General features: G+C 44.9%; 1 protein-coding gene and 1 long non-coding RNA gene across 2 annotated transcripts; both read right to left on the bottom strand.

Moving 5' to 3' along the window:
* Positions 1-3289: 3289 nt before the first annotated feature.
* On the bottom strand, positions 3290-5992 carry LOC139593046 (uncharacterized). The gene is made up of 2 exons (XR_011680186.1): positions 5861-5992; positions 3290-4709 (listed from the first exon to the last, which is right to left on the bottom strand). It is a non-coding gene; the product is annotated as an uncharacterized lncRNA (long non-coding RNA).
* Positions 5993-13414: 7422 nt separating this feature from the next.
* MAP6 (microtubule associated protein 6) lies at positions 13415-59012 on the bottom strand. The gene is made up of 3 exons (XM_071433648.1): positions 58156-59012; positions 19293-19506; positions 13415-17500 (listed from the first exon to the last, which is right to left on the bottom strand). Exons 1-3 carry the CDS (start codon positions 58872-58874, stop codon positions 17300-17302), a joined length of 1134 nt encoding a protein of 377 aa, XP_071289749.1. The 5' UTR covers positions 58875-59012; the 3' UTR covers positions 13415-17299.
* Between the last annotated feature and the right edge of the window lie 13077 nt (positions 59013-72089).

The raw sequence follows: 72089 nt of genomic DNA, 5'->3' as shown, positions 1-72089 counted from the left end.
GGAGTGACAGGACAAAGGGGAGTGGCTTCCCACTGCTGGAGGGCAGGGTTCCAAGGGACATTGGGAAGAAATTCTTGGCTGTGAGGGTGGTGAAGCCCTGAGACAGATTGCCCAGAGAAGCTGTGGATACCCCATGCCTGGAAGCATTCAAGGCCAGGTTGGACAGGGCTTAGAGCAACCTGGTCTAGTGGAATATGTCCCTGTTCATGGCAGGGGGGTGGAATGAGGTGGTCTGTAAGATCCCTTCCAACCCAAACCATTCTATGATCCTATGGTAAGTCAGAACACTGCAGTACTATATGAAATTAAATTAGAATTTTAATTTTGTTTTGTTTGTCTGAAATATTGTACCCAGTCTGGTGGAAAAAATATGTCACTATTTACACAAATGTTACACAAATGTTTTCTTCTGCCTTGATTTAGGTCAGCATTTAAATCAACTCTACTGCTTCAAAACCTACCTCTTGGAAATTTTACATTCTTACTTCAAACACATTTCCCTACATTTCCCACTGGTGCAATGAAAGCTGGTGGCCACTTGTTCCTGCTCTCATCTTCAGGGAACTGAAGAGGCAGACAAAATGTCAGTCTTCTGGTGCGTGTTTGGGTTGGATTTTCTGCCTCTCCAAGCCACTCCCAAAAATCAGACAGTGATGGAAGAACAAGCCTCTTTTTCTCAGGTTTTCCTCAGTGGATATCTGGGTCACTACCCTTGTGTATAGATAAGATCTTTTGCTAACTGGACACCAATAGCTCCAGGGAACTAGAGCAAAACCTCCTGCAGGCAACCACCATCTGGCACTCGACCTTTGGACTGGTCTCCTCTCTAATAATTGTGGAATCATGGTAATTTTCTACAAGAACATTTAATTACTTAATCATATGTAACAAGCATCCTTGAGCTGCTGAGTGAAGCACACACTCAGTGCAATTATTCATAGGCATGTAATCTCCATCCCTTTGTAGTGAATATTTAATTAGTTACTATTAGTTACTCTTGTCAGAGTAACTCCTCACAGGATGGCTTATCTCTTCTGCCTATCAGCTGGTGGGGTATCTCAGGGCATCTTCCCCCTCCCATGAATTTGCTATTTGGTGAGATAACTCAAGCTGGACATCTGTCTGGTAGTGAGTTATTTCTTGTGCCATTGAGGTGGCATTCCCAGCTGACAATAAACATCTTGCCCTGAGAGTGAGATTGAAGGAAGAGAAACTTGAATTTCTGACTGACTGACACTTCATTTTACAAGCTGTAAAAGTTACACAAAACTTTCAAAAAGCAGAAGTCTTCTGCACATTCTCTGGAAATGTGTAGGGCTTTTCCCTGAAGTCAGGACCACACTTTGTGGTGGTTACTCTTACATGGGTTGAGTGAAAGGATTCTATGTGGGATTGACTCATCATCAATTGGTGTAAATTACATTGACTCCTAATCTGTAATATTTCTTTGCTAGCTATAATACAGGCACATTTATGTTGTGCACTGTTTTATGGAAATCTATTAGTAGTTCTTTGTTTTAACCCGTGTAGTAAGTAACTCTGTTTAAGGCCTTTTGTCTGTTAATCTTCTGTCTGTTCATTCAGTAACTCATTTTATAGTAGACCTGATTGGCCATTCCTGAGAGATTGCAAGCCAGAGCTTTTTAGGTGTAGGCTGTCTAAGTAAAGCTTCTGCCAAAAATCTGAACCTAAGGCAGAGCTGGTCTAAAGGCTCTCACTTGATCTACAACAGGTTGTAGAAAACACAGTCGTGACAAATATTCCTCTGTATTTTATCCCTTTGACAAGGAGGTTCTTTCCAACCTTCCGGCTACCAAAGAGAACTCCCCTCAATGTGTACATTAGGAGGAGAAGGAGGAGAAGGACGAGGAGGAGGAGAACAAGGATGAGGACAAGGAGGATGAGAAGGAGGAGGAGGTATATAATGGACTTGCATTTTTCACTTTGAAATATGTGAATGACTTCTCCAACCCCAATGCAATTTTTGTATGAACTAGACCCAGCAAGCCAAACCTTCTGGATTTGGAGGGCTATGGAGCTGCCATGCTCCATGGAGTTCTCCCCACCTCCAGTGAAGTACCTGCTTTGCATAACTAATTTGTGAAGGAAGAGCAGCCTTTTGCCCAAAGTTAGCTCTAAGTGTTAGAACCCTTCAGCCTAAACCTAGAAATATTTATTGCAGTGTGCTGAGCCACTGCCTTGCTGGAATTGCAGTCTGGGGACTCCATGCCATCTGTACAGGACAGGCTGTAGAACTGGATTGCACCTCCCATTGTGGTGTTACATGCATCCTATAGGGATCATAAAGGTTGGAAAAGATGTCCAAGATCACCCAAGTCCAATCTTATGAACATATGGAACCTCACCCAGAAAATATGAACATACAGAACAACCATGAGTTGACCAAATTTTTCCTACATTTCCAATTGTGAACAACCTCACAATTTTTCAGTAAAACATTTTTTAGAAAATAAGCTGGGAAGAAACACTAATTTGCCAGCTTGATGTCTTGTCCAGCATTTGATAAGGACTCTAGAATACCTCCCTGAAGAAGACAGGCTGAGAAAGTCGGTGCTGTTCAGCCTGGAAAGCAGAAGGTTGCCTTTATACCTTGAGAAGGCTGACCTAGAGCAGAGGCTAGACAGAATTAAAGAATAAAGTAGGTATTTATTAAAAGGCCTTAATGGATACACCTTGGGCAGTGCAAGAGCCCAGCCGGGGCTACAACCAAGATGAACCCAAAATGGTCACAGAAATGGATGACCAGTCATGAGGTCTCTCACTTTTATAAGTTCTGGTCCATTTGCATATTGGGGTTAATTGTCCAATTACAGCTTCAGATTATGATGTCCCATCCTTCTTGTTTTCTCTCTTCAGACTACCATTGTTTATGCTCTTTGGCATGAAACTTGTAATGGTTGTCCTTGGTCCCAAGTAGAAAAGGAATTATTTTGTCTCCCTACTCTGTGAAGAGACCTTACCAACACTTAATATGATGCACACCTTGGCAGCACAGAATCTGAAAAATATAAAAGCTAAAACTTAAGGCATCACCTGGACACCTCAGAACATCTTCCAGTATCTGAAGGAGCCTATAAGGAAGACAGAGAGGAACTCTGCATCAGGAAATTTAGTGACAGGACAAGGGTTCAGACTGAAAGAAGGGAAATTTAGGTTAGATATCAGGAAGAAGTTCCCCCCGTGAGACTGGCAAGACCCTGGCACAGGTTGCCCAGAGAAGCTGTGGCTGCCTCTGTAAGAGTTGTAATGAGGGATGCAGGACTCCAAGTGGCTCTCCAAAATGCAGTTTATTGTATCCAAGATGTTACAGCAGTCCAGGGTCGTGGGTGACAGAGCCTGTGCCTACAGCTGTCAGCTCCAGCTGCAGGCAGGCCTGGACACCCTTTGGTTTTGGTTACAATGCATTAGATACTTTTCTTTGCTGAGCATCTTAATACAGAAGAACCAATCTATACCTTAACTTTTATCTATAGCCTATCATAACTACTATAATTACCATATTCATGTTACTATTCTCCCATCACTAAAAGTTAGTACATTACAGTTTAAGCTAGAAGTTGTTCTTCAGTTTTCTTGCAGTGGAGAATTCTGAGACCTTTTTTCTACTTGCAACATCGGCAGGCTTGTTTGCCTGTGGAATCTTTCTGCTTGGGAAAAACATCTTTTTGTTTGAGGTGGTTTTATCCTTTGCTTTAAGCCATAAAAACCCCTTCTAATGAATATACCCTTTGCCTCCTTGGTTATCCAGCAAAACTGGCTCAGCAATTCTTTTCTTCTATATCAAAACTTGCTTCCATCTCTATTTCATTCTCAGGTTCTACATTCAAAAGTCTTTTTTGCTGAGCATACACATCTGTGAGACTTTCTTGACTTTCTTTTCAAACTTTCATTCTTCCCAACATGCTTCATTCCTGGAAGTCTTAAAGGGCAAGTTGGATGGGGCTTGGAGCAACCTGGTCTAGTGAAATATGTCCTTCCCCATGGCAGGGCAGTGGAATTGAAAGATCTATTAAGGTCCCTTCCAACCCAAATAATTCTATTATTTGCTTTAAGTGATACCCAAATTGGCAATCAGTTGAATATTAACAGCCTCAGAAGAAGGTCTGAAATATTCGTGACTACAGCACAGTGACAAGGGGATCTGCCAGATGTTGCACAAGGTGTGTCTCACCTGGCACTATCCAAACACAAGTTCCTGACAGTGGTTAGGAATTTATAATATATTAAATCTTCCAAGGATTTTTGAAGAGAGTTGTCGTTTCTATCAACTAGGATTCTGGCATAATCTCTGAAATCCAGTATGATCCTTCCACAAGCTATGGATATCAATCTTTCTCTCTATTGCCCACATAAAATAGAGAGACCTTTAAAACCAGTGTTGCTTCCCATCTGTGAATAAAGGGAGAACTGGACCCATTTTTTTCTCTAACTTTACTATACATAAATCAAGGCACAGACATGCTAACTGCATCACACAATAACTTCAAAGTGCTTGAGAGACAACAGAAGTTGTCATTCAGCTCTCATAATCAGCTTTATTTTATGCCAGCCAGACAACACACATTTCATGCGAACTATACATTTGCTCCAGCTGATGTTTAGTCGAAGGTTCCTGACTTCATGTCAATTCTTCCTTCACTAAGGTACTTGGTTCTTGCTCTGTAGCACCAGTGTTTTTTTCAGGGCTCCTGGAAGCAGAAGAAAGAGCATCATTGCAAAGCTATCAGAGCAATCAGCTGACCCATGGAAACAAAATGCCACCCCTGAGGTGGGATTTGCCCTGTGACCGATGGCTCTGCAGTGTTCCCCAAGCAACCACACATTTGGTATGTCCTCAGGCTGGCTGGTAAGGGGTCCTGCTCCCTGCAAGGAACTGGTCCAAAACTCATGGATGTCCACAAAACATGTGAGGCCTTGGGCTGGACTTTTTGACCAGCTCTTGGTTTAACTGTGACCAGGATCATGTCCACCATCACTACAAAAAATACTTGCCAATTGATCATAACATGCATTGAACAAACACCTTGCTGTAAAATTGTCTCTCAAAGAAGCAGTTTGTTTCCCTCTAGATGGGTGGTAAAAGCCCTCACAGTGGAGCCGAGCTCTTGTGCCACTCAGGAAGGACCTGGAACCTGTTAAAAACAACCAAAGGAAAGTAAGCCCAGCTAACATATACTAGCCCCAATCTGAGAGCACCCCTTTTCTCTACGATACCCCCAGGAGACACCAGTAGGTGCTGGTGGCACCAAGGTACTGGATGACTGGTAGGGTCAGCTTTGTACCTGGATAGTCTTGGGTGGCAGCACAAAAGAACAAAGGTACTCTGGAGTTAGGGTAGATGCTGCCAGTAGAAGCTCTGGACACGTGTTGGAAGGAAGGCTGGGTCTTGAGAAAGCACAGAGGGAGGGATGGGGAAGGAAAGACCTGTAGGGAACAAGGGAATCAGTCTCCACTAGGAAAGAGGAGGGAGGATCTCTGGGGATGAGGAGAGACATGGATGGATGGGAACAGCTCTGGGAGGATGCAGAAAGGCAGAAGGCAGTTGATGAGGCATGAGAAACCAGCTAAGATTTAAAATGGGCATTTTTACATGGTGGTTGCATCAAGGGACTGTGGAGATCCCCATTTGTTCCCCAGTTCTGAATAATTTTTGTGCAGGGAGTGGTTCCAGGTTAGAGGAGGGAAGGAGGGGCTGACACCATGAGTGGCTGGTTACCATTTTCTTGGTCTATGAAATCAACCCAACCCAGACATGAGAAAACCCATTTCTGTGTGAGAGGCTCATGCAGCAGAACCATGTGAGGAGCCCTGGCAGGACACCTCTCTCTCAAATACTCACCCTCACCTTGCCCTTTTTGCTTACTATGAAGACACATTTGCTGCCAGAAGCTGTTGGCAGAGGCTGGTAGGAAATCTGCTGAGTTCTTTCAGCGCAGTAGGTCCTATGGGAATGAGGGGAGCCCAGCACCATAAATCAAAGGAAAATGCAGAGCAGCTTCTCTTTGGAAAGATGCCCCACTGTCAGGGTAGGCCAGGTCCATACTGCTGGTGCACAGGCATCTGCTAGGACAGGAGCCATTGCCTGGTCTCTGGAGAAGGCTGGAGAAGCCTGCACATCCTTGCCAGGGGAAATGGTGCCCAACAGCACCTGCACTTGTAGTTTGAAGGCCATCAGTAACTACTGCAGGTACCAAGCACATCTTCACACCTCATTTAGTGAGGGAGGATGCAGGAACGATGGGGCATGATCTCAGGTTGTCCTGTCCCAGTGTGTACATGATGATCCAGGTTCAACCCAGTCCAGGTAGATCAACACCAGAGCCATCTCACCTCTTCCTTGGTATCCAACCCTACTCTCACTGCTACCCTGCATTTCAGAGGAGATCTTTGAAAGTAAAAAAATCATCTCTCCCTGAAGCAACATGAACTGTTTTCAATCCACCGACATTTTCCTGAGCCCTTGCTCAGGGCCACCAGGGAAATTCTTCCATCTCAGCATCACTAGGGCAGTCCCTTCCTGTTGAGACAGTCAGAAAGCTGCTGCCTGCAGTGTGTGTTCTTCCTTTTAATCTACTGGCTCTTTTTCCATGACTGTGTGCATCCTTCAGCCATGGATTTCAGGCCTGAGGAGGAAAAAGAGACTGTGTCCCATCTGGCTTCCCCTTTGTTTGCATGAATATAGACAATTGTGTGATTGCCCATCCAAGCCTGTTTTAAACTGGAGGGAGTGTGAGTGGTAGGTAATTATGTTATTTTCCCCCAGAGCTGGTATTCAGAGACAACAGAGCAGGCACAGCAGAGACCAACCATGGCTGTTCCCTGCAGGGCTGCACAGCAAGGTCTAGCTCTAGGTACCAGCCTTGGGAACAATGAGCTGGCAGTGTGCAAATAGGAGGGTTGAAAGGAAAGCCTCATCCTGAAACGTAACAATCCCCAACACTCATGCAATAACATTTATACATGATCTTTGTTTAAGCCAAGCAAGGAAAGAGTTTGAAGATCTTTGCTGTCATGAGGGCTGCTGATGGCAAATTGTTGTGTGAGAAGGTGAGAAATGTAGAAGAGATGAATTGGAGATGACAGATTTCTCCTCTTGTTATGTCTGAGAGAGGTGCAGAAAGAGTATGAAATTCAGCAGGGGTTTGTTTCCCAGAGTCAGCACAAGGTGTCTGGAAATAACTAGGGGTGTTCATGGGCCACCATGAGCATGCATAGCACCATCTCCTCTTTATTGCTCCTGGTACAGCCACATGGAGCTGGGATTTTGTGACTTGGGCTCTAAACTTGCCTCTGACAGCTCCAGCAATATTATCCTGTTCCTCAGAGATGTGAAGGACCTGCTCACATCTCATCCCTCTTCCTCTATGAATTCACATCTTGATGTTTTGGTGGCCTCATATCAAAATGAGCTGATAACTTGTACTGTCTTCTGCAAAATTACTTTAATTTAAAGCAGTTTAGCTACTTGGGAGCTGTTATGAGTCAGTATAAGCACACAGAAAATTAAGAGTTGCCTTTAAGAGACCTAGAAGCAGCAGGAATCCTCTACCTGAATCAGTGGCTCAGGAACAGCAAACAGCCTCAGGCACAGAACTTGGGTGCTGAAGGAATGTTTTAAAGAAAAGAACCATGAGAAGTCTGTCCTTTCTTTCCCAGTGAATTCAGGTGAGGAGACAGCTCTTGTCTGTGGAGGAACCACCTTTTGGTTGGTGCCCTTATCCATCAGGGCATTGGCAGGTTCATGCTCCTCAAAAGATAGAAACTCATTGATTTCTGGGAAAATGCAATTCCCAGTTAGATTATGATCAGGTTATGACAAGTCACTTCTGTCTTCTGAATGCTGTGTTGCCCTTTGTGCACTGAAGCTTGTTGTCTTCACAAAACAGCAACAAAAATGCAAACTTTTTTGTACTGAGAAATGGCCTTAACATGGTACTTTATAATTGGTCTCAGTTGCATTCTTTGGAAAAGGCACATCAAGCAATAGATATAACACTGTGAATTGTATCAGGGAAGTGCAGAATTTTAGCCTTGTTCTATACCTCAGCAGGCAGAGGGGTTGCTGTCCTTGCAAAGGTGTGAGACCTGTAAACGTGCACCTGTTTGAGGCCAGCAAGGTCTGAAGAAGTGCCTGGCCTTGTGAAATCTGGCCTGATGTAGGTGTGGGATGAGCAACAAGGAACTCAGCCCTTCAGGGTTCAAACCACAGCAGCAGAGAGGCAAGCTCTCACAGAGCTCTGCTAGCAGAAATGTAGATGTTAGGAGACTTCTGCATACCTTCAAGTGAGATGAGCACCTGAGCAGCATGGATGAATCATGTCCTAAATACTAGTCAGACCCTAAAACTGCAGCTGAGATTTTTTTCAGTGCTTTTTTACTGGTGGAATCTACAGCTTGGAGGAGGAGGCAGCAGCACTGTGGAAGCAAGGAAAGTAGAAGTAAGTCATGCTGGCACATAGGAAAGGACACAGGATATCACCTACATCAAGGGATTGATCCTTTTTCCCAATGCTTCTTTCCAGCACCTACATCAAAATTCCTTCAGGCTGGAGATGTCAGGCATAACCCAGCTGCAAGTCTTGCTTGTCCTAGATGGCATTTCCAGGCTTCTCACTGAGGATTTGAGGTCCCCACACATTTCATCTCTTCTGTCTGTTCTTGCAGGCAGGACAGGACAGGAACAGGCACTGAAAGAAGCCCAGGGGACTGAGCACTGCTTGATCCCTCTCCCGTCCATGTCCACCAAACTGCTTCAGTTTTGCCTCTCTTTAGGTCCTCAGACCTAACTCCTGCAGAAGGCCCATGAAACCAGACTGGTGACCATGCTCTGAGCTCACTCAGCATGACCAGGAGGCTCCTTTGCTTTCTGGCAGGCTGCTGTCACACCACAGACAGTGAGGGTCACTGTAAGGGTGGAGGAACCAGGCTGCTCCTGCAACTTTCCATGTTTATAAGGAGCACCTGGGAAGAATCACCATCTCCATGTACACTAACAGCTCCAGCCAGCACCAACCAAACTAGCACTTTGAGGCAATAAATTAGGACAAGGAGGCAGCAAGGAGCCATCTGAGACTGAGTGACAACTGGGTCCTTGATGTACTCAGAGGTAGAAGGACAGGTTGAGTCCTCGCTTGGGATGAAGGAAGCTGATGTCCAGGGCACCTTCTCAGCCACAAGAAGCCTCCTGGGCATCCATCTCTGAAACATGCTAAGCCAGCTTTTGCTGATTCCCCTGAGAGATATATCTGCTTGGATTTCCACTGACACATCTCTGGCCACTGCTTCCTGTCACAGGGCAATGTTGTTCCTTTACCATCAGCTGCTTCTGCTCGGGGCTACAAGATTTCTCCTTCATTCTCCTTGGCTGCTGCCTTTGTTGAGCCACCTGGCAGCACAGGACGTCTCTGCAGGAAGCTGGAGAAAGGCCAACCTCTTTATCAGATGCACCAGAATGGCAAGGGCCAGAAGACCCTGCAGCTCTGAACGTGCCAGGCTCCTACACTGACAACAAAGCTTGTCCCTGTGGCTGTAAAAGAAAAGAAACAAAAGTACCAGAGGACAAAAGCATGAGCAGGGTCATCCTAAAAGCAGACAGATCTGCAGAAGCAAGACTGACTGCTTGACTGGCCACCAGGACAGACACACAAGGCACTTGCAGACACATCTAGTGAAGTCACACCAAGAAAGGAGAGAGAGAGAAGGGGCCATTGGTAGGTGAGTTATCATTTATTCAAGCAGTGAGTGATATCACACAGTACAGACAAAGAAAAAGGCTTACAGTCCAAGAGAGACAGGACATGAGACAGTATCTGAGGGAGGATGGGAAGGAGAAGGTCCTTGGTGGAGCTGGGGTGATGTGGAGAGGAAAGCTGTTGGAGGGGGAGAGGTGGGAGAAAGCAAAGGATTGGAGAAGCAGCTGTGGGACAGACACAGAAAAGCTGACAGAGAGATGGAGGGAAAATTCTTCTGAAGGCAAGAAGGAATGGTGGTGTGGTGGGCAAATGGGGTCAGGATGGGGAGGTGAGGGCATTGCAGACTGCAAGGGAAGGAGCCAACAGGGAGAGATCTCTGATCAGCAATGAACCTTGGGGAGAGGCAGGAGAGCAGGGGCAAGGGGGGCAAAGACATTCACTGTCCTGCAGCTCCAAAGCACTATCTGTTTCATTAAATTCAGGGTACACTGAGGACTTGTGCTGATAAATCACAGGATCACAGAATTATTTGGGTGGGAAAGATCTTGAAGATCCTCCTTGTTGTTCCAACCCCCCTGCCATGGACAGGGACACCTTCCACTAGACCAGGTTTCTCCAGCTCCAGTACAACACTTGCCTTGAACACTCCAGGGATGGGGCAGCCACAGCTTCTCTGGGCAAATCTCTTGGGTCCAAACAAGGTGGCCACAGCTGAACTTGTCCTCAGTTGGGTACTAAATCCTGAGCCAGGCCAAGGAGCAGGTCAGCCCAATGGCCAGGGACTGGATTTCCCTGCCTTGACCATCTGGTACTGGAACCATCAAGTGCTTATACGTGTTGTTAACTGATGAGAACAGGCCCATCTGCCACCCATCATGTGGTGAGATTCCCCCCACCATGTGCCATGCAGGGTGCTCCTCACTCTTTGCTGTGACCCAGTTCTCCAGACCTCTTTCAGAGCTAGAGAGGACACACCGGTTTCTCCAGCCCTGTTTGGGGACTTGGGGTTGTTGCATGCCACAGGCTAGGCTGGGGCAGGCAGAGGACAACAAGGAAGGTTCAGAAATGCTTTCCCCTTCCCATCTCTCACATTGAAACACATTGAAAGCAGTCAGGGCTCTCACAAATCACTAAGATCTGCCACTACCATCCATCATTTTTCTGGTGGCTGGTCCTTGTCTTTGGCTTCCATGGAGCAGACTTCCTTCCCCTGAATGGCAAGCTGGCATTTTAGAAAGCATAAAGATGCCTTCGATCCACTAGTAGGATTTTGTTTTATTCTTGCCTCACATGTCCTCCACCATGACAGTCAGGATTAGGGAGTTGTTCCCAAGGCACCCTGCAACAGAAATTAAGAGTCTTTACAAGCAATTCAGAGTTCATGACAGACCACCAGTCCTGAAGTACTCAGAGCTGTATTACCCCTTATCACCCACCCCTGAGCTTAGAAGTAGACCCAGTGGCATTAGTGGAATTGCTCCCGACCCAGAAAGCTCAGGTGAATAAGGGAAAATGGAAGTGAGGTGCCAATTCCCCAACTGAATCAAACTTACCATGACACTGTTGGAACAAGGCAGAGCAGAAGCCCATGTCTGAACACCACAATATTTTCCAAATGTGGAAAAGGTACTGTTCTTGGAGCTGAGCACATCCATATCATCATGTTTATACTAGGGAATTTCTCCTTCCTCTGTGGCTCCTCTTCTTGATCCGATGTCACTGTTGGTTGTTATTCCTTGGATGTTGGGAGGTACAAGCTATGTCAGAAGCATCTTCTTCAAAAGTCTCTTTCTCTCCTGCACTGGCACATCTCTAAATAAACCCTAAATCAAAAGAATATGATGACACACGAGGCTGCATTTGTATAACAGCTGATATGTCAGCTGGTGAAACATCCTTTTACCAGTCAGGGATGTAAAAATGATTATGGAGCTTTTCAAAGGGAGCTCAGTTCTGTGCCCAAGTTGGAGTGGAAGGATGGAGAGTGTCAAGGAAAAACTTCTTTATCCACCCATGCACAAGGATCCTAGATGAGTGGACACCATGTAGTTAAAAGCAGCTCAGTAAAATTGGAAGGGAGGCAACTCCTCATGAGACTGCTCATGGCAGTCAAAGCAACACCTCTGCAAAGCTTCTGATCACTCTCAGATCACAGAATTATTTAGGTGGGAAAAGACCTCTAAAACACTCTGTTATTAAGTATTTGAGAGGGAGACTCGACTTTCAAAATTCAGTTTATTTTTCACTTCACCCAGGCACTAACAGTGACAAATAAATGTCCAGCCAGTGCCTCAACATCTCCACACTGAATGCTCTTGTAAGGCAAAGCACTTCATTTTCAGTGAAGCCCTCCAGTACAGCCCTTTGAAGGAGGAGGGCAGTGCCAGTCACTAGTGACTTGGTGAAGATTAAGGAGTCAGTCAGTACCAGTGGGTTCAGACAGTGATGGTTAAAGACCAGGGATGGCTCCTACTGTTCCCCTGAAATGCATCCTGCACCCCTTTCTGCATTTGGGCTTTGCAAGGCTGAGCTCAGAGATCAACAGGGCAGTGAAGGTGTTTTCCAGCATTCACTTTGGGCAGCTGCAGGGAGGAGATGGATTACCTATGAAGACTGCAGCATGGAAAAGACCCTGTGCCTTTGTGTCATGGGAGAAGCACTTTGTTGCCCATTGTGGATTGTCACAGATAAGCCCCAGTAATAACCAATCCTTTAGAAATGAGCATTTTCTCCACTACCAGCTGTACAGAGTGAAATGGTAAATCCTGCAACCTACATTCCAGCTGAAACACTCCAAAAATCCTATAGATAGGTGTGATTCATGAATGGATGGAACTGGTGGGGAAGGGAGAAGGGAAGGCAGGGTGATACAGAGGATGTCAGAAAGCAGCACTGTTACTAGCATGTGGTCACAAATGGAATAAATTCAGAAAGTGATTTGTAAACAAGGCAGGGAAGCAAAATAGCATCCTTAGCAACAGGAAGGTAGAAAAGGTTTGGTGGCCCATGGATGTCAACAGAGAGGAGGAGGTGGAGGAGAGGTTTCAAAATCGTAGAATCATGGAATAGTTTGGATTGGAAGGGACCTTAAAGACCACCTTAAAGACCTTAAAGGCCCATGGATGTCAACAGAGAGGAGGAGGTGGAGGAGAGGTTTCAAAATCGTAGAATCATGGAATAGTTTGGATTGGAAGGGACCTTAAAGACCATCTAGTTCCAAACCCCCATGCATGGGAAGAGACACCTTCCAGTAGACCAAGTTTTCCAGGTTTGGTTTAGGGAGAAAATAAAAGCTGTAGGCAGTTGAAAAAAGTGTGATTAACATTGGTAAATACACATCATCCACCCTCCCTCCAGCTCTCAATGGGATTTGGTCTCTGCTCCCTGAGCCAGGACAAGGTGGACATGAGCAAGGCACTGGACGGACTCTCCACTGAAGATATTTTTTATAGAAAATAAAAGAAAACTTGGCCATCCACATGACTTCACTGTCCATCTTTGCATTTGCAAACACTTCCAGCTCATGCCAGACTGGTCTGAGATTAGCAGGCACCTAAAGGGAGTCAGATTGTGCCAGCCCAGCTGTCCCCACAGCAGGCATGGAAGTGGCAACTCTAAGCAACACAACCTCATTTTGGTTGGACAGACATTTCTTTCACTTAACTGTGCTTCTGATTGAGAAAACAAGATCAAGGAGGAGGTATTTGTCTTCAGCATTTATTTATCATTGGAAAAAGAACCCTTTGAGCAAGCAAAGATCACAAGCACATCACAATCAATTGGCGGTACATTAATGTGTGTGTGTGTGTGTGTGTGTGTGTGTGTGTGTGTGAGACTCTCATCAGAATATCAACAAGGAAAAAGCACCACAAGGAGGTGTGCTTAACATGTTTACAAGAGACAATTTGTGATACGCAACCAAACCCAGGCCACAAAATATTAATTAGACACTTCCTATCTGCCCCCCAAGAGGCAAGAGTTTGTGGAATGCATGGGCACCAGGTTTTGGCACCGGCTGTGCTGCAAATGAAGAAGCAAGTGATCAGTGTGCAAAGCAGTCAGAAAACAGGAGCTCAGTCAGCAATTAGCACCATTTTGCAGAAAGGAGTAACAATACAATACAGTGAAAATGTGAAAGCAAGCAATAGCACAGGAACTCTCACAGGGTAAAAAGCAAAACATTTCTTTTTTTCCTTTTTACAAGAAAAGTAAAACATATTACAAATCAGCAGTGGAACAGAATCAGCATTGTGGTAGCTGGAAACACAGAAGAGCAGAGCACTGTTTCCCGGTGGGATTGACAAGTTCAGAGCCCAAAGTGAATTTGAAATGGCAGAGATTTGGTCTCCTTTCTGATAAACCTGAGTGGGTTGGATGGGCATAGAGTCTGTGGAAGGTACAGCAATGCAGGATTTCACCCTGAGGCTTGCCTCTGCTGTAGTTTCTGGTATGGTATTCAGTGCAGTGCCAGCCCATGTGCTTGGATGTGTGTGTGCTTGGATGCGTGCTGCAGATGTGGTGCATATGGAACAAAAGCCAGGATTTCTATTCCTGTTTTGTTAATGTGAGAGGAAGGTATCCAGGCCTTACCAGTCTCCCAGGCTCTTTCTGCAAAGAAAACCTTTCAAGGACCATTCATCCCACCCAAAGAGAGGTGTCAAAAGCAGGCAGCTCAATGGTCCTTGGAAAGTTCCTTCACTATAGAGGGAATTAAAACCACTGGCTAGCACTTCATATCTAGCTTTGTAGTGAGCTCATGGAATAGCTTGGGTTGGAAGGGACCTTCTAGTTCCAAGCCCTCTGCCACCAAAAGACCTCATGTGTTATGGAAACAGAAAGCTACATTTTGACCACTCACTGTGTATGTTTCAAACACTGTGATAGATGCTCTTCATTAAGAAGAAACCATCCCGAGTTGGATAATCAGCAGTTCATCCAGAGCCATGGAGATGCTTGGATTAGGTAGTCTGAGCATCTTAGTGATGTTCCTTGGTAAAGTTTAGTTCACCTTGAAGTCAAGGACTAAATTCTCATTGAATTCCAGGTGAAAACGGTGGCAAGTGTGGTGGATCTTTAAATGTGAAACTCAGGGCTGAAAAATAATAGGAAGAACTGTTTTTCATGGTCTGTCCTTGTGTAAGATTGGTGTGTTGAGCCATTTGAACTGTCTAGTGCCTTCCTGATGTGTTCTGCCTGCTGTGACATATCATCTTCACAGCTTATGCTACATCCTGTAGGAAAGGACAGTGTGAAGATACATGAAGCATCTTAAAAGCCAAGGAATCACACCAAGTCTTGGGAGCTGCTCTTCTCTGGCCAGTTGTCCCTTATGTGACAGGTTGGAAGAGCTGTGAGCAGCATGGCAGCATGCCTCCCTGTGAGCTCAACACAAGCCTTGTGCCAAGCTGCTCTGGACACGGAGCTGAGCAGTGCTGCAGGGGCTTCTGAGCACTCAGAAAAGCAATGATCAATATGGACAGGTCAGCATCTCTATGAGGCATGCACATAAAAAAACAAAACAAAACAAACAAAAAAAAAAGGCAAAAAAAAAAAGCACTACATTCACAAAGATTTCCACAGTTTTACTTCCTGGAGGATTTTCCCTGGTTTCCTCCTAAACAGCAGAGGTTTTAAATATATATATATATTTCTATATATGAATATATATTTTCCACATACACAACCTGACTAGCTCATAGCACACAGTTCTAACACAGCTAAGCTGGGGATTACACCACTGAATTCAGAACACTACATTTACTGATACTCAAAGGTTTAGGCTGTTAGCGCAAGGCAAACAGGACACATCACATGATACACTGAACTTGGCATTTATTCATTACTAAGGCCAGCAAATGTCACTATCTGTATATCACAGAGCTTTCCTCCTCATTGGAAAATTTCACTCAACCTTGTAGTCCACCACTCATTTATGTTTCCAAAAGACTAATTCTAATGGGATGAAATCCCAAAAAAGGGACTCCTCACCCTCCCAACCCATCCATTTTTTCTGCTAGATAGCTTCACATCTCTAAAATACCCCTAGCAATAAGACTTTCCTTATTCCACCACCTCTACAGCAACACACCACCTCCCCACTCTACCTCCCATCTCTGTCTTCATGCTTCCCAATTGTCCACTGGAAATTTCAAGCTGGACTTCACATTAGGAGAGAAAATTTGGAGCTGCAAAAATAAGGAACAAGAACCCTGCATCTTAACTTGCAGCCACTCTGCTCTGGGAGAGTCCAACAGCTCAGTTTGGTGGGACAAAAATTAATCCCTATGCATTTACGACCCAATCCAGAAGTTAGGCACATAAATTTGGATTGGGACCACAACTCTCCCACTGATCCAGTGACCCAGATTCTCTGGCATGCAATGCCATCTGTTGGGCCAATTCATACTTGCTGACAAATGGTCCTGCTGTGTTTAGGGCTTCCAAACTGGTCCTGGGGATTTCTTAGTGTAAGAGCATGGTAAATATGACTGAAACCCTGAGATCTTGTCTGGAGGGAGTCTAGGGATCCCAGAAACTTTTTTATGGCCCTCTTGAGTTGCCCATTAGCCAACATGAACATAAACAGCTGGAAGAATAGACACAATGGGGGCTGACAGCTCTAGCCAATCTTGGTGACACATTTCTTTCTACTCCTTGGAAGGTCATGCCTGCAAACTAAACCACTTTTTGAAACCTAGCTCTGCCTATTGGCATCCCAGAAGTGAAGAAAGCAGATCAAGATTCAAAGCAAAACAGGAATAATTAATAAGATCCATAACTTAGGGGAAACAATAGGGAAGAACAACCTGCTGATAACCTAGTCTAACCTGCCATGTCACTGGAAAGTCTTCACTGCTCACTGCACCTTCCCTCACCAATTTTTATTTTTTTTAATCAAGGACTTCAAGTGGTATTGATGAGTGAAGTTGCCTTGATGCAGCTAGATGTACTCCCAACTACCCTTAGGGAGGATTTGGCCCTTTACTTCCATGGGATCTCCTTTGCTGTTGCTTCTTGGAGCAGAATTCCCATGAGTGTCAAAAGGGGAAATCATTCTTGGCCACATCATTGATTTTGGTGTATTTACAGCATGTCCATGGCACCATGAATTAATCTGATCCTCTCTGCCTCCAAACCCCTTTACCTGTTGACACCAGTGGGAGATGACACAATGGCCAACCCAAAAGGGCCTCATGGGATGAGAGCACAGCCCCTCCTTGGCTCAATGGGCACTTCCATGCTGTCAAAGCACTGAAGAACCAAGCCCAAGGAAAGGGGAAAGCTGTTGGATGTAATCACTGTTGATCCATCACCTTCATCTCTTAGGACCCTGCTTATACATTCTCACATCCCTCACTCTGTGCAGAGCCGTGCAGGCAAAGCAGAACAACCTGACCTCAGAAACAAGGATTTCCTAATCCTCCTTGGAAATAAAACAGAAAAGCTTCTAATACAATCAGAACAAAAAGCAGATTAGAAGCCTCTAATTAATTTTGTGGCCTTTATTTAATCAAAGGGAAAAAAATAAAAAAGGAAGGAAGAAAGAAAGAAAAGGAAAAAAATTGAGAAAGAAAGTGCAGTGACATTTACTCTTTTGCCTCAGCCAGTTTATTGTTCATCTCTTTACTTTTCTCCTTGTCTTCTGGCTTTGCAGTGTTGGAGGTCTCGGCGCTCTTTTTCTTGGCAGCCCGGCCAGATGCAATCTGCTTGTCTTTGGCCTTTTTCAAGGGTTTATGGCTTGTTGTGGTCTTTTTTGGTTTGGAAGGCTTTGTGCTAGGCTTTTCCACCTGCATGGAGAGCGACAGGCAAAACAACGACATAGAGATGGAGAAAGAGAGAGAGAGAGAGAAAGAGAGAAGGAGAGACACAAGGACAAGTGGAAAATAGGATTCAGATCTGAAACAGCACAAATGTTACTTATCTGCTCATCTCTGCCCTGCCACAAAGGCAGGGGACCAGCTGAGCTTATGCTGAGTGGCAAATGGCCAGCTCCTTTCAGGATGCCCTGAAGTCAGTGCCCCTGGAGCCAGCAGAGCCCATTGTATCCAGATCAGGATAGAGCAGGGTGAATAGGAGAGGGAATATTATCAGTAATTTTTTATCAATTTCTGCATCTTTCTCTGACTTCAGGAGGGGTTTTGCAAACCCACAGAGGATTGTCTCTCTGGAAGCAGAGAAATGATGCTCAGGGCAAAGAGGCTGCTATAAGTCTCCATCTTTCTTGCAGGAGAGGACTCCTCTGTTTGTTCCTCCCAAAACAGAGGAAAATTACCTTGGGATACCTGAGGTGCAGAACGCTAATTGGCACATGAGAAAATTCCACAACATCTTGTTTCTACACCCCCAAAATAGGAAGGACAATTACAAAAATTAAGGGAGAACAGAAGCCTTCATCTCCTACATGCTCACCCTACAATCCCTCTCAGTCCTCACAGATCTAAGCACTCATCAACTTAGGGAACAACTTATGGTCCTCTGTTTAAAACTTCACAGACTGACTCCTTTAATATGCAGATCCTCAGCTGGTTCTAGAAAACAAGGTTGGAAAACATTCCAGCTCAGGCCCTTCTTAACACATGTTCTCAATCTGATCCAAGCCAGAAGTGCATACTGTCAAAATCTGTGTAATGCTCCGAATTAACGACAGATGTCTGGCTCCCAGCATAAAATGCAATGTGGGGCTCCTAAAGTTTTGGAGGGAGGAAGAAAAAGCTGCCTGGATAATCACATAGGAAATGACAACAGAAAAACCCTTTTCATCTCAGCCCTACCCTCACTCGATGTAGGGCACTGTTGTCTCCAAAGTGCCTCAAGCTGTCCCAGGGCCCATAGAAGTGTAGAACATTTTCGGTTGGAAGAGTCCTTAAAGAGCATCTCATTCCCTACCCCCTGCATAGGCTGGGACATCTTCTACTACACTTGGTTGCTCCAAGCCCCTTCAAACCTGGCACTGGACACTTCCAGGCATGGGGCAGCCACGGGGCCTTACCACCCTCACAGCCAAGAATTTCTTTCTGATATCCCTTCTAGCCCTGCCCTCTGGCAGTGTGAAGCCACTCTCCATTGCTCTGTCCCTCCAGGCCCTCATCCAAAGTCCCTCTCCAGCTCTCCTGGAGTCCTGTTAAGCACTGACAGGGGCTCTGAAGTCCCACCAGAGCCTTCTCTTCTGCAGGCTAAACATCCTCAGCTCTCCCAGCCTGTCTCCGTAACAGAGGTGCTCCATTCTTGGAGCATCTCCATGGCCTCTTCTGGACTCAGTCCAACAGATCCATGTCCTTCCCATGCTGAGGACCCCAGAGTTGGAGGCAGCAGTGCAGGTGGGGGTCTCACAGAGCAGAGGGGCAGAATGGAACAGTGGGGCAGAATCCTCTCCCTGACCTCCCTGTCCATGCTGTGGGATCAGCCCAGGACCCTGTTGGCTTTCTGGGCTGGCAGCACACATGGCTGGGACGTGTTCAGCTTTTTATTCACCACCATCTCCAAGGTGGATCCCAAGGTGGACCTGCTGGCTGGAATGAGGATACCACATAAGGGGAGTGACAGCAAGCAGTGTCCAGCCCAGCCTGGGCTGTTTCTCACCTTTGGAGGTTCTTTGTAGGGTTCACAGTAGAGAGTGCGTATCCTTCTGCGTTCCAGGTATTTGTTATCAGCTGGAGAAGGCTTACTGGTTTCCCCCTTGAACTGAGCACTGTAACTGGTTTCATGGGTCATTTTCTCCTCTGGTGGCTTGTACTGGGGCTTTGCTTTTATCGCTTTCACGGGCTTGACATCTATCCAGGGTCTGAACTCATTTCTACAGATCAAAAAGGAAAAGGGTTCAGGAATTAAAACAACAGGAGAGCAATGATAACACGGGAATGGAGTCCTGCATTGATCAACCAAGTCTATTAAAATCAGTTAGTCCTGGACACCCCTTAGCCATGCCTGTAAGTAGAGATTGGTATGATTCCACATACATTGAACCTATTAGACAGAAAAGTTTTGTTAATTCCATACTAACAGATAAATAATTGGGACTAACAGATAATTAATTAACACAATACCAAGTAAGATGTAAACTCAAGCAGAGCAGGGAATGCAATTTATCAGCTATATGTTGAGCTGTGGCTTTCCTTTATTAACTGATAGTGAATTCCTGAATTGCAGGGAAAAAATAACACTGTCTTTCGTTTCTTTTGGACAGAGATGAAACTTCTGGTAGAAAAAAGCCCCAAACACAATTAAAAGTGTGGATCAGTGTGTTCTGGACACATTCTGCTTCCCATCCACAGCCTCCTTCTCTTCCATCTTGTAGTTCTTCCCAATACAACACCAACAGCCTTCCAGGCTTGAAGTGAAACATTTCAATTTCTCTCTAAAACTCAGCATTCACCTGAGAATGGGGAAAGAGAAACCCTAAAGCGATTGCTAACTTGGGGGATTGTGCTCAGACATAGACCAAGACAGTGTTTAGATCCTTAAAACTCCAGTGCAAGCCAGGATCTATCCCACCAGTGCTGATCCAAGCCCTCTGCAAAGGGGTAAACTTTCCTTGAAAATCACAGAGCTGCAGAATGGTTTGAATTGGCCAGGACCTTAAAGTTCATCTCATTCCAACCCCTTTCCATGGGCAGAGACACGTTCCACTAGACCAGGCTGCTCCAAGCTCTTGTCTTAATTTCAGGACTTCCAAGGAATTAACCCTCTAAGTTACAGATCCTGCCCCTCCTGCCTGTTTCACTTAACCACTTCTGGGTTGTACTACTCATTTTCAGCCTGTACTACTAGGTATGCTGGTTTAAAAGACAGGTGTGAAAAATGCGTATTATATGATTGGCTTTTCACGAATATTAAAATGAATATTATATGTGTTATCTTAGAAAGTTATGCTGTATTCATTTTTTAAAGTAGTGTGTTAAATACAGTTTTAGGTTATAACATAATGTTAAAAGAGAAACTATATATATGTGAGATATTTTTTTAAGAAAGGAATGAGGTACTCACACCAGATAGCAGCCACAGGACACCTAAATCTTTCAGAGAAAAAGAATTTATTGCTCCATTATCAGAAGAAACGAACTTCTTCCCACCTCCCACTCAGCCCTGGACACCATCAGGATTAAGAGGAAGAAGCTGACACTGACCAGACAGAATCCTGTGTTTGAATGGAATTTATGCATCATGTATGAGGTGTATGAATATGAGACAGACTATTGTTTTTAAGGGTTAATCCTCTGTTAATGTGTGTCCTTTTTCGGGCTTATTTTGCCAAGAAAAAGGTACTCGGACTGTTCATAACTCTTTGTTCCTATTGTCTCATATTGTCCTAATCTCAGTTGTCCAAATTATTATTACTCTAATTATATTGCCATTTTAATAACGATTTTATTACTATTAAACTTTTAAAATTTTAAAAAACAAGTGATTGGCATTTTTCACACAGGTGTCTACCAAGGAAGGCAGGAACCTTCCTGGAATGGAAAATATGATCCCCTCCTTACTATTGTAACTCCAAAATTATAGGGCTCTCAGGCAAAAACAAGGGAAAAGGAATAACAGTTCTTTACTAAAATAGATATATGTAAATATAAATATAAATATAAATATAAATACAAATATAAATATAAATACAAATATAAATATAAATATAAATATATAAATATATAAATATATATAAATATAAATATAAATATAAATATAAATATAAATATAAATATAAATACAAATATAAATATAAATATAAATATAAATATAAATATAAATATAAATATAACACGAGGCAGACGAACATCAGTGACAACATAGTTGTCAACAACAGCAAAAACAACAAAACAGAAAAAATTTCCCAAAATCAGCCTTTTCCAGCCCATCAAAATCAGCTTTTTCCATCATGCACCTTTGATGCAGTTATGATCCCAGCCGCCAGGGGTGCTGCTGGCTCCTGCTGGGGCAGAGAGGCTGCAGTGAGTCCCCCACGGCTGCGGGGGGCGCTGTTGGCTCAGGGTGAGGCAAGGGGAGGCCCAAGCCAGCGCTGAGCCGCCCCAGGGAGGAGAGAGAAGGTGGAGCACGAGGGGTGGTTCTGTGTTCCCCTGGCTCTCACATGTCCCAGAGGATCCAGTAAACAGCCATGAGGTGCTCTCTCCTGAGAGAGAGGAGATGGGAGCCCAGTTTTCCCCTGAGACACCCAGGTAGATGGTGTTATGAGTAGAAAAGTTGTCCATTTTTTTTAAAGGTTGCAGAGTTAACACGTTAAACCAATTGCTGCTAAGTTGGATTTTTAACTACTTGTTGTTAATAATTTCATGTTGTAGTCACCTGTTGTTAATACTTTTTCTTTAATTACCTGTTGTTGATGGTTAGAAATCCCTCTTTGTCGAGTATCACCTTGCTGCTTCCTGGAAAATGGCACCCGGGACTGTGAGGAGGAGGTGACACTGGGGCTGGTATGCAAATGAGGAAACACCTCACCAAATCCATCAGGAAAAACCCCTAAAACAACGAGCCACCATGGAATTAAGAGATCTAAGTGATGTCTAGAGGTGAGGAATGGAATTCAGTGTCTGCTAAGAGCCTGGATTCTGAGGACCTTGAATGTCAAACTGAAGAACCAGGAATCTCCTGGTGCTCTCATGAGGATGGAAGCCCCCACTCCGCCTGCAGACCAGCAGACACAGCTGCCCTCTTCCTTCTCCTCCAAGTTACTCCTGGGAGAAGTGGCGGCGTGGGCGCAACCCATCGGTTCTCCCCACCCGAGCTCATTTTTAATAAAGGCATTAAAAAAGAGAAAGATCTCCTGCCCCATTTATTTCAGATGGCGAGGAGCTTTCTCCCAGCAATGGCGGGTACTGAAAAGTCCCAGTCCAATATTCGCTCCTGAGGGCAGTGGCCCACCAAAGGCAAGGAGAAACAGGAAGGAAGGCTCATCGGTAGCAGGGAGTCCCCCTGGGCAGGATGAGAGGAATAGCGGATTTGTCTTTACAAACAAGCTGTGGGTCTGCTGGTGGATAAACCTAGCACTGGGAGATAAAAGAAACCATGGGAAGGATTCCACTGATTGATGAATGGGGAAAAAAAGAGTAAAATTTGCTTTTACAAATAATCTTTAGGTTTGCTGATAAATGAAATTAGACATTGTGAGATGAAAGAAACAATGGGGAAGAAAAACCTAAATTCCGTAAGAATTAAAAATTTAAAGGGAGGGTTATACATTAGAAGGAAATCTTCGAGATCAGGCGTTCCGGGAAGTCTGTACCTCTCAAGTACCTCAGCCAATGGGGAAAGAGAGAAGGGAAATTAGGATAAAAAGGGAGGCTGCAGTCCTCCAAAAATTCGAGAGATCCCAGGGCAATGCCCATGGCCTCTCCCTTTATTCGAATAAAGCCAGAAAGAACTCCTCTGTCTCCTTTTTGGACATAAACCTCTGTTGTTTTGTGTATTGATTTTCTTAACGAGGAGAAGTCCAGCACCAAACCCACAACCGGCAAACACGCACCACCTCCAGCTAAAGAAATTCCCAACCACCACACTGCTTCTCCTCCTCCCCCAGAGCCATTCCAGTGATATGCCAAGGCCCTGGCTGCATCTTTTGTCTTTTAAATCAAGGACCATTCACCATCTCTATGACAACAAATGGAGGAAAATTCCCTGAAGAAAAAAAAAAAACCTAACCCCCAACGCTCTGGAAATTAACTCTCTATAAGGGGGCTGCCAGTCAATCCCTTCCCGTAATACTTTTTGAACACCTTAATCAGCTTCAACCAAACTTGTCGAACGGGAATGAAGATAATTGCGTTTACTTCTATGAAAATAAGCGGCTGTATTGAGTTCAGAGGATCAGGAAAGCTTAAGAATGGACATGAGCATGTCATCAGAGGATGCTCAGGCCGGGATGCTAGGGCTGCGAAAGGTCATCTGAGGAAAGGTCCTGGCTGAGGACAGAAAACCCAGCCCGACCACCTTGCCTTGCGTGCCCTGTCTTCTCTTGCTGCAAGGAAGGCAAAGTCCTTCCAGAGTCCCAGTGCCTTGACCCAGAGAATACCAGTCGGAGCTCTCCTTGTCAGAGAGCAGAGCAGGGGGGTGGGGGGAAGACTGACACCACCTTTCCCTTTGTCCTTCGAATCACACGCTTGACTGCAGAGCACCATCTTTGTGGATGTGTGTGTGTGTGTGTGTGTGTGTGTGTATGTTTGTGTCTGTCTGTCTGTCTGTCTGAGTGTGCCTGTGTGTGTGTGTCGCCGGCACTTTCGGGTATCTTTTCGTTCTGGGGTCAGTCCATGAGATTTAGAAATTTTTAATTTGTGAAAAAGGCATATTTTATGATTGGCTTTTTGCAATATATATTTTTAATATTTGCAAATATTAAAATGAATATTATATGTGTTATGTTAGAAAGTTATGCTGTATGAACTTTTTAAAGTAGTGTGTTAAATATAGTTTTAGGTTATAACATAATGTTAAAAGAGAAACTATATATGTGAGATTTTTTTTAAAGAAAGGAATGAGGGACTCACACCAGACAGCAGCCACGGGACATCTAAATCTTTCAGAGAAAAAGAATTTATTGTTCCATTATCAGAAGAAGCTGACTTCTTCCTGCCTTGCTCAGCATCCAAGACGCTGTCAGGATTCAGAGGAAGAAGTTGACCCTGACCAGACAGAATCCTTTGTTTGAACGGAATTTATGCATCATGTATGAGGTGTATGAATATGCAACAGGCTGTTGCTTTTAAGGGTTAATCCTCTGTCCTTTTTCGGGCTTATTTTGCTCAGAAAGAGGTACTCGGACTGTCCATAACTCTTTGTCTCTATTGTCTCGTATTGTCCTAAATCTTACTTGTCCAAATGTTTATTACTCTAATTATATTACTATTTTTATAACCATTTTATTATTATTAAACTTTGAAAATTTTAAAAACAAGTGATTGGCGTTTTTCACAAATCTATTTGTTATTTTTGCCTGTTGCTGCTTGTTAGTAAACTGTTATTTTTTCAGTTATATACTCATCTTTGTTTCTTACTGGATTGTTAGAACCTATAAAGGGAGACAACTCATTCCAGAGCATTCTCCTTTAAATTGTCTCAAATCGAGCCAGAATGACAAAGTTCATCCTAAATTTCTCAGAAGAGGTTTCTTCACAGGATCCACTTTTGTTCCAAAGTAGACTATATATTTTCAATATGTGGAAATAAATAAAATGGTGGACTAATTCTCTCTGCCCATATCTAGCTGTCTCTCAGATTTCTTTCCTAGTGTTATAGATGAGTAATGCAATGGCTGGCACTCACAATTAAGAGATTAATATTATGTGTATGCTAAGAGAAGTTTTATTGATGTATAGTTATGTTATTGTGATGTGTTCTCCCCATACTCCTCTTTCCCCTCCCATTTTATTGTTCTCACAGGATGGCCTTGGTAGTCAGGGCATTTGGGGGGAGGGCAGGCTTGTTGCTGGGGGGCACAGCATGGCAACACCTGACCTTCAATCAAATTGCAAGAAAGGAGTCTCCACCAATGGACAGAGAAGGAGAGTGACTGACGGACTTTGGGAGGGGCTGGGGTTACCTGATGCAACACCGGGAGTATAAAAGGTGGAGCAGCCATTTTGTGGATGAGCACATGGCAGTTTAGTTCCATGCTCCTAGCACTGTAATTTTCTCTTATTCAGTGTTTTGCTGTATTTTTGTTAAGGTTTAATATAAACCTTTGAAATTTTAAAAGTGAGTGTCATTTCTCACACTAGCGACTTCAAAACCCATTAGCTATTTTCTGTTGTATTTGTGGCAGAAGTAGAAATCTCAAAGGTCAAAATCACAATAGCTTTCCTCAAGATCAGTGAATGGGCACATGGGGAGTATCCAAATGGTGTTCTGCAGCTGAGGGAAAGAGGTAGGGGTAAAGTTCATGTTTCTCACTCATTCTCAGGACAGCTGAACAACCAGTCCCCATGGATCACCAGGTCAACCAGCAAGACCAAGCACAGGTTGCGTCTACAGAACCAGAGACAAAGGACAAAGGCTGTTGTACTGTGGTTGTAGGGAGATGATTTTAAAGGTGAAACACAAACCAGGATTTATTCATTCTTCTGTTCATAGAATGCTGGTTTGGTTTATATAGAAGTGAGCTCTGAAACAGCATGACTGTATTTGTTACCACATTGCCTAGCAACTTCATTAACAGATATATTATGCAAACATAAACATGCAGGAAGTGACAGGCTTTTCCCCCAAACCCCTGTGATCTCTGCAGAAAAGGCACATAAAAGCCTTTTATTCCCTGTGGGCTGTCAGGGAATGTATTTCTGCAACAGAGCTGGGCTCTTAATGCAACAATCAGTTTCATTGGACTGTGAAAAATGAGACTGCTTGTCTCCATCCTTGCTTTGCTGGTCTGAAAGCAGATGTAACAATTCTGTGAGTACTCAGGTCCACTGTTCTTGGTGATTGGACTTCACCCTTCACTACTTTATGTCTTCCAAGATGAGCCTTTGCAGGCAGATTGTGACCATGTTCACAGGGGTCTGAGGATGAGCGAAGAGACGAGGATCTGACTCCATGTTTCAGAAGGCTTGATTTATTATTTTATGATTATATATTACATTAAAACTATACTAAAAGAATAGAAGAAAGGATTTCATCAGAAGGCTAGCTAAGAATAGAAAAAGAAGGAATGATAACAAAAGCTTGTGGCTTGGACTCTCTGTCCGAGCCAGCTCACTGTGATTGGCCATTAATTAGAAACAACCAACATGGGCCAATCAAAGATGCACCCGTTCCATTCCACAGCAGCAGATAATCAGCATTTTGCTCCTGAGGCCTCTCAGCTTCTCAGGAGGAAAAATCCTAAGGAAAGGATTTTTCATAAAAGATGTCTGTGACAGGCAGATAATAAAACAGCCATTCTTGGGTGTGTGCACATTGATGCACTGTGTCTACCAGCTCTGGAATAGCTCAGCCACAACCTCTGGAAATCAAGGATAGAAGGCTACTATCTAGAAATACCACACTTTGTTGACAAAGGAATTCTAAATACCAGTGTGTCCCATGTATTCAGTGCACATCTAGAAATAACAGGTTGCTCACAGAAGCTGTGACTGCCCCATCCCTGGAAGAATTTGAGACCAGGTTAGATGGGGCTTGGAGCAACCTGGCCTAGTGGAAGTTGTCCCTGCCCATGGCAGAGGGCTTGGAATAAGATGACCTTTAAAGGTCCTTTACAACCCTAACAATGCTGTCATTCTGTGTTCATATTCTAAATCTAAATCCACATCTAAATCCTTTTGAGGCAAATTTTTTAACATCACCAGCTATTACACTACAACTGGTCCCTTCAAGTATGTGAGAGAGCAGGGGCCACATTCATATGGAGCTCTACCACATCTGGGATGGACCAGCCATTGTACCACATCCACAGAATCAGACTGGTTTGATTTGAAAGGCACTTTTAAGTTCATGTCATTCCAACTGCCCTGCCATGGGTAGGGACAGTTCTGACTAGACCAGACTGCTACCAACACCCTGACCAACAGTGTCAGGCTGTATTCTGTCAGTAGGTTTTTTTTTGTTTGTATTATTACATTTGTATTTTTAGCTTTCCTAGTAAAGAACTGTTATTCCTATTCCACTATCTTTGCCTGAGAGCCTTTTAATTTCAAAATTATAATAATTCAGAGGGAGGAGGTTTCCATTTCATTTTCCATTTCAGGGGAGGCTCCTACCTTCCTTAAGCAGACACCTGTCTTTTCAAACCAAGACACTAGAATAGGCACACTCTGCTGGTTGCATCAGTGCCCAGAAACTCAGCATAGTTAATGAGAACTAATTCCTAAGTCTCTCCATCTCTACCACAGATGATTGAGGGAAAACAATCTGCTGGGAAGTGCCCTTGGAATATGCCAGTTCCTGAATCTAACCAGACAATTGCTTGGAAAAACATTAGTTACAACAGGCCAGAATTGCAGCCAAGAGTGTGCTAGCAACTTTGCAAACTGGATCACCATGTTTGAGTGTCAGGCACAGGGAATTTCCTAATGCAAAGTACGAAAGAGGAGGCAGGTGCCCTGCTTGGGGTCTGCATCTCTATTGCTTGTAGGGGTGAAGGGGATGTCTCTGGAAGGTAACCTAAATTCCCCTTCCAAGTCTGATGACTCTCAGAACTCTGTCTGATACTGTTCAATGTCACCATGACCTCACGTTGTCCAAACAGTGCATGGCACAGCTACACTCTCTTAAGGCAGTTGTACTGTACTTCCTGTGCAATGCCCTAGTGCTGGAAGTCTTCAAGGTCAGGTTGGACAGGACTTGGAGCAACCTGGTCTAATGGAAGGTGTCCCTGCCCATGGCAGGGGGTTGGAACTGGATGGTCTTTAAGGTCCTTTCAAACCCAAACCATTCTGTGATTCTGTCATCTGGAACTGGCCTGATTCTCCAGGATCTTTATGTCACTCAGAGATGTTGTGTTATACATTTAAATACTTCTTATATTCAGTGAAGAAATTGGAGGAAAATTAGTAGCTTTAAGAGTTAATTAAAAAAAAATATTCTGGGTATAGTAAAAAATATCTGTATTCTAAGGTACCATTGTTTGCTCCTGTAGCACTAAAACTTACGCTGGTTTGGAGAATGATCCTGTCATTCTGAGACTTCCCTCATTATTATTCAACATTACAAGGCAAATTTGTGGGGAAGGTACCCAAAAAGTTACAAATTCCTTCTGCAATCTGAAATGAGCCCTGAAAATGTTACTTTCCCCTTATTTTCAGAACAGCAGCTCATAGTGGTGTCTGGACCATTGAAGAATTTTGCACACCAAATTAGCTCTCAAAGTATTCAAGGGACATGCTAGAACCCATCCTGACAGAGGTCAGTCTCACAGCTCACCTGAACCTTTGCTCAAGTAGCAAGTATGAACCATGGACCAGCTCCAGTCTGGATGTAACCAACAGGCACAGCTTAGTCCAGCTCTCAAATTCTTTATCAAAGGGATTTTCAATGCTCTTAATTTTGCTGAGGAAGATTTTAAGAACTGCTCTTTTTGCGTGAAATGGGAGGTTGAACTGAAATAGCGGCCAATTAATTTTCCTAATTTTCTGCCTTGCTCTGGTCTCACCCTTACAAAGAATAATTAGAATTGACAGGGAACCCAGTGCTGACCTGAAATAAAATTCAGTGAAAAAGAGTATATCAGGTGTCAGGTGACCTTTTGCAAGCCACGTTCAACAGAAGAATTTCCCAGTGAGGTTAAAGAGAGTTTATGTATCTACAGAGCTGATGAGAACATAAGGCTGTACAGGACAGGGCAGATGCCTCACCAATGCATAGGCAGTAGATCTTATCAGATGACAGTAGCCTGGGGAGGTGGTGGCCTGATCCATATCCATTAAAGCCTAGCCTGCTCTCCACATGTACCAGTGAACACCACACTGCTCTTGCATGAGGCTTTGTCCACTCTGGTTATTTTAATTGCATTTTCCCTTTGACTGAGGATTGCTGAAGTTGGTGGCAAGATGAAGGTGACCTGAACACCCTTCTTCAGCCAAGCCAGGGCACACTGGGGTTAAAATGAGCTCCCAGTTGTCTCTGGAGATGCTTGTCAAGTCCTGCATAGGCACAGATTGCCTTTATCTACTGAGGTCAAAGGAAAGACAGAAGGGGGAAGGAAGGACAGAACAGGGCAAGGTTTAACCACTTCAAGCTTCCACCTTCTTTGAAGGACTTTCTAAAGAGAGGCTACATTTGCTCAGCAACAGCACAGGGTGTTCAATGTATTCTGCTGACAGCAGCTCTGCTGGCACTGAGCCAGGCCAATTCCCTCTTCTTGATGTACACGTACAAAATAATGAATAATGCAGAAAAAGGAGATGGGGGACTTCATGCTGGAGTCCTGCACAAGAGGGACATTTCTAGCTTCATCTGGAGAAGTACATCTTGGTGAAAAAAGAAAAATATTCAGATTTTTCACTGAAAAAAAAAGAAAACTTTATAAAATGTTAGGCCTGAAACATTTAATTAATTCTAAAATTAAACTTTAATTTTCTTTTTCAGTTTCTTTAATTCTTTCCCATCCTATTTTTTCCCCTTATTCTACTCAGGACAACGTCAAAAACTATGAATCCTCTTACGAAGCAAAGTGCTTCACAAGGAACATCAGATCTTCATTTCAGAACATCAGATTTCTCTTTAATGTTTCTCTAAACAAAACAGCAACAACAACAACAAAAAAGACACATTTGAGCCAAACTAAGCAGAAAATATGTCCAGGATTTTCAAATTATTTTTCCTTTCTGGAATGCAGTGTCACTTACTCTTAAGTATTCTCCTGCTCTTAAAACTGGAAAAGAGGAATTTGGTGAAATGAAGTAGTGGGAAACCCAAAATCCATAATAATGGCTGGTTGAACTCAATGCCAAAGGAGGACATTGAACTTCAGTATATAATGAGATTTATTTAAGTCACGGCTGTTTAGATGGATATCAAGGGTATTCAGAGTTGTCTTCAGCATTTAACTGCTCCTGAAAAACCATGAGCCAAAGCAGGAGTTATTCCATGATACAGGAATCTCCTCCAACCCCCCTCTGGATGTCTGGTTCTGGCTGTGATTGGCCAAAGATACTGGCCTAAATGGGTTCCAGGCAAATTCTGCTCAGAAAGGATTGCTCAGATGAGGAGCAGGCTTGTGTTTTGATCCTAAAGCTGTTCTCTTTTCTAAAGTGAACAAAAAGAAATACATTTGCACTCAGCATAAACAAGTGCATTCTCCTTCAAACACAACTGATTTTAAAGACAAGCCTGATCAATGGTTACTGCTCTGCAAGAGCCAAAACCTGCCTCCTAACCCATTTCCAGCCCCAGAGGAATTCTGCCCCATGCTGAGGTCCCTCATGCAATAGTAAACAGTGCAATGTGCTCTTGCCTTGTGGACAAATAAGCCTAAAATTCTGTGCCAGAATGATTTCTTGCTTCCTCTGACATTTTACTGCAACACAACATGTCCCCTGCACCCCAAAATACTGGAGCTATTAGAATGAGTTTGGAGGAGGCAACAGAGATGCTGCAAGGGCTAGAATCCCTCTGCTCTGGAGACAGGCTGGAGAGCTGGGGGTTTTCACCTGGAGAAGGCTCCAAGAGACCTTAGACACCCTGCCAGTTCCTAAAGAGGCTCCAAGTGAGCTGGAGAGGGACTTCAGACAAGGGACTGAAGTGACAGGACAAGGGGAATGGCTTCTCATGGACAGAGGGCACGGTTAGGTGGGACATTGGGCAGAAATTCTTCCCTGTGAGGGTGGTGAGGCTCTGGCACAGGTTGCCCAGGGAAGCTGTGACTGCCCATTCCCTGGAAGCGTTCAAGGTCAGGTTGGATGGGGCTCAGAGCAACCTGGTCTAGTGGAGGTGTCCCTGCCAATAGCAGGGGGCTGTAACAAGATGATCCTTAGTATCACTTCCAGCCCAAACCAGTCTGTGATTCTGTGATTCAGCCATTTAATTCCATTTTCCATCCCAGTCTTCTTTAGTTAAAAGGTCAATTTCAACCAATTTCTGTTTTCATTGGTCTTGTCAACATACAAATTTGCCATTGCAAGTGCAAGAACACATTTGTCACTGCCTGCTGCATCCAGTGGCCCATCTCCAGCTCCTACATGGAGGCTTAATGACAGATTTATCCTCTAATCCCTGTGCTATTCTCTTGAACACAGTAATTTACTGTAAAGCTTCTGTGAGATTGTAAAGGGTACAAAGAGGCTCCTGGTGGCCAAGAGTATTTTTTCCCAAACATTAATAATCAGCTTCTAAGACATGCACATACACACACACACAAACACATGTACAGAGAGCTAGTCTGTTTGGATAAGCCAATTGTGTACAAAGACTAAAACAATGTGAAATATAATAATGAATTAATTTGAAAGTTGGGCAATGGACAATGGGGAGTGAATGTGAGCAGGATGGGGAGGGATCAGTATCTCTAAACATCCCTGGTTAGGGCCCATCAAGCACAGCACTGGTACAAAAGAGGAGAAAAGTACTGAGCCTCCAAGGAGGTGACTTCAGCACTGGTTGAAGGAGATTATGATCAAGAATATGTACTGTAAAGGATGAAACCAAGTCATTTGGCACAGCAGAACCATGTTGCCATCCATTTATAAAAGCTGTTTGAGTCAGCAGCTCCCAAATCATGGATATTGCATTGCCTGAGCACCATGCAATGTGGGCTTTCAAGGAGGACGAATTATTGTGCAGGCTGTCATGATTAAAACGTCACAAAACCAGGACTGAAGGTGTCAGTGAACACTGCAGAGGGCCAAAGAGCTGAGTGAGACACATAGTTGTGGGTGAGTAACTCTAAGAGTAACATCCCAGCCACTGTGGAGAGGTGCATGTATGATGCAAAAGGGTGAGATAAATCCTCACACTCAGACTAGTAGCACATCTAGGCAGCTTTGTCACACAAAATTGACTTTGCAGACCTCAGGGTAAACACCGGCACCCCCAGGATTGTTTCCTTCTTTCCACTGCTTCCTTCAACTTAGATCTGCTCTCCAGCCTCCAGCCTGCACCCAGAGCCCTGTGCTCCCCAGCCACAGGGAGAATACAGTCTGAGCCTGATAAAGGATATCTATCAGCATCTCAACAGCCCGGGAGCCCAAAGCTATCCCTACGTCCTGGCAGCCAAACACCTGCCAAAGGGAACAGCATGGGTTCTGGGGAGCCTAACACTTGGAGATCCCACAGCAGAAATCACAGAAACCAGGAAAAGGTGTATCTGGGGATCTGGAGAGAGCTTACACCAAACAAATACTGACACCTCCTGGTGTGAATCACAACCCTGGGGAACTTTGCCAGTTTATACCACTTTGAATTTCCCTGTGTATTATAAACTTATGGGTTCTGCTAAGGAAGGGACACATGTTGGCCATTCCATATAGTAGTTTTCATGTTGTCTCCATACAGGCTCAAGGCTGTACAGATGATGAACTCAATGTTGCTGTCACCATGCAGCCTGCTGGAAAAGCTCCCAGTGTGATCACATCCTGAGCTTGCTTGCAGAAATAATCCATCTGTAAATGTCAAGTTCACCCCTGGAAAATGGGTCAGGATCAGGTCAAAGTTCTGCTAACACACCATTTAATTGCCTGTTCTCCACTTGGTTTGTCTAGGAGCAGCAACTCAGCCCCCTTGTCCTCCATAAGGACAGATGACTGTAAAATTTGCCACACAGTAAACAAACAAATCAGTTCATAGCATGGATGCTTTGACACAACAGCATCTTTATCGACAGAGTGCTGTAGGATTGGGAAAAGTGTTGCCACAGGCAGATCTGGATAGGCTGCAGGAACCAGGACATCATGAGAAGAGCCTGTAGCAGGACTTCTGCCCCTGCCACCAGAAAGCTTCTCTGTTGTTTGTTAGCTGGTGAAATAACTCAGGGAATCTGCTCTGAGTTAAGCACCACATAAGCCTTGGTGAAAGACAGTTTTGCCTTGTATTGAGTTATTTTGGTGCCACAGGATCGATGCTTTCAGCTGACAGTAAACATCTTGCTGTGGAAGCAGATCTGGGAAGATGAGCCAGAATTTCTGACTGACAGACAGTTCACTTTACAAACTATAAGAGCTACACCATATTTTCACAAAGCAGGAATCTTCTGCACATTCCTCAGAATGTGTGGAGTCTTCTCCCTGAAGTCAGGATGCCTTTCATGGTTACTCCCCTGGGGGTTGAGTGATCAAACTTTGGGTACTCCATCATCAGTTGGTGGCAAGTTACATTGACTCCTAATCTATACTGTTTCTTTGCTAGCTGTAATATAGATACATTTATATCATGCACTGTTTTATGTAATCTAGTAGTACTCTTTCGTTTTATCCTGTGTAGTAAGTAACTCTGTTTAAGGCCTTTCATCCATTAGGCTTCTGTCTTTTCAATAAATAACTATTTTATAATAGACCTGATTGGCCATTCTTAAGAACTTGCAAGCCAGAGCGATTTGGGTCACCTGAGTAAAGCTGCTGCCAAACATCTGAACCTAAGGCAGGGCTTGTCTAACACTCTCACTCAATGCATAATAGAGCCAAAGTGCTCTTTTGAGAGTTTGCTGGGCCAAAGAGCATCCCATATCTGACCCTCTGTTCAAGACAACACACACAAATGCACAGAAATACAGACATGTGAATTAAGTAGGCTCATCTATTAGGGTCCCAGGAATAAAAACCTTAAGAAGAAACCTTCATGTTAGGAAAGGTGGGAGAAATTGCAAAGACAAAATAGCATTGGAAATTCTTCTCTCCTCTAAGTGCAAAGATTTTTTTTAGTCCAATTCAGAGAAACTGGCAGCTACCTGCCTCTGCTCATCCCCATGCAAAAAGGACACAATGAATCACTGAATCTTTAAGAATGGAAAAGTCCTCTAAGATTATCAAGTCCAACCAGTCCCCCAGCACTGCCAAGCCCACCATTAACCCATGTTTCCAAGTGCTATAACCACCTGTCCCTGTTAAATCTGTGTTAAATCCCTCCAGGATGGGGACTGTACCACTGCCCTGGGCAGCCTGTGCCAAGGCTGAACAACCCTGATCTGATGGCCTTGTGAGCCTTTGGTTCTAGAGGGATTCTTGGCAGAGAGATGTTTTCAGGACCTCATTTAAAGTGTCTGAAGACACAATTTGCAGATGAACTAAAAATACATTATTTCAGTTCATCAGAAAACTTCAGCATATGCATAGTGGCCCTTAGCTGCTCCATAGAGGTAAATATGGACAAAAAAAATTTCCTGAATGAGAGTTTCGTACTGCAAAAGCTATGAATGAATCCATGTGAATCCATTATGTGACTTGTAAGAGGGCAATCTGGTGCAGCAAAATGTGCTAATGGACACCTGGGAGAATTAATCTTTTTAAGGTCAAATGAAGCCATTGCATTTCACAAACTCAGTGTCATCACTCCTTGAGGGAGATCCAGCAGCAGGATGAGGAGAGAAGCCAAAGGCATCAGCTTTCAGCAAAGACAGGACAGATGGTTGGTTAAAGAATTGAAGAGCTACTGCCCAAGGAGATAAAGGACAAGGGCATCCCACTACCTGGCACTGCTGACAACACCTCTGGTCCAAATTCACAGAATACCAGAATGGTTGAAGGGACCTTAAAATTCATGTCACTCCAATTGCACTGCCATAGGCAGGGACACCTTCCACTAAACGAGGTTGTCCCAAGTCCCACACAGCCTGGCCTTGAACACTTTCAGGAATGGGATAGCCTGGAATGGGATAGCAGCTTCCCTAGGAAACCTGCACCAGTGTCCATTCACACTGCTAGGAGGGAGTTCATTAAGTCCAATTACTCTCATAGTGCTGGGCAGGGATTGCTGGGGAAACCCTTCTTCCCAGACTTTATGGGAAGCTCTGCTGTGAAGCTGCTTGAGCCCATCACCAGCTCCTGTTTCCTAAATCCTGCCCCTTCTCCAGTAGGTGATACTGCAGTCCATTGCATAGGAACTGCAAGGTTTGCCCTTGAGGCAAAAGATGGAGATGGGTGGTGGATGGGACAAGTAAGATTTTGTCTGAATTTCTTCAATTATTATCCAAATCATGGGTACAGAAGGATGGGTCTTTCTGGAGAAAGGTCAGGACATCACTGTTGACAAGAAGTAGCCTTTCTGTCACAGCAATGTAATTCAACTTGCTGTATTTTGTTGCTCCCTGCAGGGAATCATTATTTCCCTTCTTCCTTAGTGTTTCTCTTAGATTTCATTTCTAGTCTGCATGACCGTGTAATTGCTCACATGGCGGGGTGGGAGGGCAGCTTTGGGCTCTTTGGCCATTTTTTTCAAAGCCTTACCAGCGAGGCATTCTATGACCCTTTGTGGTTTGGTTTTACTTGGCTAGCTTGGTTTTGTTGGCCCAGGCAAGAATCTTTTTCCTCCCCTGGCCGTGGAGAAGCAGCAGCAGCAATCTTTTAGCTGCCTTTGAGGTGAACTGAACAGTTGCTGGTCTGAGACCAGAGAAGCGCGACCGGCAGCAGTGGGAGATGGGTTGCTCCATTCCAGCCCCCAAACTTCAGGAAATTGAGACAGGGAGAGAAAGCACACCAAGAAGCTCCAGCCCAGCTGCTTCGTCTGCTATGGAGAGGCGTTTGATGCCAGAGAGTCACCAAATTTTCATCTGCTGCTCAAACTGCTGTGAGAAGCTCCTGTTTGTTTGGTTTTTTATCCTGAGGGAGAAGCCAGCACCATTTTGTACTGCATGTTGTAGCAGGTATTTTCCCTGGCATTTTGGGTTTTTGTTCCAGTGTGTGTGTGGGGGTGGGGGGGTAAGGTCTGACAATTTAATATTTAGCAGTTATTTACGTTTTTCCCCCTTGCCTTGTGGACATTCTGTCTATTAACAAAGTGTTGGGTTTGGTTTTTTTTCACTTTTATCTATTAATAATTATTTCCTATTGGTGGAAAGGGATTGTTGGAACCCTTTTAGAAGAGATAACTCATTAAATAGTGTTCTCTTCTAAATTTGTCTCAAAATTGAGGCATCACAATCTGAGTTTCATTAAATATATGAAAGAAATTCAAGTGGGCTTTCATAGAAGAACTAGTTCACCTGGTTTCAAATAGTTCACATGTCCAAGGTGGGAACAGGCAAATGCTGGGAAAAGGAAAGTTATGAATAGGGATCCCCATGAACATTCATGGAGGAGAACACTGAGGAACAAGGACCTTGACCACTAAGTAAAGAAGCAACAAACCAAGTCCCATGGCAAAGTTAATACCCAGAATATCAGTGTTGCATCCCAAGACATAGAAGAGGATGCTGAGGCAGGGATGCCTTGGGAAGAGGGACACAAAGTTAGGGGACACAAAGAGATGTTCTTCCACAGTTCCTTGTGCCTTTATGTTAATGAGCCAAGTTATGTCATCCCTTTTCCATCCCCAGTTCTAGAATGTTCCCTGCTCCCGTTTCCCCTGTTGGTCCCCATTCCTTGCAGCTCCTCCCCTGAATCCCAGTTAGTTGTTACCCTCTAATATTGCCTCTGTACCGCCCCTGTTCCCTCAACCCCCTGTCCCTCAGATCCAACATTCCGCCTCCCTCGTCCCGTATATAACCCTGGACCTGCCTTTGTTCTTTGTCCCTGGTTCCCTTCAGCGTGCTCTTAATAAACACCCCTGGAATGCCATACAAAGAACCCCTCCCTTCTGCTTTTCTCTCTGTCAACCTTCCAATAACATGGTGTGCTGAGTGTGCTCGGTGCACTGAGCTATCCCCTTCTCAAGCAGACGCTCTCGGGAAGGTGGTGGCTTTGGCAGCTCCTGCCCCACCGCCACATCACAGCATTGCAGAATGGTTTGGGTTGGAAGGGACATTAAAGACTGTCTTGTTCCAGCCCCCTGCCATGGGCAGAGACACCTTCAGCAAAGACCAGGTTGCTCCAAGCACCATTTAACCTGGCCTTGAATCCCTGATCCTTCCAGGCATGGGGCAGCCATAGCTTCTGAGGGCAACCTGTGCCAGGGCCTTACCAGCCTCACAGACAAGAATTTCTTCCCAATATCCCACCTAACCCTGCCTTCTGTCAGTATAAAGCAGTTACCCCTCATCCTGTCACTTTTTGTCCATTGTCCCTCTCTGTCTCTCTTGGAACCCTTTTAAGTACTAGAAGAGGTTCCAAGGTCTCCCCAGAGCCTTGGCCCTGCAGTAATTAAGTTTTCCTTGCACTGGTCTGGAGCAGCGATACACGTCTGAAAGTCCAATGCAAAGAGAATCTTGAATAGCACCTACTTCTTCTGTCCATAGTGCTCGTGGAAGGTAAATTTATCATCTAACTCTGCAGCTGCCTGGCATTATCCCTGTGTCCACCTTCAGTGGCCCTGCAGAGCTGAGGGAGATACTGATCTGAGGTCACAGCTCACAATGGATGCCTGTGGTGATGTTTGCAGGGGTCCCAGGACGAGGGAAGAGACAAGAATCTTGGCTCCATGTTTCAGAAAGCTGATTTATTATTTTATTGTATATACTATATTAAAAGAAAAATATATATATTAAAACTATACTAAAAGAATAGAAGAAAGGATTTCATCAGAAGGCTTGAAAGGAATGGAAAAGAATGATAATAAAATCTTGTGACTGACCAGAGAGTCCAAGACAGCTGGACTATGATTGGCCATTAATTAAAAACAACCACATGAGACCAATCAAAGATGCACCTGTTGCATTCCACAGCAGCAGATAATTATTGTTTACATTTTGTTTCCTGAGGCCTCTCGGCTTCTCAGGAGGAAAGATCCTAACAAAAGGATTCTTCATAAAATTTGTCCATGACAGATGCCTACAGAATAGACAAGCCTGCAGCTCAGCTCAGAGACCAAGTAGCCAGCTCTTGTTTTCTGTTCCATCACAGAACTTGGGGTTGTTGTAACAGCCAGGTACCACGTAAGTGATCTTGTGTTTTAACATCTTAGAGCCTCCAAGCCAAAAGTACCTCCTGTGAAAGCGAATCACACACACATGCTTAGGGTCCAAAGACCCAATTTTATCCCATTTTAGGGTATAAAGTCAAATACTGATATATAATCCAAACTTCTTGTATTTATATATGCTTTGTGTCCATAATATCTTATTCTTGGAAATGGAAGGAGAATTCAAATCCATGATGCTTTATCCATCCTCAAGGTATATCTTCTAGTGGTAGTCTCACTGTGCACAGGTTTAAAATCATAGATTCATGGAATAGTTTGTGTTGGAAGGGAAAGATCATATAGTTCACCTTCCCTGGAATGAGCAGGGATATTTTCAACTAGATCAGTTTGCCCAGATCAGGTAATTGTTTATATTTATTATACAAATAAAATAATAATTAAAACCCATAATACTAATAAAATACATACATTTTTATACATGCTATATAAATATTTACATATACTATATAAAATGCATAGTAATAAAAATATTGTTGCAGATATTTTTTGCATGAACTACTCCCCAGGAAACCCTTCAATCTGTCCACTTTGTCTAACAGGTCTAAGAAGATGACTATTCCACAGCAAACATTTCTGCAGCTTGATGAGCTGCATTTCCCCATTTCCAACCATGTCCCAAGTGTGTAACACATGTCAGGGACAGTGAGACAGGCTGCACACAACATAGGTAGTGTGACAACACCACAGCCTTGAATAATGCAATACAGATGTGGATGAATGCAGATTAACCTACATTTGGTCCAATCATCTGCCTCTGCCATGCTTACATGTGTGTATTTGAAGTTGTCCTATTTCTTCACAAAATTTTATATATATAATGAATCTAAAGTATTTTTTAACATTCAGAAGTGACAAGTCACTGATTCTGACTGAATTCTGCTTGTCAATTGATGCCTTCCTGTGCAATGCTGCCACTGAATGTTTCTGTAGTTGAAATTAAGAGGTTGTAATTCTTTTTAGCTGAAAAACCGTAACAGATCTGGGTGTGAACTAAGTAGATGAAAGAAGAGAGCTGAGACTTGAGCGAAGATTTTAAGATAAAGGATTACTGAGCTAAGAGAAAGGCTGAGTTGGAATTCCTCTCCCATCTTTACCCTTACATATTGTGTTATTTCAAAGGCTGCAAAATCCAGTTATAAAATTGGTTTGTGCTGTAGACATTAAGGTGCAGAGTTTGCATAGCATATGTGGAATTAGGAGAGGAAATGTGGATTATTCCATTGAAATTGCCCAGGGTGCTGTGAGGAAGGTTATTCTAAAAAGCACCATGAAAATCTAGGACAAGGCAGAAGGGGTTTAAACTGAAGGCAGGGTGATTTAGATTAGATATTAGGAAGAAATTCCTCCTTGTGAGGGTGGTGAGGGCCTGGCACAGGCTGCCCAGAGCTCCTGTTGCTGCCCCATCCCTGAAGCATCCAAGACCAAGCTGGATGGAGCTTGGAGTAACCTGGTCTAGTGGAAAGTATCCCTGTCCATGGCAGGGGTGGAACTGGGTGGTCTTTTAAGGTCCCTTCCAACCCAAACCTTTCTGTGACTCTGTGACTGAAGTGGGATGAGCAGACAGTTTCAGGGGACAGTGTGGGAGAACAAGGAGTTGGGAAAGCTTCTTTGGGAAGAGACAAAGCTTAGGATGCCCATGCATTTTTTTAGGAAACCATACAACACACCAACAAGTCACTGGGTCTGTGTTGGTGTAATGGAGAGCAGAATAAGGGCCAATAAAGTTGATCACTTTTAACAGTGTAATACTCAGTTCATTCCACTGCAGTTAACATATCTTTCTTTAGAAGCTATCCCTACCAGAGGAAGACACAAAACTAGATGAATTGCAGGAAATGAAAAAATGCTCTGCATTTTTCTACCCCAAGCTTGGGAAATTGCCAGGATCACTTAGAAATCAATAATGTAATGGGGAGGACTCACTGACTCCAGCTCTGTAACAACCTGATTAGTCCCACGGTACCAAATCTGTAAATACTGGGACCACCAAAGCTGCCTTGGGGGAGTATGGAGAAGAGACAGCAGAAGGCACTGGAATAGATGACTCTATTGTGAAATCTCCTCCTAACTGCTTGAAAACAAGGACTGATATGAGTTGATCAAAGTGATATGAGTGAACAAAGTTGATATGAGTGAACAAAGCAACTAGTGGTCTCTGCAGGTACCATGCAGTCCACACCAAAGCCATCACAGTGTAATAGAAAAGGGATAAGGATGACAGTAGGAAATCTTCATATGGAAAATGGTGAGAAAGCATCTTGTGGAAGAAAAGCTGTTTGATAATTAATTGGTTATTTTCAAGGGCTCCTCCAGTGTTTGCATAGAGTGTAAAGTTCTGAAAGGAAAGCTCAAACCAAATGAGTTGTGTCTTTATATCAAAGGTGCTCATGTCTAGAGGGCCCCACTGTGCTCCATCAAAAGCATCATGGTGAGCACACCAAACATAGCAGGGAGACACACCATTCACAGATACCTGAGAAAAAAAGTCCTGGGCTATGTGCACAGCTGCCTGTGCCAGCAAGGGTGCTCTAGAAATATTTTGTGCAACAGTCAAAGCCTGGAGAGCTGCACAGGCTGAGGGAAAACCACAGAAACACTCAAGAGACTCAGAGCCTATTCCCATTTTGGGGAGCATCTTGCATTGTCATGATTTGCAAAGCTGATGGGATGTTACCACTCAGGGATCTGATGTCCTGGGGTCTTTTGGCACCTCCAGGCCCAGCCTGAAACACCTGGAGGAGGTTGCAAATGGGCTGCTTGCTTAGAGACAGTGCTGCACTGATGCTCATGTGGCCAGAGACACCCGGACTAGATGATGGTGCCATGGTAATGTGGATGTAAATAGCCTTAAAAACATACCTGGATGATAGAAACCCACTTCCCAAGAAAGGTACCATTAATGTAGAACTGAATAAAAATATTCCTCCACTGTGCAGTCTCCACATGCAACACCCATGCCAGACCTACCTGCCAAACCCAGCTGCCAGCACACAAAAGTGTGCACAGCAATCCCTTTCTTAAAGATAAAAAAGCTCCCAGGAAGTAAATTTAAGAACTAAAAAATAGAAGCACCACCTTTATAAGTCTTCTGTGAAGAACTAGAAGGAGGATTTGTTGGTACAATGCACTTTTGTGCACACAGCAGATGTTTACAGCCTCTCCAAGCCATTTGTATCCTGCTGGGTAAATTATTGTCTCATTTGAAAATGAGGCAATCTACAAATACTTCTTCCTTTGGAGTTGTTCCAAACTTAATCAAAACCTAAAACATACTAGGGACAAATGCATTAAGCAGGTATTTAATTGAGAGAAGAGATGATGGGAAAAGGCAGAGTTCTTGTCTCCCAGGCAGAGCATGCAAGCTTTAAACACACTCTCAGATTGATTGCAACTGACAGAGCAGAAAGGCTCAGGAAAAGCACTCCTTCCCTTCCCTTCCCTTCCCATAAATAATTCACCTCCTGTAGCAGTTCATTAAATGTTTATATTAAGTAATAATTCAATTTTGCATTGCAAAAAGAAACCCCAAACATGCTAGCCAAGAAAAAAATCAACCCAAAGGGGGATGGGAAAATGATTGCTTGGAAGCTGTCATTGCTAAAGCAATTCAATGGGGTCATTCTTGGCTGTACTCTGTTCTGTTTGGTCAAATCCTGATCCTGCCCTGAATAGGGTTTTCCATTGATCTCTGCCACAGCCACATGAAGCCTGCTCTTGAGTCATAGAGTCATTTCTATTGGAAAATATTTCTGTGATCATCACGTTCAACCATTAACCCAGCACTGCCAGGCCCACTATTAACCCATGACCACAAGTGCCATATCCACACACTTTCTGAACACCATGAAGGGTTTTCCAGCCAGGCAGGGCAGGTTCAGTGGTCCCACATGAAGTTCTGCTGTCAAGCAATGACGCTTTTGATTTCAAGTCAACATGAATGTGAGGAGGCTGTGAGCCCACTAACAGGTTATTTGTCTTGGTTGCAAAAATACAAAGGCTCAACATGGGGCAAGACTCCAACAGCTGGACCCCAACATGGGATGGAAGACTGAGAGCATGGCAGGGAGGAAAGAGGGACAATAATTGATGATCAGCAGAAGCCATCAAAATAACAGAAATCAAATGTCACCACACATACACCCAGGCAGCTTTTATTAAAATTGTAATTGCTTGATCTAACCTATGCCCTGGGGAGCATAAAGAAAAGCTAGCAGGACCAAGGTCACTGCAGTCAAAAAAAATCAATGCAGAGAATGAGTGAGAATGATTTCTCTTCCTCCTAGATTCAGAGAGGGAGACTGTGGAGATATCCTCCTGGCATCTCCAGAGATGCACAATATCCCTTGAACTTCATCCAGCAATGCACTTAATACATTTTTAACTTTTGACATCCAAGTTTTGCTCCTGTTGGCTGTGACAACAGCAGATTTGAGCATCCTAACCCACTGTTACATTTCATAGGTGCAAAGATAATAATCCATTTCTCTCTTCCAAAACCATTCCATACTTTCCAACTTCCTGCAATGACCATGTCTGCTGCACTCCTGGCCTCTCTAATGGGTATCCTCAGAACCTTCTCTGGTCCATAACTGCTGAAGTACAAAACTAAAACCTGAACAAAAAAAAATCCACCTGAGTCTTGACTAATGTGGAAAGATGTCACATCCTCTCCATGTATCTCAGTCCATTACTTGCCCCAAAGTATTTAGTTTAGAGTGCTTTTGTTCTTAATTTATTGTTTTTTAAAATGAAGTAACCATTACTGACACGTGATTTCTGATTCCCTGCAGAATTGTTCCTCCACCAGCTGTTCCCATCTGCACCAGCACCACTGCTGATCCCTACCTCTACCTTGCCCTCCCCTCTCCTGAACTGCTGCTTCTTTGTTTCAAGTGAATTCTTCAATATGTCAAGATCTCTTTGAATTCCAATTCATGCAAAATTATTTAGCCAAACATAAGTGAAGGACTCAGCACGAGATTACATGGATGAAATACAACTCTGGACAGGCTCTGAAGTGGTAGGTTCCTAGTGCTACATTTTGCCCTTACAAATCTCTTACCTGTAATAAAGTCTCATGGTTTGGAATGGGAGGAAATTCAGGGAAGTGATGCAAAGTGTGAAAAATGCATATTATGATTGGCTCTTCACAAATATTAAAATTAATACTATATGTGTTATGTTGGAAAGTTATGCTGTATTAATTTTTTAGTAGTGCTGTATTAATCTTTTTAAGTAGCATGGTAAATATAGTTTTTAGGCTATAGCATAATATTAAAATAGAAACTATGTGATGTAAGATACTTTTTGTCACTAGCTCAAGGAATAGATAAGATAACCAAGAAATTCTTCACATAAAGAAAACAGCAACAAGACACCAGTATTTGAAAAGAAAAATTATTGCCTCCTTATCTGGACAATCCAGACTTCTTCCAGACTTCTAGGAGCCAAGAAATTGATTTACAAGATGATGGGGGGGAGCAGAAATTAAGCAGAAGACACCTTTGTTTGAAAAGAATTTTTGAATAATGGATGAGATATATGAATATGCAACAGGCTATTGTTTTTAAGGGTTAATCCTTTGTTAGCGAAGCGTGCTTTTGTAGCAGAGTGCAAAAAGCACATGAACGTCCCTAATTCTTTGCTTTTTATTGTCTTTTGTTGTCCTAACTTTGATTGTCCAAATTCTTATTGTCCTAATTTTTATTGCTATTTTATTACTATTAAACTTCTAAAATTTTAACACAAGTGATTGGCATTTTTCACACAAAGATGACCCTTTCAGTGCTTCAATCCTCCCTCGAGCGAGGGAAAGGAACAAGATGCAAGCGTGTAAAGGAACAACATGAAGACACCAACGCCAGTGAGGAAGTCAAGTCCCAGATGGGAGGGGTGAGGAGATGCCTTATTTTTGAAGCTGAAATCCTCTTGTAAGCTATGGAGAAAGGACTCTTTTCCCTATAATGCATGAAACTATGGGGAGATGAAAGTGTTCAAATTGATATTGAGCAAAGGCTTCCATGCTAAAGCAAGCAGATGTTGAAATGGCTGTGATCCCATGAGAAGTTTGAACAGAGAAAGAGAGAAGGGTAGTACTGTGCTTCCAGGAGAAGATCTCTGTTCTCAGGGATTAACATGATTTTAGAAATAGATAATGAGAACTTTTGCCTTTGAACAGCTCATCTTTAAAACAATACTCCATAAGTCGACATGGCCCATTGACAAGCTGTGGGAAGGCTTGTGGCAATGAGAAGGACTTCATGATTGCAGATTTCCCTGGGCAGCTGATATTCGAGAGGAAATTGAGAGCCATGAGAGGACTGTTTGCTTTCCTCTTGTGGAGAAGTCTCCATAACCTTAACAAGAGGGGCTTCTCTCCCTAAGTGAACTGAAGAAAGACTATTCTAGAGGTGGTAAATGGACTGGAAATTTTAGGTTTTGTTTCTTTACATTGTCAGTGGGAAAGAAAAGGTTGTGGGGGGAGGAAAATTGTTCTGAAGGGCTTGTTTTGATTCTTACTACCTTTTTCCTTTTAGCTACTTTTAATAAAATTTTCTGTATACCCTTTTGAAGTTTTGAGCCTGCTTTGCCTTTCTCCTAATCCTGTCTCACAGCAGGAAGTGAGTGCACTGGTGATTGGCCAACACTGAACCTGCCACACTCATCAGCACATTGGTTGGGGAAATCTCAAAACTGGGGAAATCTGAAATTGGCAAACCAAAACCACCACACAAGGTACCAGTTACAATTACAGGAGGAACATAGTGCTGCAAATGCAAATTGCCTGTTGGATATTTAAGGCATCCTGCACCTAAAGAGGCTCCAAGAGAGCGACTTTGGACAAGCGTCTGGAGGAACAGGACAAGGAAGAGCAGCTTCCCACTGCCAGAGGGCAGGGTTAGATGGAATATGGGGGAGAAATTCTTCCTTGTATGGTCCTGGCCACAGGTTGCCCAGAGCAGCTGTGGCTGCCCCATCCTTGGATGTGTTCAGCATCAGAGAGTCCTACTGATGAGCTATTCAAGGATGAATCTGAGATAAATGACCCCTAAGTAATATGAAAGACCCACACCAAACTGAATTTGTAGTCATCAGCTGAGAAAAATCCAAGGAATGACATAAGAACTCAAAAGCTGGTGTCCCTTAGGCTGTCCACCAGTGATCCTTGTCAGATCACCTGAACATGGACATCTCTCTACCTGCAGGGTGAGTGTAAATGAGTGAAATCAATGGAAAAAGAGGAAAAACCTAGTTTTTAATATATTTTATAAACAAGTATCTTCTCCCTCCACAAGATCCTGCACTGAACTTTATACAGTAATTTTCTATAATATTTCATAAGTAGAATATCCTTGATCATTTGTTCCTGTGGAAGCTTGAACACATTTCCAGCACCTGTGCAGCTTCCCATGGGATGTTTCCACACAGCAAAGAAGGATGCAGTGTGCACAGCAATTGAGGTCATGGTGATTCCCCTCATTTCCCCTTCTGCATGGCACATGAATGCAGTTTCTATGTCAGGTGCATCGCCCTGAACCTGGACACTGCCAGACTCTAGCACCCAGTAGTACTTCTATGGGCTGGAATGTGGTGTTTGCTGAAATCCAGACTGGGGACCAGGTTAAATTGGAACTGTTTTCAAGTGTTTGGAGACCTTAAAACAAAATACAGCCTCTATTTCAGTGCTTACAGCTCCCCTCGTTAGAGCAACATGGGTATGAAAGTGGGGTACAGCAGTGCACCCCCTTCACATCTTCACTCTTCCCAGGCCATAATTACAAGACAAGCCTCTGTTTCCTCCTATTTTGCATCATTTCCTAAGTCTGACATGAAAAGACCAATTTTTCACAATCATCCGGTTTGACTTTCCACCCAATTTCCATATCAAACATCAGTGTGACATAGTCCAAAGCCTGGTTAGTAGATCCCAGCATTAACTCCTTGGAGCAGCCCTACTGTCCAAGAGGGTGTGAGAAAGATGATGATATGTATGTCACCACTGATGGACTACTAGACATCAAGACCCAAGATTGAGATAGGAGGGGCTGGACAGACACACCTGGCTGCAACTCACAACCACAGTGTGTTAAATTTAAAGAAACATCTATCAGTTATTCACTGCCAGCTTTGGACATTGCACCACCCTGCAAGATCTTTGTTCTAGAGGAAGCTGAGGGCTTTCCCAAACCATTTAACTCAAAGAGCTGGGCTTTGCAAACACTTACCCAAAATACTGCCAAGACTTCAGTGACTAGAGGTACCAGCAGAAACCCAACTAGAAAACCATCCTCTAAGGCAACAGATATGCTTCCAATATTCAGAGCAGCCAGGGAGACAAACTGCAACTGGTCATAAAAGAGAAATCTCTCTTGGGAGGATGAAAATCCTCCATGTACAGGGATCAGCATGCCATGTTAGTATGCAGCCCTAGAACAAGCATGAAAGAGAATCTTGGGAGATGGGGCTGGGGAGAATCTCAAGAACACATTCAATTCATGCCATGCTCTGGGGTCAGGATCAAGCAACGGACCCTTGTATCTCCTATGAAAGCTGGCTGGCTTTCTGGAGATGCTGCAGACGGTCAATGGCTGAAACAACCTGTCCTGGGTCATCCCAGAATTCACATCAGCCAAATGCTGCAGACTCTCAGCTTTGTGTGTTACACAAAGCCATGGGAGAACTTCTATGAGATACCAGGAAATCACCTCTCCCTTCAAGCAAGTTGTGGCTGCCCCATCCCTGGAAGTGTTCAAGGCCAGGTTGGATGGGGCTCGGAGCAACCTGGTCTAGTGGAAATGTCCATGCCCATGGCAAGGGGGTGGAACTGGATGAGCCTAAAGATCCCTTTCTACCCAAACCATTCTGTGATTGTGTGATCCTGCTCTGAGCTTTGTTCCAGTGCTGCTGTGCTGTCAGAAGTTTTCCCCCCAAGGGAGGCTCAATCACTGCAACTTTCAATGCCACCTTCCCTGCTGTCTGCATGATGATGCTGCCAAAACCCATCCCAGTTCCCCAAAGGGAACACATGGGTTTTTTTGTGTCCTCCCTCCACTGGGCTGCTTGGCAACACATCTCTCTCTGGGAATCTTCTGTGTGAGTTGCCATAGCTGCTGACTGACACTGTTACAAAGCTCTGCTGCTTGGCTGAGACCCGTGCCTTTGTCAGCTGGATGCACAGGATACCTGGCTAGAGGCTGTCACCCAGACATGGCAAACCCAATCCAGGGCTTTCATACCTTCATAGGACCTTGCTTGGGCAACTTTCAATCCCACCTTTCTTCCCTCATCTCACATTTTCTTCATATCCATTTATATCCAAATAACAAGAGCATGAAACATGTTCAAAGTCCTGATCTGCAACCCAGCATGCTGGTGTCCACAAATCCAGCACACTGGAATAATCAGACCTTGTCGGCTAATTCCCTCCTTAGTTTTAGGAACTTCACTGTTTAGTCTGCTCTGATGCACTGATGGAAAAAGTGTGGCTCAGGCTGAAAAAGAGTTTGCAAGATACCCAGGGTCCTTTCAACTTCTTGCTGAGGCTCACAGTGATGGAACCACACAATCAAAATGGATGTGAGAAAGGAGAGGAGCCACCTGTGTGGTGAAATGGCATCCTGAAGGCATCTGCAGATTTTCCTTTAAAGTCTCATCCAATAACCCAACCAACAGCCCTGCTGCTGCCTCAGTCTGGGTATGGGCCAGTCAGGGTTCACATCCCTGCCTGTGATTCCAGCCCATCAGCATTTGATGCTGATTCCTTTCAGGCAAAGCTCCCTGCACAAGAGCCTCCTTCAAGGTGAAAGGCAAAGTGAAATTTGGGAGGAAGCCTGAAGCTCAGCAAGCAGGTCTGAAGAAAATCCTTCTCCTGCATCTGGATAGCCTCTCCTTTTCCCATTCATCCAGCACAAAGACACTATTAGCTCTCACAGGGTGTTCATCTACCCAACCTTGCAGATGCTGAATTAGAAAACAGAAAGAGATTTCTCACTGGAATACTTTGCAAGGTTGCTGTTGCCTGACTAATGGTGCTTGGCTGTTGTTCTTTTTTTCTTGTGTTTTAAAAGGGTTAAATATATGTGATGCTGTGCAGGTGCTTTGCTGCTCAGAAAGGGGAAAAAACAGAAGGTGGTGGTCTTAAGAAACTCTTAAAAAATGGCCTTCTGTAGTGAAGCTATATACTAACTAATCAAATTAATTAACCCCAGAATGTCTTGGAATGAGAGGGACCTTAAAAATCATCTTCTTATGTCCCTCTGCCATGGGCAGACACCTTCCACTAGACCAGGTTGCTCCAAGCCCTGTCCAACCTGACCTTGACCACTTCCAGAAATGGGGCAGTCACAGCTTCTGTGGGCAACCTGTGCCAGGGCCTCACCACCCTCACAAGGAGGAATTTCTTCCCCATATCCCACTTAAATTTCTTCTACCTAAATTTGAACTCATTGCACCTTATCTTGTAACTACTGTTCCTGATGAACAGTGCCCCTCTGGCACTATTCTGTCTTGTAGGCCCCTTCAGGCACTGCAAAGTGCTGTGTGGCCTCCACACAACATTCTCTTCTCCAGGTTGAATCACACCTCCACCACAAACAACTCCACCCCCCCACAAAAAACCCAAACAAAAAACTTCAAACAACTAAAAAACAGTTTAAAAATTAATATATATATATATATTAAAGTAAATCTTAAAAATGTAAAGTTTTATTTTTAACATTTAAAAAAATTCATAATTTTTCTTAAAGAACAACAGTCTCCCCACCTTCTCAGCACCAAAACCTCCTATTTTGTAGTGTTAACAGCAGAGCTTGCAGCCAACTCACCAAAGCACCGACAGCCTATCCATATACACACTGTGTGTGCAAAGTGCTGCAGGGTCCCCTCAGCTGGACACACTTTTTGATCAAAAAGAAATTACTAACTGAAAGGACACTTTGCTATATGTCTTGGTTTGAAAAGACAGGTGTCTGCTAAGGAAGGCAGGAGCCTCCCCTGAAATGGAAAATGTAAACCCCCTCCCTCTGAATTCTTATAATTTTGAAATGCAAGGGGCTCTCAGGCAAAACTGTGGGAGCAGGAATAACAGGGAAGAAAATATTAAAATTTATTAGGGAATAAAATATTTTTTTTTAAAAAGCAGTAATACAAAGCAACACTGACGGAGTCAGAATACGACCTGACACCCTGTGGGTCAGGGTGTTGGTAGCAGTCTGATTCAATGGTGGCTGCAGAGCTCCTGCAGTGTCAGGTGTGGTTCTGTTGGAGCAGTGATGCTGTAGAAGGGTGGAGTTTTCCTCTGAAGGTCCAGTGGTGGTGTGGATGGGCCTGGCCTTCCTCTGAAGATCCAGTGGAAAAGGGCTGCTCTTCTGGGAATCTAGTGGACAAGGCAGCTCTGGTGTCCCAAAGTCTCAGCTTATATCCAGGTAGGAATGCTTGGCTCCTCCCCCTGGGTGGAGCATCTCACAATGGGATGCTGTAATTTTATCAGTCATGCAGTGACACTCAATGGCCCATTAACAGAAGATGTCTCCCCAGAGGGAGGATTGGTTTGTGGAAGAGAAAAAGAAAACTGCCCAATTAACAGAAGATAATTGCCCCACCTCTAGTAGATGGCAAATAGAATACACACTTATCTTGCAATCCAGGATATCATATAATGAGCTATTAATCAAAATAAAGCAGTTATTAATAGAAAGCTAAATGTGCAAAATATGTTTGCAATAGAACACCTGCAATACTGGATTTGGGGAGAAGAAATGAGTTGGAGTCTAAAGGAGTAACTTGATGAACAGCCCAGTTTGTGTGTATAGTATTTCAATAATATATAAAAATAGATACACATAGATATAAACATAATATATAAAACATTAGTATATAAAATATATTAATATAGAGAAATAAATAATAAATAATTAAAATCATTATATATCCTTCCAATGTCCTTTTTATATGTATATATACATATACCATATATATATCTATATCTACATATATAAATAAAAAGGACATTGGGAGGATATCCAGAATATTGAGTTATACAACAAGAGAAATAAAAATTCTATTCCATAAAACTTTCCTAAAATGGCCCTTTCCCTCCTGGCTGGTGCTGACCACAATAGCAGAAGAGCATCCCTGCTCTTGCCCCAGTGGGGCAAGGCTTAGCCAAAGACACCATATGAATACACACACACACATACACACACAGAGACACACACACACATATATATATATATACAGATATATATATAAATACATTCAGATCAGAGCAAAGAACAGTGAGATTGATGCAAGATTCAGTGCAGAAGTACTTAGAAAGCTTGTTTAGCTGGCAGGAGACAGGAAAAGGAAAGGTCATGCTCTAAATGCAAGAGGAGACATATTTATAACATTATATGTCTTAGTGATTTATTTGAAAAAAGAAATGATGGGTAATCTAAATTAGTTGATCTCTCTCCTCTTTATTTACTTTGTGTTACAGTGGTGGCTTGAAGCCACCAAGTAAAAGTGGGATCTGGCCTCCAGCATCAGCTCCTGCATCCCAAAGAAGCTGGTGGTCTCACCAGACACAGAAGTGTGTGGAAGGGGAGGACAAGAGATGTTTGACATGTCCTTTGACACAATAACTGACTTAACAGACAAAATAAATGTGAAAATCTATTTGGTTTCAGCAAAGCATTTTATCCAGGGCCACGTGAGAAATTATTAATTAAGCCAGTGAACATGAACAGCAGCAGAATGGGAAACCAGGCAAGGGAAATGACAATGATGAATGTAGGAAGGCTGAGCTGCAGCCTGGAAGAAGGTTAGCAGTGTTTAACATTTTTTGAGGTTGACTTTGGCACTAAAAAAGTAGGGCAACGTTGATGACACCTCCTAATGACACAATGCAATTGGGAGCACCAATGTGTAGGAGGATTGGGAAATCACAGAGGAAGGAGGGGATTGACCTTGACTGCCATGTTCAAAATGGAATGAGAATTAGTAGTTAATTCTAGTCTTGGTACTAATCACCAGAATTGATTGCTACAGGGTGTAACTGCCTAAGAAGGAGAATAAGGAAACCCGTATGGACATCCTTGTTATCAAAGAGTAAATGAGGGATTCATAATGAATCCGTGATGCCCACAAACATGACTTGTGAGTCTTTAGTAGGAATGGGGACCTCATCTCCAAAGGTGAGTGGTGTCCATCTCTGTTTAAGAAAAAGAGAGTTCATCTAGGAAGAGCTAGAGAGACAAGGTTGATACCAGGAAGTAAAAATGTTTACTTCTTAGCTACAGAGCCAAATGATGTGGATACTGTACCTGGAGACACTGAGCAGTGACATTTGGACAGGGAAAAGTCAATAAGTATGCCAATAAAACAGAAAAAATGTAAGAGAGAAATTAACCAAATAAAACAGCAAACTACAGCCTGTCCATTGGCCCAGTCTGTAAACGAGTTGCAAATCATCAGAGACTGAGGTCTCAGCACCGACTTCCTGCTGGCATAATGCAACAAAAAATTCTGCATTTCTAAGACAGAGCCTTGGGTGTTACTCATAAAGACTAAATAACAAACCAGACAATTGGACTTCAAGGTTCAGAGGGTCCCATCCAGCTCCATGTGCCTGAAGGTCTCTCTGAGGTGACCCAGCTGAGCAGGAGCAGAGGAATAGTTGCTCAAGCATGTTGACTCCATCACCTGAATGCCACCTCCATCTCTTCCTCCTGCTCTACCATGTCCTAAGGCATGCACAGACCAGCTCCAGTCTGCACACAGTCAAAGCAGCAAAATTCAGTTGTACCTACACTGCTGAGCAGCTCCCCCTTGGCTTTTGGGGCTGGATGTTGTCCACCTTGAACTGATTGCAGGGAATACATTGCCACACACTCCAACTTGGATCTTGCAAGTGTCCCCAGGCTGGAGACACCACTGGTCTTTCCCAGCTGATGGACTACATCCAGAGGAGATCAAGAGTGTGACAGAACATCTCTCTGCCTGCATGTTGTGGTCTGACACTGGCCAGATGGCAGGCAACCACTACAGATGCTCGCTCACTCACCCTCCCCTGCTTCAACTGGGCAGAGGAGAGACAAAAAATTAAATGAAGGATTCATGAGTTGAGATAAGGACTTGGAGAAAACACTCCAAGGGCAAAACAGGCTCAACTTAGAAGTACAAAATGAATTTATGACTAACAAAGTCAGAGGAGGATAATGATAAGTAAAATGAGCCCTTAAAACACCTTTTACCCCAACTCCTTCCTCCTTCCCACCAACAGCTCAGGGAGACAGGGGGTGGGGGTTTTGGTCAGTTCATCACCTGAGATTTTCTTCCAGTGCTCAGGGAGAGAAATCCTTCCCCTGCTATGTCATGGGGTCCCTTCCCATAGGAGACAGTTTTTTGTGAACTTCTCCAGCACGGTTCCTATCTCACGAGCACCAGTCCTCCCAAAACTGCTGCAATGTGGAGCATCTTCCATGGGCAAACATTCCTCCCAAAACTGCTGCAGCATGGGTCACTCTTCCACAGGGTGCAGTCCTCCAAGGACAGGCTGCTCCAGCCTGGGAGCAGGGGCTTCCTCTCTCCACCGAGGCTCCCACTGGATCACAGCCTCCAGTGGGAGGGCTGTGGGTGGGTCTCTGCATCCCCCATGGATCCCCATGGGCTGCAGGGGCACAGCTGCTTCACCGTGCTCCTCACCATGGCCTGCAGAGGAATCTTGGCTCTGACATCTGGAGCACCTCCTTCCCCACTGCCCTTGGTGTCTCCATGTCATTTCCCTCACATGTTCTCACCTCTTCCTTTTCTCTGGCTACAAAAACACTGTACCCCACTTTGTTTTTATTTTCTTCTTAAATGTGTTATCACAAAGGCATTACCAACATCTCTAATTGTCCCAGGCCTTACCAGCAGCATGTCCATCTTCAGAGCCACCAGGGCATGGCTCTGCCAGACATGGTGGAAGCTTCCAGCAGCTTCTCACAGAAGCCACCCCCCGTGGCCACCCTGCACTCCCAAAAACCAGGCTGTGCAAAACCAACAAAGCCTGTATCATCCATCTCCATGCTCTGTGTCTTAATAAACACTAGGCCATTAGTCATTAGTTACTCATACAACCCATCCCTGTGGTATCAGCAGACATTGTGTCTCCTCCTGCTACTGAAGGTATGTATCAAGTGACCCCTGAGACAGAGCTCAGCCTTTGCCAGGGCTGCCAAACACCTCTCTGAACAGCCTTATCTGGATGGAAGAAAACATCCTGCCCCTTCCCTTCCACCTGAGAAAACTGGATCCATCTGCCTACACGGTTACTTTAATAAACACTCTCATAGCTGAAACAACAAGGATTTGGAGAATGGTATCTGCCTAGGAATGTTCTCCAGCAGTGGAGTCTGGGATACCCCTCACTCATCCTATTAAACCTCTTTAACCTCTAAAACCAAGGTGGTTGCATCCAAACTGATTGTAGGGATAAGTTTTTGGCTTGGGAGTGTGTGCTACCAAACTCAGTGTGAGAAGAGGGCTAGGGACAGTTCTAGGAACTGGAGTTTACATCATGTTTCCACACCCAGGAACATGTTCTGGGACTCTTTAATTTACTAGTACAGACGTAGCTATGGATCTGATCAGATATTTCAGAAGGCAATGGAAAATTTCCCATCTTACAGCATAAGCAGTGTTATTAGCATTTTCACCAAGATAGGAGATGTCCTCCAGTGGAGATTTTCAGGAATTAGTTAGATAAAATCACGGAAACACAGAATGGCTTGGGTTGGAACGGACCTCAAAGCTTATCTTGTTCCACTCCCCTGCCATGGGCAGGGACACCTTCCACTAGACCAGGTTGCTCCAAGCCTCATCCAACCTGGCCTTGGTCCCTTCCAAGGATGAGGCAACCACAGCTTCTCTGGGTACCTGTGCCAGGGCCTCGCCACCCTCACAGCCAAGAATTTCTCCCTGGTACCCCATCTAACCCGGCCCTCTGACAGTGGGATCCCATTCCCCCTTGTTCTGCCTCTCCAGATCCTTGCTCAAAGTCCCTCTCTGGCTCTTGGAGCCCCTTTAGGCACTGGCAGGGGCTCTGAGGTCTCCCCAGAACCTTCTCCAGTCCAGTGTGAACACCCCCAGCTCTCCCAGCCTGTCTTCAGAACAAGGAGGAGTATGGATTTCCTGCCTTTTTGTATCTTGGTCCAGGCTTCCTGTGTGGACATCCCTCCCTAAATTATCTCTGCTGTGTCTCTGAAAACCAGGCAGCAAGTCTCCAGTGCTGACTCATTCATCTCTATAGCTACTACAAATTCTCATTTGCTCCACATCCTTAGTACCTCCAGGGTTTGAGATGAATGACAGAACATTAGCAACAGGCAATTCATTAGTACTAGAGGCAGTCCAAAATTTTCCATTGAAGCCTTTATTGTCTTGTTTCCTCTGCTAGGAAAGGAAGTTGGTGGGAGGGAAAAAATAATTGGTTTGGTAAAAAAAAAAATTAAATCCGGTTTCACAATATTACTTCTTGGGGGAAATTAATTTTCTTAGTACTCATTTTGATACCTTACAAAGGGAGTAAATGTTTCCTTTAAGTTTTGTATCTTTTTTTTCAGGGAATAAAGGTAACAAATGAAGCAGAATGCAAAACAAAGAAGAAGGGGGAAACAACACCCAAGAAACACCTGATTCTGTCATTTTCCCATAATTTCCAGATAAAAATGGAAAGCATTCATTCATTCCTTCTTTTTTTGCCAAATGTGCTTTTAATTGTTTCACATCCACCAGCAAACGCCACTGTGAGCACATTTTGTTGCTTGTTCCCTCTGATCCCAAACCCCCAGAGTCAAGTCCAGCCCACTCCATCCTTTGGTGCACCAGGGAGAAATGCTCTGCCCACCCCATCCAGACGTTCAGGAGGAGAAATCCCCTCACCCAATACAGAAAAAGCCCACACAGAACTGAACAAGAAACAGCTTCATCCACCACCAGCAGCTTTCCATGGGGCTTGTCACTGACCTGACTGAAGGATTTCCTGCTCCTTGGTCCTTCAGGGTCCACAGGCCACCCTGAGAAGCAGGACCAAAGAGAAGGGGGGGGGGGTTTTGAATGAGATGTAACCTGCCTTGGTTACCTATAAACTTGGGCAGCTCATGTGCTGGGGAGGGAAACTGAGGCAAGAAGCCCCTCAGTGCTGGAACCTTGCTTGACCATTGCACACCCAGTGAGAGCAGTGGGAATAAATAAATCCCATATATAACGGAATAGTTAATAAATTATAGTTAATAAATATATAAATATAAAAATATAAATAATGTAAATACTATGAATAAGATAAATAAATGCTAGAAATACTGGAAATAAATCCTATTTATTCTGTAGGATCCCTGGGCACAGGCAGTCTCTGGCAGACATCCACACTCCTGCCACGCTGGCCTCACTGAAGGCCTCTGGCTCAAATGCTGATACAAACAAATCCCTCATCCCTCTGGCTGGAAGGAACCTCCATCTTCCATGGACATCACCACCAGTTACCATCTCTGCTCTGTACCTCTGTGTGGAGCTGGGAGGAGGTCACAGGCACGTGGTCTCTGTGATACTCATCTGTCCAGGTACACAGAGGTTAAAAAAGAGAATTCTTCCCTTCAGCATGGACTTCCCCCATGACCTTGGGCTAGTTGCTGACTCTATCCCATACTCTCAGGTATTCCTCACATGGAAATAATGCCCAGTGGGACAGAGAAAGCTTAAAAACTCCTGCTGGTCTGCTCTTTGGTTTCACCAAGGAATTGTTTCCCAGCCTTGGAAACACTGATTTGCAGCAGTGTTTGCAGAGGACTGTAAGGAAATCTCCCCCTGACTCTCTGCTGATGGGGAGCCTTTATCTGTGCACAAGGAAGAAAAGCCCCATGTGAGCCACCCTTGCTGCTCTCTAGCAAGAGGTCACGAGGAGGTAATTTTTGGCTGCTGGGTGGCCCAAAATGTTGCCCCAATAGGCTGTGAGTCTCCATCCTTGGAGATGTACAATATCCACCCAGCATGTCAGCAGCCAGGCTCTTGGCAGCAATTAGGATTTGGAGATTTTGGTTTTTTATAAGAATCCAAACAATAAACAACACTTAGAAGATGCCTAATTTGAACAGAAAATGAGAACAATTAGCCAAAACATCACTTATGCATTAATGAAGAGGCGCTTGTGTTCTGTGGCTGAGCATCAGAGCAAACACTTCTGCAAGGAAGAAAAACATGGAAGTGGGAGAGCACTTTCCCAGGTGGAAAGAGAAGCCCTAAGAGTATTGTGAAAGCCAACAAGCAACACAAAGAAAGCTGAATCCTTCTAGTTCTTCTTAGGTTTAACATCCCTGCTGATCCAACCCCTTTCCTTTGGGAGGAACCCTAGCCCAGTGCCTTGGGAATTTGCTGGAGCAGACTGGAGGGGTAGGAAGGTGAGCAATCTGCATTTGAATATGCAAATAAGTCCAATTATCCTTTGTGGCAGTGGAAGAGAAGCAACACATCGGCTCTCCAGTTCCAGGAGAAAGCTTTCTGCTTTAGCCCTGCTATCTCCAGCACGAGCCCAGACCTTACAAGGTGAGTAGACAAAAAGCTGAGTCTCAGTTCACGGCAGATTTAAGGGCTGTGTCACTCCCAGAGACCCCTTTCCCAACAGTCTCCAATCCTGCAGAACAGAGGCCCCAAAAATCCCTGGCCACTTTCTCGTGTCTCAGCCAAGCACCACCATCACACATGGACGCACCTGAGCCTCCAGCATTACCCAGTGAGAGTTAAGAACTGATGCCAAATGACAGCAAAAATCAGGATCTCACTGCTTGAACTGTTTCCCACTTAGGGAGGGGGGAAAGCAGATGACTGTCAGCTTTGCTCACTGGGACAGAGGAGGCAAGTCCCAGCTTCATCTCAAATCTGCATGAAACCTGTTTGATGGCCAGGTGTCACCTCTAATCTCCCCAAGAAGGAAAATAAATCATTCAGAGGCATAAACACCTCAGCGTTCACACAGCTATAGGGAAAAGCAAAACAGCTGCAATCTCACTTTTTGTCCCCACAGCTTTGCTCTATGCCACTTCCACCCTGGCAGGGGTGGGCTCTGCCAAAGAAAGTGCTGGAAAACACAACTGCAGCAACCCCTCCTTGCAAACGTACACGCAGGGCAACCACCCCATCACTTGTTTTTGCATTCCCAACACATCGAACGCCCTGACACGGAGAGAAACAACAACAGCAGCTCACTGCGAGGAGTTTCACACTCAGAATCCCAAACAAGGTCTCTACTGCTGAAGTGAAATAAGGGCATCCATTCCTAGTTGGCTGGGGAGGTGCTGAGGGGGACAGAAGATGTGTCATCCCCTGCTGCGCTGCATTAAAACATGGCAGCATCTGAAGGCTGCCCCACCCAAGCGGCCTAGGATGCATGTCCCTCATCCTGGCGCATTCCCGGGATGCTTTGTCTTGAGCGGGGGCCAGCCTGAGACTCTTCCTGGGACGCTCCTGCCCCTGGCTGGGGCCCCCCATCCGTGCACGGCCCCCGGTGATACGGTCAGGCTGCCGGTCCTTTGGGTTGGCTGCAGCCTGACAGCCGGGGACGTGCTTGGGAAGGACCAGAGGTGACTTGCACATTCCATGGAGGTGACCCCAAACATTACCCCTATGGAAATCCAAGGCGGTGGGTGTCTTTGAATTTTGGAATGCACAGGATGGGGGGAACACAAAGACACTCAAACCTGCTGCCAAACCAAACAAACAGCCAACAATAAGCGTCCATGTATTCACTACCTGCACAATACCTACTGCTCCATCATCGATTCCCAGAGAGGTGGGGAATTTAAGGACACCCCCCGCGCAGGAAATCGGCAAGCCCCCCCGAGATGTTTCACAGCCTCACTCCCAGGGTGGGATGCTCCTCCAGTGAAGCGCACAGGGGGGCTGGATAAGAGCTGAGGAGGGGCCGGCAGGTTGGGGATCAAGATGGATAGCGGGGACGGGGGGGACGGAGGGGAACGGGGATATGTTTTCTCACCTGTAGGACGAGCTGACCCCCGCCGCCACCTCCTCTTTGATCTGCCTGTTGACAGCATCGGCAGCCGCCCGGCCTCTGCTCGGCTCCGCCGGCTGCCCGCCCGCCTCCTCCGCCTTCTTCCGACCCTTGTCTCTCCCATCCCCGGGCCGCGCTGTTTTGGGATGCTCATCCTCCACCTCGGGGTGTTCCTCCTTCTTCTCGGGAGCGATGTGCACCTTCCGCCGCTTCTCCTGAGCCGGTTTCTCCGGGGGAGCGCGGTCCAGGGCCAGGACGGGGGAAGGTCCCGGTTTGGGGATCCAGGGATGGTCGCCCCGCTTGGGGATAGGCCAGGCACGGAAATCCTTCTGGTACTGCGTCTCCTTCTCGAAGGGAGTGTCCGAGGGCTGGTACTCGCTCTTGGGCTTGCAGCTCGGCTCCGGCCGCTGCACCTTCCAAGGCTTGTAGTCGTGCCGCATCACCGAGTCGGCCGGGGGAGAGGCGTGCGGGGCCGGGCCGGGCCGGGCGGCACCGGGAGCCGGCTCAGCTCCCCCGGCCCCCGCAGCCGCCTCGCCGCCCGGCTGGGTCTCGATGGGCGCCGCGGGGCGCGGCGGGGGCGCGGCGGGATGCTCGGTGGCCTCCGAGTATTTGGTGAAAACGAGCGGGACGGCGATGTCCGCCTTGTCCAGCTGGTTCCAGAAGCGGGCGATGCAGCAGGCACGGGTGATGCAGGGCCACGCCATGGCGGCCCCGCGCCGGGAGCGACCGCTCCGCGCTCCGAGCCCCGCACCGCTCTCCGCCCCGAGCTCCGCGCTCCGCCCGCGCCGGGGAGGCGGGGACAGCGGGAGGGGCTTGCACGCACACGGGCAGGGCACGCACACGCGGGACACACCTGCACATCCACGCACGACACGCGGTGTGGTACATGGCCATGGGTGCGCCCACACTGCACGGCTGCGCAGCTCGCACGCATGTGAGGATGGCTCTGTGTGTGTGCCCACACCTGCACGGCTGCACACACTTGCAAACACATGTGAAACACACCCGTGCATGTGTGCACACACATGCTTGGTCATAGGCCTGCACACAAATGTACGAGGCACTCAGGCGTGCACTCGCTTGCATGCAGGGTCACAGAAACCTGCACGTGCACATTTTAAAAAGCCTGCATGACTGATCACACACATCCACACATATGTGCAAGGCGCCCATGTGTGCAAACACATGAACATGTGGTCACACACAGATCTGCACGCACACATGAGAGATGTGTGTGTTTGTGTGCATACATCTGCACAGGCACACACAGCTGCACACACATGTGGAGACATGCCCATGTATGCCTGCCTGTAACTGCAAGGACACACACCAGGGCACAAACATGGAGGAAATGCCCATGCATGTGTGCAGACACACAAATGCTTGGTCACATAGCTGCACACGTATGTGCAAGGTGCCCATGTGTTCATGCAGGTGCATGCATGGTCACTCACACCTGCACACACTCATGCACAGGAATGCGAACACATGTGCAAGACACTCTTGTGTGCACGCACCTGCACAGGCATGTGTGCACATGCACACACATGTGAGCTAACACACAAGCACACACACTTGCACACAGACACGTGGACATGCAGAACCACACAAATCACATTCACACGTGCAGGTTCTCATGTAAGTGTGTATGCACTGCACACTGACATTTGTACACACATATGTGCACACACATGCGTGTACACGCATGCAAACACATCCAAACACATGCATGTATACTCAAACCTGTACACATACACAGAATTCACAAAATTCACAGAATCACTAGGTTGGAAGAGACCTTCAGGATCATGGAGTCCAACCCATGCCCTAATACCACCTCAACTAAACCATGGCACCGAGTGCCACATCCAGTCTTTTTAAACACATCCAGGGATGGTGACTCCACCACCTCCCTGGGCAGGCTATTCCAGAACTTTATCACTCTTTCCATGAAAAACTTTTTCCTAATATCCAACCTCTATTTCCCTTCCCTACACTCACCCCTGTACACATGTGCACAAACATGCACATGAACAACTGAAAATGCACTCCCGTGCTCACACATGCACAACAGTATGCACGCCTGCACTCACATGTGCAAGCACATACATGCACACAGACATAAACGTGAACATGCACACACATCTGGACACACACACAGCTAGACATGTCTGTCCACTCACGTGCACATATGCTGCATATGCACATGTGTATGCACAAGCACATTCCTATATGCACATGTGCACATACACACAGATGCACACACATACATGTCCAGTATCACAAATGTGCACATGCTGTACACATGCATGTGAACACATGAACAGATGCACCCATGAGCAGACAGACAGACATAGACACAACATGTGTGTGCTCCTGTGTGCATGCACTCATGCACCACAGATACTTGCTCACATGTACACATATGGGAGCTGGCCCTCTGTGTGCACACGGATGTGCACACACACACACACACACACACATTTTATTATTTCCTTTTGCCTCTTTTGCAGTTGCAAATCCACACCAAAACACCCCCCAGCTATCTCCTGCTGACGCTTCTTCTGAAATCTGATTCCCAGCTCGAAATCCCACCCTCCTTTCTAGCTTTGCCTCCACCTTCACCCCACCCTTCATGCCAGCCCTCCAACCCTTCCGCCATCCCTCTGTTTCTCCATCCTGCCATCAGTCCCTCCACCCCTCCCTCCCTCTATTCCTCCCTCCTGTTTCTCCATCACTTCATTCCTCCATCACACTATTACTCCATACTTCCATATTTCCATTCATCCCTTCATTCCTCTCTATCTCCATCCCTTCATCCCTCCATCCCATTCTCCCACTGTCCCTCCATCACTCCCTCAACCCCTCCATTCTTCTCTGCATCTTTATTCCCTGGTGCCAATAAAGTCCATTTGCACCCAAATCACATCCACACTTGAAGCCCTCCAGCCTTTGTCAGCCTTGCGGCACTGCCAGCATTTCCACTGGGAGCAGAACGCAAATAAAACCAGGGAAATCCACACACTCAAATGCTGAATTACAAAGAGAAAAAGCAATTCCCACTCACAGTGACTGCAGCTGCTGGGAGTGCAGTGAAAAGCAGGATTATCCCTGTGGGGATTGTTTTTCTACTATAATGCTTTGTCTTCCCTTATTGATTCTCAGGCCTTGAGGATTTTGGGCTTGGGTTTGGTTTTTTTCTTCGCTTGTCTTTGCCTGGAATGGCTTAATTTCATTCTTACCTGCAGGCAAATTGTGGAAACTCATTTTATGCATGGTATTGGAGCACTCAGTGCTGGGGATGGATGGCTCAAAGAGCCGCCTTTGGAAAGAGAATAAATAAATAAATATCAACTAGAAATGTCCTTACACAGACATTACTTTGTCTTCCAGAACTGTATCACTCCTGCTATTACATCCAGTGCAATTAAAAGTGAGAATTGCAATTAAAGATTTAGGAAGCTCCTCAGTATTTCCCAAGCTGGGACCCAAGCCATGGTGCTCTGGGGCATCAATGCACTGTGCATCACCTTTGTAAGTGTGAGGTGTGCTCCTGTACATCCACAATAGTCGTGCTCATCTCTGCTTAGGCTGGGCTTTGAAACAGAATCACAGAATCATTAAGGTTGGAAAAGTCCCCTAAGATCACTGAGTCCAACCGTTCCATCAGCACTGCCAAGGCCACCACTAAATATGTCTGTGAAAAACTCATTCACTCTCATGTGAAAATTACAAAAGTTTCATAAAGGACAATAGGAGACAAGGACCATAGAGCAAAGGTTCTTATGGCTGGGTGCATCTTGGCACTCAGCCAAAACCACACTTATCTTTGGGGATACCCCTTAAATACCTTTTCCCTTACATCAGCCTGTTACATATTCATGGACCCTTATGCATAATAAACTTTTTCCCAAACTAATTTACATATTTTTACATGGGCCCTCCTTTGGTCCACCTTTTTAGAGCATGCATATCCCTTGGTTGTGATTTTAGTCCATTTTTAACACCATCTGCAGTTTTGGGCCTCAGTCCACACTGTCTTCAGAGGGTGAGTGCTGGTAGTTGGTGCATCTGTAGCAGGTGTCCCCATCCTATGTTCACTGGATATTATCCCATCCAAGCAGGCATCTTAACACAAGCATACTTATAACAGCTATTTCACTACTATGTCTAAGCTAATTAACAACAGAAATAAAAACTATATCTTTATAACAAAGTTACTTCAACATTACACGTATAGAATCCATTTTAATATTTGTGAAAAGCCAATATTATAATATGCATATATAACATGTTCCAAATGCCACATCTACATGGCTTTTAAATCCCTCCAGGGATAGGGACTTCAGCACTGCCCTGTGCAGTCTTTGCCACAGCTTGACAATCCCATCAATGAAAAATATCCAGTCTAAACCTCTCTTTATGCAACTTGGGACCATTTCTTCTTGTCCTGTTGCTTGTTACCTGGGAGCAGAGCCCAACCTCCACCTGGCTCCAGCCTGCCTCCAAGGAGTTATTATGAATGAAGATGAGCTTAGGACAAGTCCTGCCTTTGGCTCAGATTTCTGGCACTGCTCTGTTAGGGGCAGCCTGCACCCAGATTGCTCTTGTTCACAAGTTCTTAATAATGGCTGATTGGGTCTATTACAAAATGGATTATTTATTGAATAGACACAAAATTAACAGACATAAGACTTTGAACAGACTACTTACTACACAGGATAAAACAAAAGCAACTCCTAGTAGATAAAACACAGTGCACAATAAAAAGGTACCTATATTACAGCTAGCTAAGAGATAGTATAGATTAGGATTCAATGCAACTTACCACCACATTGATGATGGAGTACACATAGAATTCTTTCACTCAGTTTTTGGGAAAGTATCCACAGAATTTGCATCTAAACTCTGGGGAGAAGTCCTACACTTTTCCAAGGTGTGTGTAGGAGGCTTCTTCCTCTGTGAAAGTCTGCGTAGCTTTTATAGTTCATAAAGTGAAGGGTCTCTCAGTCAGCAATTCCAGTTTATCTCCCCACATCTTGTTCTCGAGGCCAGTTTTTTATTCGGAATTCCACCTGACAGAGAGAAATAACTCACCAGGTTGACAAGCTGGCCTGGGTTAGCTCATCAATTCATGAGGGCAGGGAGAATGTCTGGAGCTATGCACCATCTAATGGATAGAGCAGATAAGCTCTACTGCGGTGGGGGGAAGTCCTGCCCCAGGAGTTGAAGACAGTGAGAAGGTTCCCCATTTTCTCCAGGTTGAAAGGTGAAAAGGAGCCTTTTTTCTGCAGGTTGAACCCCCCATATCCCTCAGCCACTCCTCATGTTCCAGACCCTTCTCCAGCTCCATTCCCTTCTCTACATGGTCCAACTCCTCAATGTCCTTGTCAGAGTAAGGGGCCCAGAACTGGACCCAGGACTGGATGTGCCTCAGCAGGGCTCAGCAGAGTGGGATGGTCACTGCCCCGGTCCTTTTGGACACACCATTGCTGACACAGGTGAAGTGCCCTTGTTCTCCTGCCCATCTGGGCACACCTAGGATCATGTTTAGCCACTCTCAACCTGCACTCCTTGGTGGTTTTCAAGCAGCTGCAGGGGGGCTGCGGGGGCTCCACTGAATCATCATGAAACTGCTGTTGTCAGACCCCAGCTCTGTGTTTCCATGCACACTATAGGAAACAGCTTTTGCATTTGTTATAGATGAGTAATGAGATGATTGGCTCTCACAATTAAGGGATGAATATTGTGAGTATGTTAAGAGAAGCTTTATTGATGTATAGTTATGTTATTGTGGTTTGTTGTTCAGATGCCCTCTGTTCTCCCCACAGTCCCCTTCCACCCTGGTATTGTTGTCATCAGACAGCCTGGGTTGTCAGGGTTGTCCGAGACATGGAGGGAAGGCATGTACCTGTGTGAGAAACAACTGCTCACTTTGAAAATTTAAACGCGTTTATTAAACCTTAACAAAAATACAACATAGGACTACATAAGGAAAAAGCTGCAGTGCTGGGAACTGCCCCTCGTGGATACCACATGGCCAGTTCATCTTCAGGTTGGATGCTCAGTCTTTTATACCCCTGGGGGTTGCATCAGCCAGCCCAGCCCTCCCAGAGTCTGTCACTCAGCTCTTCTTTGCCATTTATCAGTGGAGATTGCTCTCTTGTGACTTGATTGGGGGTCAGGTGTTGCCGTGCTGCACCCCCTGAGCAACCCCCTGAGCTTTTCCATTCCCCACTGCCCCATGCCAGGGACACATGTGCAGCCTTCTTTGTACCTGTCCTAGACAGCCCAGGCTGTCTGATGGCAGCAATACAGGGGGGAAAGGGAACTGTGGGGAGAACAGGGGACATCTAAACCACAATAACATAACTATACATCACTAAAGCTTTTCTTAACATTCACACAATAGTTATCTTTTAATTGTGAGACCAAATCATCTCATTATCCATCTATAACATACCCAGCCCCTTGCATGGACAGTTGGGAATGGGGAAAGCTTGTTGCTGGGGGACACGGCATGACAACGCCTGACCTCCAATCAAGTTTCAAGAAAGTCTCCACCAAAGGAGGACAAAGACAAAGTTGCCTGGCAGACTTTGGGGGGGGGCAGGGTTGCCTAATGCAACCCCCAGGGCCATAAAAGGCGGAGCAGCCATTTTGTAGACGAGCACATGGCAGCTGGTCATGCGCTCCCGGCACGCTGCTATTTTTCCTGATTCAGACCTTTGCTGTATTTCGTTAAGGTTTAATAAACCTTTGAAAATTTTAAAAGTGAATGGTTGTTTCTCACACATTGAATGGACTATGGTATTACAAAAAATTAATATCTGTATATTATATGTATATAAAAAATTAATATATGAAACAGGAACAAGGAAAACTGGAAAAGAATGACCTTATGATGGTGACCCAAGGTCTGCAAGGAAGATGTGCAATCAAAGTATTGCAATGGGATCAAGCTTTCTGACTGGTGAAGTTCAAGACTGTGTTTATTTTTAAATAGTCTCAATAATTTCATTTATCTTAAAGCTGCCATGGTGATTTCGAAGAGTGTGAACCCAGTCTTGCTCTGAGAACTGCTGCCCACAGAGGCCCTGCGCATGTTTGTGGACATTCCTGCAGAAAACCTTGCAAAGTCTGTTGGGAAGGATGAAGGTTTGACAAGAAAGTCTCACAGATATGTATGCTTGGCAGAGAGATTTTTGAATGTAGAATCTGAAGAAGGAATAGAAATGAAAGAAAGTTTGATACAGAGGAAAAGAACTGCTGAGCCAGTTTTACTGGATAACCAAGAAGACAAAGGGTATGTTAGTTAGAAAGGGTTTTTATGACTTAGAGCAAAGGATAAAACCACCTCAAACAAAAAGATATTTTTACCAAGCAGAAAGATAGCGCAGGCAAACAAGTCTGCCGATGTTGTAAGTAGAAAAAAGGTCTCAGAATTCTCCACTGCAAGAAAACTGAAACACAACTTCTAGCTTAAACTGTAATGTACTAACTTTTAGTGATTGGAGAATAGTAACATGAATATGGTAATTACAGTAGTTATGATAGGCTATAGATAAAAGTTAAGGTATAGATTGGTTCTACTGTATTAAGATGCTCAGCAAAGAAAAGTATCTAATGCATTGTAACCAAAACCAAAGGGTGTCCAGGCCTGCCTGCAGCTGGAGCTCTGTCACCCACGACCCTGGACTGCTGTAACTCTTGGATGTAAATAACTGCATTTTGAAGAGCTGCCTGGAGTCCTGCATGCCTCATTCAGGCTCTTACAATGGTGCCCACGTTTTAGTTGGCAAACTCGAACTTACTGGCAGTGAGAGACCTCCCAGTGAACTCAGAATGAAGCAGCCACAAGGATCAGGCACCTGAAGGAGGGTGACCGGGGCCTGGAGAGGAGTTGCTGCTGGACAGTTCCTGGATCGGAGCCTCAGCGTGCAGCACTTGCTGCATAGCTGGACAGCAGGTGAGCACAGGAATAACGGTGCAGAATAGGTCTGTCACTCAGAAGGATGTGTATCAGCATTAAAATCTTTTATTAAATCCAGTCCAAGTAAATGACCAAAAAAACCACCTTACAAATCTTCTAGCATGCACTGTGAAAAATGTGTATTTTATGATTGGCTTTTCACGAATATTAAAATGAATATTATATGTGTTTTGTTAGAAAGTTATGCCGTAGTAATTTTCTTAAGTAGTGTGTTAAATATAGTTTTAGGTTATAACATAATGTTAAAAGAGAAACTATGCTATGTAAGATACTTTTACTAAAGAAAGGACCTGCAGTGAGATAGCAGCCACAGGACACCTAAATCTTTCAGAGAAAGAGAATTTATTGCCCCATTATCAGAATAAATGAACTTCTTCCCGCCTCGCTCAGCCCTGAAGACGCCGTTAGGATTAAGAGGAAGAAGCTGACACTGACCAGACAGAATCCTGTGTTTGAATGGAATTCATGCATCATGTATGAGGTGTATGAATATGCAACAGGCTGTTGTTTTTAAGGGTTAATCATCTGTTAACGTGTGTCCTTTTTCGGGCTTATTTTGCTCAGAAAAAGGTATCCGGACGTCCGTAACTCTTTGTTTCTATTGTCTCGTATTGTCCTAATCTCAATTGTTCAAATTTTTATTACTCTAATTATATTGCCATTTTAATAACGATTTTATTACTATTAAACTTTTAAAATTTTAAAAACAAGTGTCTGGCGTTTTTCACATGCACTGAGATCAAATTCACAAATGCCGATCCCAGTCTCTGGATACCAGAGACTACTGGGACTCCGCAGGGGTCAAATTATACAATGCTATGTCTCGCCGCGACAAAGCAGCAGCAGATTTAGTCCCCGCTTGCCGCACGCTTGTAGAAATCTTTTGCACCCTTTTCCCTGTGCCGTTCCACCTGAACCCTCCTCTCGGTTTCCAGCCTCGCCCAGCCTCTGCAGCCGCGGGCAGCGGGGGAAGGGACAGAAGGAAACAGCAACTGCGGCTGCGGTAGCGGAGGTAAAATAACCTGGAAACTGTTCTGCCGCAGGAGATGAGGCTGATCCTTTAAAATCCAAGACTAAGAAACCCCGAAAAACAACCAGATTTGTTTCAAAATGACCCCAGGGACTCCCCAGTTGCCTGGAGGAGAGCTTTCAACCCAAAAAGAAATGCCGAGCCCCGGTAATTCCCCGGCGCTGCTTCCCGGTTCTGAAGAATCCCCGCAGGGATCAGACTTCCAGCAGCCCGTCAGTCTCAGAACGGGGGATCTCACATCCCCTGAGGAAATCAAAGAGCCGGTTTCACACAAGGGCAGCCCCCACGGCTCGGGCACCGCCACCCGGCGGGCGCTGCGGGCGCTCGATGCACCCGAGGCGGGCGGGAAGGACCAGGACGGGGGCCGGGAGTGGCTCCGCAGGGACAGCAGGACCTGCCTCTCATCGCCGAGCAACTCGCCACTGTGAAAAATGCCTGTTTCATGACTGGCTTTTCGCAAATATTAAAATGAATATTATATGTGTTTTGTTAGAAAGTTATGCTGTATTAATTTTCTTAAGTAGTGGGTTAAATATAGTTTTAAGTTATAACATAAGGTTAAAATAGAAACCATGTATGTGGGATATTTTTTAAAGAAAGGAATTAGGTACTCACACCAGATAGCAGCCACAGGACACCTAAATCTTTCAGAGAAAGAGAATTTATTGCTCTCTTATCAGAAGAAATGAACTTCTTCCCGCCTCACTCAACCCTGAAGACACCATCAGGATTCAGAGGAAGAAGTTGACACTGACCAGACAGAATCCTTTTTGGATTCTGTTTGAGTGGAATTTATGCATCATGTATGAGGTGTATGAATATGCAACACACTATTGTTTTTAGGGGTTAATCCCCTGTTAATGGGTGTCCTTTTTTGGGCTTATGCTGCCCAGAAAAAGGTATCCGGACCATCTGTAACTCTTTGTTCCTATTGTCTTGTATTGTCCTAATCCAAATTGTCCAAATTTTTATTACTCTAATTATATTACTATTTTTATAACCATTTTATTACTATTACACTTTTAACATTTTAAAAACAAGTGATTGGCGTTTTTCACAGCCACCACCACCAAGAACCACTGAGGGAGCCAAAAAATCAGCCCCCAGATCTCCTACTCTTGAAGCTAGCAAGGCTTTACAGAAAATTACCAATGCTCTGCAAAATGGACAAACACATCTCTATGTTCCAGATAAACCTCTTGTCCTTGCAGTTTTAGGAGAAACGCTGAGACTGTATGACCTCATATTTCAATGGGACTCCTCTCAAAGTGATCCTTGTCAATAATTGAATGGGTTTGTCTTGCTTACAGGTCACCAAAGACAATCTTCACATCTTTAGAGATGATTTCTCAAATTAACATCAAAGAGCAAGGCTTCTTTCTATAGCAGGTCACAAATCTGCAATCATCCATTTACCTATGACTAAATCCTATTTTGATTGGGCAATGCAAAAATCAGAAGATTTGCTGTATGCCTTGTTAGATTTTCCAGGTGTTTGCTCCATTCATTATCTAGCACACAAAATGATCAAAGCTATATATTATGCTACAAAGAGAAACCCCTGATCAGTGAAGAGCCTTTAGATGCAGTTACTCTCTTCACTGATGGGTCAGGACAAGCACACAAAGCAGTAATTACATGGCAAAATAAAAATACTCAATCCTGGGAACAAGATGTTCAAAAAGTCGAAGGTTCTTCTCAGATTGTTGAATTGGCAGCAGTTATAAGAGCATTTCAGCTCTTCCCAGAACCTTTTAACCTAGTCACTGATTCAGCATATGTTGCTAACATTGTCAAGAGACTTGAAAGATCTCTTTTAAAAGATGTTAGCAACAACAAATTGTGTCTTTGGCTCACCTGTCTTTATCAAATTTTGTTAGACAGAACTAATCCTTATTTTGTTGCTCACGTCAGAGCTCACTCTGGTCTCCCAGGATTTATGGCAGAAGGGAATGCATGAGCTGATGCATTGGCATCAGCAGCGTGTGATGAGGGAGCTGCAGGAGACACTGAAGATGCCACTTTGGTGCTTCCTGCAGCTACCTTGTCTAACATTGGTGAACAAGCTAAATTGAGTCATGCCTTTTTTCACCAAAATGCACAGGCACTCAGACGAGATTTTCACATTTCCCTAGAGCAAGCACAAGCCATAGTAAGGGCTTGCCCTGACTGCCAGCTAGTCCAACCCATCCCTTCTACAGGAGTCACCAACCCAAGAGGGTTGGAAGGTTTGCAGAAATGGCAAACGGATGTCATAAAGTACCCTTCTTTTGGGAAGCTTAAAAATATCCATGTCTCTATTGACACATTTTCAAATGCAGTTTTTGCTTCTGTACATACAGGAGAAACATCTACGCATGTTTGCCAGCATTTTTCACAAGCATTTTCCTCATTAGGTGTCCCTCAAGAAATTAAAACTGATAATGGCCCTTCATATGCTTCACAAGAATTGGCCTCATTTTTAAATGACTGGGGTGTTTGCCATACAGTAGTGCATCTGTGTTTCTGTTTCAGGACTTGCTGCACTGAGAGCTGTTAGTGAAATGAGTTGTTCTTAATACAACAGGGAAGTTTTGTGGGAAGAAGGATGTGGACCTATTGGAATGAGTCCAGAGGAGGCGACTGAAATGATCACAGGGCTGAAGCCCATCTGTTCTGGAGACAGGCTGGGAGAGATGGAGGTGTTCAGACTGGACAAGAGAATCACAGAATCACAAGGTTGGAAGAGACCTTCAAGATTATTGGGTCCAACCCATGCCCTAAAACCTCAACTAAACCATGGCACTGAGTCCCACATCCAGTCTTTTTTTAAACACATCCAGGGATGGTGACTCCACCACCTCCCCAGGCAGGTCATTCCAGTACTTTATCACTCTTCCCGTAAAAAAACTTTTTCCTAATATCCAGCCTAAGTTTCCCTTGATGCAGCTTGAGACTGTGTCCTCTCATTCTGTCAGTTGTTGCCTGGCAAAAGAGACCAACCCCCACCTGGCTACAGCCACCTTTCAGGAAGTTGTAGAGTGATAAGGTCACCCCTGAGTCTCCTTTTCTCCAGGCTGAACACCCCCAGCTCCCTCAGTCCCTCCTCACAGGGTTTGTGTTCCCAGCCCCTCACCAGCCTCGTTGCCTCCTCTGGATGTGCTCAAGCATCTCAAGGTCCTTCCCAAACTGAGGGGCCAGAACTGGACACAGCACTCAGGGTGTGGCCCCACCAGTGCCAAGGGCAGGGGAAGGATGACCTCCCTGCTCCTGCTGGCCACACTGTTCCTGACACAGGCCAGGAGCCATTGGCCTTCTTGGCCACCAGGGCACACGGCTGGCTCATGCTCATGTCAGCCAGTGCCCCCAGGTCCCTTTCTGCCTGGGCACTGTCCAGCCACTCTGTCCCCAGCCTATAACATTGCAGGGGGTTATTGTGGCCAAAATGCAGGACTCAGCACCTGGACTTATTAAACTCCATCCCATTGAATTCTGCCCATCCATCCAACTGATCCAGGTCTCTCTGCAGAGCCCTCCTTCCTTCCAACAGATTGACACACACTCCCAGCTTCCCAGCTTAGTGTCATCTGCAAATTTGCCAATGAAAGACTCAATCCCCTCATCCATGTCATCAATAAAGACATTGAACAGAGCTGGTCCCAGCACAGAGCCCTGAGGGACACCCCTGCTGGCTGCCCCCAGCTGGATGTGGCACCGTTCACCAGCACTCTCTGGGCCCGGCCATCCAGCCAGTTCCTAACCCAGCACAGAGTGCTCCTGTCCCAGCCCTGGGCTGCCAGCTTTTCCAGGAGTGTGCTGTGGGAGACAGCATCAAAGCCTTGCTGAAGTCCAGGTACACAACATCCAGAGCCTTTCCTGCATCCACCAGCTGGGTCACCTGGCCACAAAAGGAGACCAGGTTGGTCAAACATGACCTACCCCTTCTAAACCCCTGCTGGCTGAGTCTGATACCCTGCCCATCCTGTAAGTGCTGCATGATGACACTCAGTACAAACTGTTCCATAACCTTACTGGGTACTGAGATCAGACTGACTGGCCTATAATTACCAGGATTCTCCTTCCCACCCTTTCTGCTAATGGACATCAGATTGGCCAACTTCCATTCATCTGGAACCTCCCCAGTGAGCCAGGACTGATGGTAAATGATGGAGAGTGGCTTTGCAAGCTCATCTGCCAGCTCCCTCATCACCCTGGGACGGATCCCATCTGGTCCCATAGATTTATGAACATCCAAGCAGCTCAGCAGTTCTCAGACTGCCTCCTCCTGGATAACAGGGGGACCATTAAGACTCTGGGAAGACTTTAGAGGCCCTGCCAGTCCCTAAAGAGACTCCAAGAGCTGGAGAGGGACTTTGGACAAGGGCCTGGAGGGACAGGACAAAGGGGAATGGCTTCCCACTGCCAGAGGGCAGGGTTAGAAGGGGTATCAGGGAGAAATTCTTGGCTGTGAGGGTGGGGAGGCCCTGGCACAAGTTTTCCAGAGAACCATTGACTCCCCATGCCTGGAAGTGTTCAAGACCAGGTTGGATGAGGCTTGGAGCAACTTGGTCTAGTGGAAAGTGTCCCCTCCCATGGCAGGGGACTGGAGAAATAGGATCTTTGATGTTACTTTCAGCCCAGACCATTCTGTGTTTCTGTTATTCCGAGATATTAATGTGTTCTGGAGGGTGCAAGTCTGTACAGATCCATTGCAACAGCTCCCACTCTGGAGCTAATCCATGTCCTAGATCTGCGTTCAGCAGTGCCATCACACAGGTATTTGCACAGCATCTTGCACCTACCTGGGGACTGGGGATTGGTATGTGCACGAAGGGCTTTTGAGCCTCTTCTGGAGAGTCCCTCTCCTGCAGCCAGCCTGGCCTCATGCCCCATGGAAACACTCAGTCATGCATTAAT

The sequence above is a fragment of the Agelaius tricolor genome, unplaced genomic scaffold (genome assembly GCF_023055355.1).
Source record: "Agelaius tricolor isolate 1412-34295 unplaced genomic scaffold, bAgeTri1.0.p SCAF_9, whole genome shotgun sequence".
Lineage (NCBI taxonomy): Eukaryota > Metazoa > Chordata > Aves > Passeriformes > Icteridae > Agelaius > Agelaius tricolor.
The sequence above is the reverse complement of the archived record's forward strand: the minus strand, read 5'-3'. Positions and strand labels throughout refer to the sequence as shown.

Excerpts from the sequence above, each read along its gene's own strand:
- MAP6 (XM_071433648.1), bottom strand. The coding sequence starts at position 58,874 with ATGGCGTGGCCCTGCATCACCCGTGCCTGCTGCATCGCCCGCTTCTGG. Across the intron at positions 19,507-58,155 it reads GGGGTCAGCTCGTCCTACAG|AAATGAGTTCAGACCCTGGA; the intron begins GTGAGAAAACAT and ends TTTGATCTGTAG. Across the intron at positions 17,501-19,292 it reads CCTACAAAGAACCTCCAAAG|GTGGAAAAGCCTAGCACAAA; the intron begins GTGAGAAACAGC and ends CTCTCCATGCAG.